Source organism: Neomonachus schauinslandi, chromosome 6, assembly GCF_002201575.2.
Source record: "Neomonachus schauinslandi chromosome 6, ASM220157v2, whole genome shotgun sequence".
NCBI lineage: Eukaryota > Metazoa > Chordata > Mammalia > Carnivora > Phocidae > Neomonachus > Neomonachus schauinslandi.
The window spans coordinates 24,098,624-24,167,826 of NC_058408.1; the positions used below are offsets into that span (position 1 = coordinate 24,098,624).

Below are 69,203 nucleotides of genomic sequence, written 5' to 3' on the forward strand. Positions count from 1 at the left end.
CTGGCTGCTGACGGAGGCTCGGGCTGGCGGGGGGGCACATTCCGGTTGCATGCTCTGTGCACCCACAAATATTCACCTGCCCAAGAATTTTCACCTTGTCATCTGAGGAATGCGAACAGGAAGGGCCTCTGATAAGGCCAGAGGCGTATTTACAGCTTCCTCAGCAGCCTTAATAGTACCCTGGGCAGAGCAAGAATGGCCAGCAGCTCCTTCTGTGGGGAAACTGAGGAATGGGGTGGGAGCCAGAGCTCCTTGGAAGAGCCTATGAGGGTGTGGCTTCGGACCCAGAAATGCTGGGCAGGGCCTGAAGGAAGGAAATGACCCGACAGCCTGAGATGGCCCCAAGGCCTTGGAGGCCAGCCAGTTCTGCCCCACCCGAGAGGTTCTAACCTCGTCCAGCCCCTAGCCAGGGGGACGGTCGGTGCCTCCTTGCCCACGTAAGACTTCGGCAGCAGCATCCCTGCGTTCTGACCTCAGGAAGCCATTCCAAGGATGAATGTGGAAGCCAACATGAAAATCCTTTGGGCTCTTCAGGGAAAAGGCACTACCACTGGTCTTCCTGTGCTCAGAGGAGGGCTGGGCCTGGCCTGAGCCTCTGGTCCCTCTCCTCACACACTCTCCACCCCCATGAGCCAGCCCCTGTGGCAGGAGCCACTTCACCAGCCGGGCAGGGTCCTGGGGGCCAGGCAGGGGGCTGTCTATTCCCTGTCACTCAGGGCCGACATGCCAGGCTTGGCCGAGGCTGAGTGGCTGATAAACTTGGGGGGAAGAGAGAGGATCCCAGACCAAAGCCTCAGCGCTGAGGGGAGATGTCAATTCACTTCCACCTAATAACTCCGTAGGATCAGCAGGCTAACACTCGTTCATTACCAAGTCTAATTAGGCTGGCAGACAAGTGGCATTAATCATTTTTGACTGTACCTGGGATTCAAGCCCCCTTCCCTCCATAATCAGAAAATTTCATGGTCTGATGAAGAGGGGGGACAATTAAGCCACATTTAATGCTTTCACTTTCATCTTTCCAGAAGACAGGAAGCAGGGAGGAGAGGAAACAAGATACAGCTTAGGGACCTCAGACGGCCTCCCTCAAAGCACTCCAGGTCTGTTCTCTGTCCCCAAACACACACACACACACACTCACTCACTCACTCACTTACTCCACTAGGACTTTTTCTAGGAGCAGATCCCAATTAGAGCCCGGGGCGGGAGGAATTGGACGTGGGGGGTTCCACTCTCTTTAACAACTCAACGTCCTTTTCCTTAACCTCCCCAGCCAAACAGGGGCCTGAGTCCACGAAAAGACTTCAAGCCACACACTTCAGTGCTGCTGGGTGTACTGGACAAATAAAATGCTTTCCAAGTGCCCAAGAGTTCTAGGGTCTGCACCAGGGCAACTCAATGTCGCAGTAACCTCTCCTACAAAGAAGGCACCACAAGAGATGACTCCACAGGACCCAGTGGCTGTCACATGGGTGGTTCCAGTCTTTACAGAGAGGTGGGTTGAGCCCAGCCATTAATGAAGTGACAAGACAGAGCCGGGAAGGCTGGACAAGGGGCCCTGTGGGACATGAGTCTCACTCACCCCAGAAAGTCCCCTGCCCCTGAGGTCTCATGGCGAGCACCTCCTCTTCATATCATAATTAAACATCTATCAAATGGGGAGTAGGATAAGGAGCCCCAGGGCTCCCCTTTCAACCCTATAATCCCAATCACATAACACTTCATAGTTCTGAACAATGACGCGTCCAGAGAAGGCTCCAGGCACTCACTAGCACCATGTAAGGTATGTCCAAGCATCGCTCCTTGAATGTGGAGTTGGACTTCGGGTTTCCCCATTTTCCAGACTTTCTCTAGTCCAGGATGGCTTACATATCCACAAAACGAGATGAAAGGTAAAAGGTCAACTCCATGTGTCTTCTACAGAAGAAACGGTCCATGACCTGTAAAGGACATTTCTGATACCAAAGCCAAAGGGCAGCCGGTGACTTTCGCAGGGTGTTTGCTGTTGGCCTTGCCCTCCTGGAATGCTGGAGGTGGGTTCTCGCCACTGCCATTGCCCCCACCCCAAAGCACACAAGCGTTCACATAATCTCTCTGTGTGTCTCTCGGTCTCTCTGCGTCTCTCTCTTTTTGCTTCTGTCTCTCCGCCTCTCTCTTTCCCCCAAACCCCACTGGATATCTTTCTCTATCTAATAAACATGATTTCTTTAATCCTGGAGATTAATATTAACTCTGAACCCCTCTGTGGGCAAATCCAGCATTAACCAGAGTCCGTTACAGACCTGGAAGTAGGGGTAAGGCTAAGTTAGAGGGGTTTTCACTAAACAGGCAGGCAGACCATGGGAAGACAGCTTTCTAAAAGTTTCCCTTATTAAGAGCGCATCTTGCCAACATGGCTGCCACCCATCGTCAGGCTCCTGCCCTGACCTACGTCATTCATATACCACTGCCCTTCTGCTTGTTTCCAAGAGCAGAGAGATTGAAGAGGAAAAACAAGCCACCACCTTCATCAAATGCTACTTACTGAGGCTGCTCTGAGCCTGGCACTTTGTTGGGGGCAAGTGATATAAAGACAAGGCATCAATGTCTTAGTGCTCTCTAAGCTACTGGCATTCAGTGAGGATGCTTCTCGACCACAGCGGGCAGGAGTGGTGTTTCTGGAGGACAGTTGATACCCGCAAATCCTGGGACGCTCATGGCACTCGCTTCCCCATTACTTCAGCCAGGCAGGGTTTGAAAACTGTACTCACTGCTTGGAAAGGTGATCCTCAGAGGTGTCATGAGCCCAGACAAATTGTTACAGCTGTTGGATGGGAGGGGATAACAGTAACATTCGTATTGCATTAAACGTTCATAATGTCTTTTGCCAGGCACTGTGTTAAGCATTTTACATATATTAATTCATTTAATTCTCACATTAACACAATGAAGTAGGTAATGTTATTATCCCCATTTTTTTTAAAACAAGGAAGCAGATGCGCACAGAGAGGCCCAGAATAACACAGAGATTAAGTGTCAGAGTAAGGATTCGAACTCAGGTCTTCTAGTGTCAGTCTGTTCTCTTAATCGCTGCCTGCTACCGCCTTTTTAAGGTCATATTTCTGAACCTTGCTTTTCAAAACAAAGATAAAACAAACCAAGCCCACCACGGAATTAGATCTTCAACTTACACAAAGATGCTCGGTGAGTTTGGCCAGAGGTGTCTTCACCTGCCTGTGGCTCATTTGCACATCAGAACATTTCTCAACTGTTCCCATCCAGCCACAGGTCCACAAGTAGTTAAATATTAATAACAACAGAGACTCCGCTCATTAGTCCCCTGACTCCAGCCCTGCTCCCATCTCTGGTATTCAGGCATCCCCCAAATGTCTTACTACAGACTAGAATTCCAATGAAGTGGGTTTCTCAGGATTCTAGCACAACTAGATCCATGACAGTGAGAACACTGGCTCTGTGTGTGTTTATAGAATTGGTGGAGACAGTCACGTACCCTAGGACACTTGAGAGGGCAATCGTGGCCAAGACATCATGGGCAAGCTACATGTGACTGGACTGTAGGGTCAAGAGCATTTACCAAGTGACGGCAGCCCTCCACCCACACCACGCACCTCTAGAAAGTTCACTCTTTCCTTTTGTACTAGCACCTGAACTGTGAGTTCTGGTGGTGGAGGGAGCAACACCTACTTTCCCCTCCAATCCTTCCCTTCCACTTGACCCTGGCTTAGAAGGTGAGCTTTCCTTGCCCGAAGCCAGCTGCAGCAGGAGGCACCCCGCACAGCCTCTGCTGGGAACTGCGGACGCAGGCAAGGTAGGCTTTTCCTGATGGGCGGTAGCTGCTGCAGTCCGATGGGGGCGGTGGGGCTTTGGTCAAGGGGGGAGGGCCTTTGCTGACAGATACAAACCACAAGCCACTTCCAGAGATGCTTGTTAGGGGCTGTGCCAGCCTCTGTGCTTTGTACTTCCGATATTTAAACTATCTCTATAAACACATAAACACGTGGATATGGATATCCTCCACCAAACATGGCAACTGCAAATATGGGCGTGGGGAGAGGACACCCGTGAAAGAAATACACACACCGACCTGTAGGAAGCGAAAAATAACCCCCACCTCCAAGAAGACTGCAAATTTGCTCAGAAAGTCTACACACTGGGTGTCTAGTGGTCTACAGTCAGGCTTTGAGAAGAGTCTGTCTCCGAAGGAGGTGGGGGGCCTGAGAGCTCCGGGGAGGAAAGTACTGGACAGGGAGTTGGGGAATTTTAGAGCCTGATGACTGGTGCAGTAAGCTAGGAGGAAGAGGAGAAGGAGGGGGAGGAGGAGAGGGAGGAGGGGGAGACGGAGGGGGAAGAGGGGGAGGAAGGGAGACAGGACACTGCCAAACATTAGAGCAGAGTCCAAAGGTTTGAGGGGCCAGAGGTGAAAGGCAAGGGGCGGGGCACAGGTCCAGGGTGACCTCAGGCTCACTTCAACCTACAGCCTGTTTCCATCCAAAGCCTAACCAGGTCTCTTTCCTGTCCCAACAGTGCGCCCTAAAGGAGAGGCGTAACACAGGGGGGCATGTACCATGGGCCTGGACCACAGGCGACAAACAAGCCATATTCCCATTAACCCTAATAAGCACCGGTCAAATGGCCATATCAATACCAGTCTCACAACCCACTGTCAAGAAGCTACAACAAAAGCAAGAGGGTGCGTGGGAGACAACGGAATGACCTTGACGCCGTGGTCATCATCCCCAACCTGAGTGAGTGACTCTGTGTGTGTGTGTGTGTGTAGGGGCGGGGTACGCACCTGTCAGGGAAAGAGGTATTTGTCAAACACAGCATCGCCATAGCTGGGCGGTAGGCAGTCACTAAAGCCTACCCGCCAGGGGACTAAGAAGCAGTCCCCCCGGGCGTGTCTCCCTTGGTTGAAGTGGAGAAGAGCAATGACCGTCCCCTGCGCCAGCCCCCTGGCAGTTCCCCCGCCCCCCCCGCCCCCCGGCGGACTGCGGGCTTCCCGCGCGCCCCTCCCCTGCCCTGCCCTCACACTCACTAGCGCAGCGCAGCGCCTGCCGCAGCACCTCTCGTCCGCACAGGTCACACCAGCCCGGGCCGCTCCGCAGCGCCAGGTCGGCGAAGCTGTGCCCCTCGCCTCGCTCCACCGGGACGCGGGGATCCTGCGGCTGCTCGAAGATGCTCCGCACGTCGCGGGGCCGGGGCGCTCCAGGCCGCCGCCGCAGTCTCTGCTGCAGACCAGGCCGGAGAGGGCGGGCGGGTCGCGAGGCCCGAGGTTGGGGCTCCGGGTCCCCCCGGGCCGCCCTCCGGGCGCCGCGCCCCTCGTGCGCCCCGGGCGCAGTGGAGAGGGGCGCGGGGGCGCAGCGGCGCGAGGAGCGGCCGGGGGGCGGCGGCGGCTCGGGGCCGCTCAGGCTCTGCAGGTAGCGCGGCGGTTCTGGGTCCAAGAGCAGCCGGTAGGGACGCTGCCCGATGGCCGGGGACGCCATGGCCATGCCTGGCGAGCGACGGCGGCTGGCGGTGGCGGCGGCGCGGCTCCCGAGTCAGCCTCGAGAGAAGGGCGGCCCCACACGAGCGCGCCTTTAAAGGGACCGCAGCCTGCAGGGCGGGGCGGGGGCGGGGAGACGGGCGCGCGGCAGGAAGGGCGCCCCGGGGAACCCCCGACCGGCCGAGCGGCGGGGGGCGCGGGAGGCAGCGCAGATTTCGGGGCGTCTGCGGGGAGCGGACCGGACGACCGGGGCCGTTGAAGAGGCGTTGCTGTCGGGACCGTCTTGCCTTCAGCCCTGCCTCTTCCCTCTCCCATCACTTCCCCCAACACCAGCTCCCCCCTCTCCCCCGCATCCCTGCACCCCAACACGCCCAGGTGAGGGAGCAGGCGGCAGGGAAGGGCTTAGGAACTCGCTGGGGATGGGTCTTGGGAGAGGTCCCCGGGCCGGGTGCCCGCGCGCCACCCTCCCGCTTCTCCTGCCCACGGGAGGGTGTGGGCCGTGCCACCCCCCCGACGCCGCCGACGCCCCCTGGCCAGCCGGCCGCGCGTGGGTTGGGCAGGCCCCGCCGGCGCTCCGGCCCCCGCAGCAGCGCCGAGTCCCGTGACGCCGAGGGACGCGCCGCGGGGGACGCTTCCGAGGCTGACCGCGGGAAGCCGCCTCCGCGGCCGGCTAGGGTGTCCGCCGGCGACTTTCACTCTTGCTGGATTTCCCCTCTCTGGGCAGCCCTGTCTGGTAGGATATTCCTTTCCCGGAAGGCTGGGGTTGTATGATCGGGGGCCCTGGGGGATCGTGAGACCGCTCCCTCGCCGCATGGTTTGGGAGAGCTTATCTTCCTAAACCAAACCCTCCTTTCCCCACAGCTGCTCCAGGAACTACTGTGGAAACACCAGCCCCGAAAGCCCTACTCTGTATTAGGGATGGACAGCTCACCTGTGGGACCCGAAGACGAACTCCTTCCTGCTGGCGCCAGAGCCGGCTTCATAACCTCCTCTGTCCCTTCCATTTGGATGCTCTGATTTCACCGTCTTGAAAGTCTTAATACTTTTTGAACAGAGGGCCCGTCATTTTCTCTTTACACTAGGTCCTACAAATTACGTAGCCTGTCCTGATCGTCTCTCGTGGGCGGGCAACGGGACTGCTGGATCTTTGAACAGGCCAGCTGCATGACCCGGGGCCCTTTCCAGCCTCTCTAGGTTTTTGTTTTTGCCTGTAAATTGGTCTGGGAGTGGGAAGACAGGTAAATGCTTTTGCGATCCACCACTCTGACGCGGTGGTCACTGACTGTCCTCTTAAAACTTGGGGTTCAGTTTGGTTGATTTAACAGAGGTCACCAGCAACCAACTTTGGAAATAATCTAAATTCCTCTAGACCTGAGACGCACTCTCTTCTTCCCAGGCCAGAGATGGGACTCCCCCTAGCGTCTGGTAGGGGAATCTTCACTTTTGCTTTTTCTTTCCTCTTGGAGGTAATTTTTAGGTAATTCCTGAAATTTCAAGAGTCGAGTGGTCAGGGAATTCCCAGTCTGCTTTGGTCCATGGCTTCTCCTTCATGGTGGTGGCAATCAGAAAGTCCTCCTCATTTGTAGTGCCGTGTCCCCGGGTCTCACGAGAGGCTGGAGCTTCTCACTTGAGGAGGTCGTTTCTGGGCACAAGGGAAAATAGGCAACTCGACAGTGTTACAGAGCAGAAGGAGTTGAGATGAGGGAGGGTGCATCATGAGCCACCCCTTTTACTCCCTTCCCCCACCTTTCCGCTCCCCTGTCTGAACCTTGCTTTCTCTCCCATCAGTGGTTTCAAACTTTGGCGTGCAGTCCGTTGCAGGGCTTGTTAAATCACAGATTACAGGGCTCCACCCCTAGAGTTTCTGACTCAGTAGGAGTTTAGGGCTGAGGTTTGAGATGTTGCATTTTTAACAGATTCCCAGGTGGTGTTGCTGCTGCTGGCCCAAGGACTCCACTGCTCTAGATCTAAGGTGGTGATAAGGGGGGCTTCTCTGTTCTTTTCCCCACAGGGCAGGTGAACTTCAGTGGGCACACTGAGAAAAACTCATGGCGGCGGTGGGGGGGGGCGGGGGGGGGCTCTATCCCAGAATGCTTTCTGCTGAATGTTCACGCAGGAAAGTACAGTTCTCCTTTTTGGTCTCTTATTTCCACCTCTTCCACTTTTTCAGCAGTTTTCTTGGGGTTGTTGCAGAAACCTGCATTGCGTATAAAGATCTGCTTGTACCCACCCCTCTGTTATCCATCCATCACCACAGGCTTGAGACTCGTTGGAGGAGATCACTCCCTCCCAGGAGGCAGGGAGCTGGGTGAGGTCCAGGGTGTGGACCCAGCTTGAGCTCTGGGTGACAGCTGGGTATGGCAAGAAGAAAAGACCTGGCAATGAGCACATCTCTGAAAGGCCAGTTCTAAAATGCCATTTGTGAAATAATTGCCAACAATTGCCATCTCGGTCCTCCATCCCCCTCCCTGCCCCCACCAAGCATGAGTTTGGGCAGCCCAGGCTGCCCAAATAGAGAGGCTCATTGGATGAGTGTCTCCTTTAGCCCTGGGAAACTGAGGACTGTCTGGAACAACCAGACGTAAACCCCCTCCCGTTTGTCTGAGATGCACAGAAAAATTGGGTTTCCCTTCCTGCTCCAGCTCTGATTTGGAGGAATGGGGGTGGCTGCTCTCGGCCCTGGATGGTGGAGGAGATTGTGCAGGGCCAGAGCCCTACATTTGGCTTCTGGGATGGGAACGGAGATGAAGATGGGGATAACATAACCTCATGTAGCCAACCCAAAAAGTTTATCAAGTTTATCTTAAGGTTCATCTGCCTGAGCCAAGAAATTGAGGTTGGGAGAGGTAGTTGCCACCCCTGACCCCCAACAGGAGGCTCCCTGCCTGGGACTTGCCTCCTCTGATACCATCTTTCCCAGCCCAGTCCCCTTCTTCCCTGAAGGAGCAGCCCCTCCCACAACACACTCTTTCTCAAGTCAGTCCTCCTTCCCCAGGGAGGAAGTACTAAAGAAATCCGAGTCTCAGTGGAGGGTCAGGACGATGCCTGGCCTGGCGCAGTGTCCGATGCTTGAGGTTCAGAGTTGTTTGGATGGCTCTTTGGTCTGGCGGGCTAGCAGGGTGAAAGCATAGCATCTGCTGAGACACGTCCACTGGGAGTTTTTCCCGTGTTCGCAGATCCTCTTGGCCCAGAGCCATCGACTTTTTTCTGTTTGTGACTCACTCCCAGGAGAGTAGGTGTGCTGTTTTTATTTTTGACCAAGGGGAAAGATTATGCGAGTTGTTGGAGTGTGTGGTCAGTGTGTGAGGTCACTTCAGAGGTGGTCCGGGAGCGTGTTGGTTCCTCCATGGCGGGGGGGGGGGGGGGGGGGCTGTGTCAGGACTGTCCCCCCCCCCCCCCCTGCTGAGCTTCCCAGTAGGAAGGAAAGGGGAAGGACAGAATGCATCCTGACTTTCTGAAGGGGAAGTTTTCGGTTTTGCTTGGCTTTGAGGCATCTGAAGTCGCTGAAATCCCCAGAGCATGTCGGGGACCTCCCAGTGATTCTGAGAGAACAGCTGTTTGCATAAGCACTGGACCAGTCAGGACAGGTTAGGTTATGCTGCGGTAATAACCTGCAAATCTCACTGCCTTTAAACTAGAAACCTCTTTCTCACTCTGACATGCCCTCTGCCAGTTGGCAGGGAGGCTCTTCTTCAAAGCCACTCAGGGCCCCAGGCTGATGGAGCGGCCACCACATCACATGTTGCCGGCCACTATGCAGAAGGAAGCCAAGAGAGCCCCGAGGCGTAGAGCCCGCCCTCCACAAGGGGGGCAATGCCGTCCTGTGCTCAGAATGGGGAAAGAGCTGGAACTATTTGGCAGACAGCACTAGTGACCAGCGCACCTGCCGGGGCACAGAGCACTTCTTCATTTAACAAGTAGCTAAGATCTGCTCTCTAGCGGGCGCTGCTGTCGGCGCTAAAGGTCCAACAGTGGAACGGACGTGTTCCTGAAGCTTCCATTTTCAGGGGAGAGCCAGATAATAAACATGCAAACATAAGTGTAATATAGGGTCAGGTCCTGAGTACTTCATGGTGAAAAGTAAAGCACATGAAGAGGATAGAAAATGGCAGGGGCAACTCTAAGGTCGGACGGCCAGGAGAGACCTCTCCGAGGAGCAGACATTTAAACACAGACCTGAGTGGAGGAAGCCCTGTGTCTGTCTGAGCAAGGGCAGTCCAGGCAGGGCAACAACAGCCCCGAATGTTCCCATACCTTAGGAGTGGGAGTTTGTTCCAAATGCAGATCCCCAGACCCCACCTCCAGAGATCCAGGGAATTGGGTACTGGCCTATGTTTTATAGGAGTTGATTAAGGTGCCTCACAGACCCCACTCTGAAAATGGGCACAAGGCAGTGAGTAGCTCGGATTGTGGGACGACCCCTCCATAGACATTTGAGGGGAAACGCTCTCACCCTTGTTGAGAGCAGGGTTACAGCTCTGCACGTGACTTCTCTTCCCTTGTTGGGCAGGTTGTTGGACGCAGAGCTCAGCCTCCCATGGAAGTGGGGAATCTTGGGGGTCAGTAACACTTTCTATTGCTAGACTGTGAGCCGGGACCGTAATAAAATGTTGCTGGAGAATTAAAATGTTTGTAAAAGTCTCTCGTCAAATGTTATGTGTTATATTTACTCAAGAAATATGCATCCAGTGCTTACTGTGGGGCTGGCACTTTGGGCTTGAATGACTTGATCTTCATGGCAACTCTGTGAAATGGCTGACATTCCTATTTTTCAGATGAGAAAATTGAGGCTCAGAGAAGACATGTGACTAGCCCCCAAAATGTGTCACAGTCTGGACTCAAATGCACAATTTTGCCTTTACACTACCCAACTGGTGTGGTAAAAAGGACAGTGTTTAAACATCTCTGATCTCACTTTGTAGGTGCAGTTTCAAGAATCAGCAAAATACTTCCCTGTTTTTCTTTCCCTGTTGAAATCCTCTTCAGTATTCAAGGTCGAATCCAAATGCCATAGAGCCTTCCCAGAGTTGCCCAGACCTGATCCTCACTCTTTCTTCTGGGACCCTACAAGCTGCTTGCGTCTCTAACACTCACATCATCATGATGTGAGTCACGATTTACATTTTGCCTTCCCCACTTGCGTCTTTTTTTTTTTTAAAGATTTTATTTGAGAGAGAGAATGAGATAGAGAGAGCATGAGATGGGGGAGGGTTAGAGGGAGAGGCAGACTCCCTGCTGAGCAGGGAGCCCGATGCGGGACTCGATCCCGCGATTCCGCGATTCCGCGATTCTGCGATTCCAGGATCATGACCCGAGTCGAAGGCAGTCACTTAACCAACTGAGCCACCCAGGCCCCCCCACCTGACTTGCGTCTTGCTGGTCTTTCTGATCACACGGTACAGGGCAAGTAAGAGGTGCTCAATAAATGTTGAATGAAATGAATTCACCTGTCAGCTCCCAACTGGTACCTAATCCCAAACTCATCTCTTAACACCCTTTAGGCCATGGCTCCTGCAGGGCGGGGAGACAAGGAATTGCCTGGCCCAGCGAGAACAGAAGGCACCCAGTGACCTGATGGGGCCGGGTGGGTGGCAATGGTGTTGGGAACTCTGTTTAAGGCTCATGTGCATCCTCCCAAGTTGATGGTCACTGGGGCGGATTTCTTGCCTCCTGGGCCAGGGGTGAGAGCTGGTAAGACACCATCCCCACTTCAGGAGGGTGGGTTTTCTCTGGGTCACCGAGCTCCCGTGCTCCCACGGGGCACATCCAGGTCCTTGACAGTACTTAGGACAAGAGGGTCAGAATGCAGCAGGGATGTGAGGGCTCCTGGAAAGGTGTCCCCATGCAGGGTGGGGGTGGGTGGGGCTTGTTGGCCAGAAGTCAGTGGCGCCTCCCCCGTCTGCCTCTCAATAATGGAATTTTTCCGTCCCAAGTCACTCTGCCGGGCTTATGATAAGACTGGTTTGTGTATGTTTCTTCTTTCCGTGTGGAAAAACTCAGATATTCCAGGCAGATTTGTCAGCAGCTCTCCCCCACTCAGCCAGCAGGGAGGCTCCAAGCCACAGGCACTTACATTCCAGCACTAAGCCCGCTCTGGGCCCATCGCTGTGGCAGGAAGCCGGGGACTGGGACTGGGACAGACCAGCACGAGCACAGTGGCCTGGATGGCCTTCCAGGCTAGCCCAGCTCTCGCCCCAGCCCCCTCACATGTGCGCGCGCGCGCGCGCGCGCACACACACACACACACACACACACACACACACACACCCGTCTCTTCCAGGTCTCTATCTTGTTCCCCTCATTTCTGCCCCCTTTCCCCCATTCTCCTCTCCCTTTCCCTGTCCATCCCTTTATCACTCCATTCCTCCCAGTCCTCCTTCCCACCCTCTCTCCTGTCCTCATTCCCATCTCTTGTCTCCCCGCCACGCACACCCCCATGTCTCTCTGCAAAGGGTGCAGGGAAAGGACCCAACTACTTGAAATGACTGCCGAAACTCGGAGCTTCCAAGGGAAATAACCTGAAGCTACCTCAGGCCATCCTGGCCCATTCCTTACCACCCCCAACTGGCTGAGGATTCTCTGCAAGATGAAGGGAAAAGCCAGGAATTCCTACACTTGACAAAAATCACTGAAGCAGCTTGGAAGTGAACCCCAAAGGGCTCATTGTGGTGATCCTTTGAGGCGCCCGCTGCTGAAGGGAGACACCACGTGAGGGCAAATGGTGGGGGCAGTGGGAGAACGGCCAGGCCCCTGTGGGGGTCTGTCCTGTCACGCAGCCTGGCTCCCCTGGCCTCAGCTGTCAGGTTGGGGTTGGGCGGGTGGCATTTAGTCAGGTGTCTACCACCTCCTGCCCTTTGGCCTATGTGGGCCCATTCCTGTGTCCTCTGCAGGATATTTGCAAACTCTGCCTCAGTGTTCTCAAGCCTTAGCTTGTGTAAGAATCACCAGGGAAGCTCATCAACAATGCGGGTTCCTGGGCCACACCCGTACTGACCGGAATCCTGTGGGTGGGTCCCAGAAGCTCTCTTTTGAACCAGGACGTCAGCCTCTAAAGAGGACACTGAGTAGCTCCTGAGAGAGACAGACTGTAGGCCCGCAGTGCTAGGGCCCAGAGGCAGGCACCAGGCCCTCCAAGCGGGCTGCCCTTCCCGTGTGGGGAGCTGGGACGTGCCCCCACGTCCTCCTAGGTAGGCCCATTTTTAACCTGGCCCAGCCTGTTTTAAGAGGATGCTCGCCATGAATCTGAATGCCGCCGTGTGGGTTCTTCCCAGACCTTTGTGACTGAACGGAGCCACGGCCTGGCCCACCTGAGACAAGAGAATCTGTCTCTTGACCCTCCCTGTACAAGGGGCCTCACAGCCAAGTGAGGTCAGGGCCGGGAGGGTGTGTACAGAACTCACATTGTGTTTCAGGCCCTGTGTGGAAATACCACATCTATTCCCACCTGTAACTTTGAAAGCTATCACCACCACCACCATTTTACAGACAAGGAGACTGAGACACAGAGTTTCAATACACCCTCCACGTAGGCCCCAAAGAGTCGTATCTTTAAAAGCCTAGTTGGACTTGACATAAAACCTGTGTCTACGGCTCCCTGAGGTAAAGCTCAAGTTCAGTGTGGTCTACGAGGACCTTCTGGGTCTGGCTTCTTCCTTTCGTCAACACCGACTTCCCACTTGGGCTTATGCTCAGTGACACACATACTTACAGTTCCTTCCATGCCACGGCGCGTGCTGTTCCCACCACCACGGATGCCTGCCATGCCTTCTTTGCTAGATAATTCCACTCACCCGCCGGGGCTGCCGCCCGGAGCCCGCGGTTCCCCGAGTCCTTCCCTGACACCCTCCTAGGCTGACCTCAGCACAGCCCCCCTGAGACGGTGATGTCACGCTGCACTTGAGCTGTGCGTTCCTAGCCCAGCACTCTCCTCATGACGCTGAACTGCCTCCCTCATGACACGGTGAGCTCCTCCGGGACAGGCATCCGTCGTGGTCACCTGTGCGGTCCCGGCGCCGGTAACAGGGCCTGGCGCACCGCGGGTGCTCACGTCGGGTCTGGGGAGCCCAGTGGACTCTTCATTTTAAGTGTTAAGTTAGGAATCATGACAGAGAACAGAAAGGGAATTTTAAGAGGTCTTCAGACACCGGAGGATCTTCTAAGGCTCTTCCGGCCACGGGCCTTGGTCCACTTCCTCACTCCCTACCGACGGAGAACGAGAGCCTCTGCAGAAGTTTAAATGGGGGGACACATCCATGGCAGGGGCTCTGCCCCACCCGGGAACAAACTGAGCCTTTGAGTTGGTCTCTGCTGGGCCTTTCTCGTGAGAGCACAGAGCCTGGATCCTATCATCCCCCAAAAATCTGCACTTGGCTTTCAGGGATCCCCAGGTTCTTTCACTGAGCTCCACCAAGCATGTGTGATCCAGAGGCAGCCACGGCTGGCAGGGAAAGTCCATTCTGGGACTTCCCTGCGGGGCCTCCGACGAGCTAGGAGTGTCAGCCCGAGCTTCACGCAGCCAGAGCGGCCTGAGGTGGCCCAGGGCCCAGGGGCATCGAGGCAGCAGCCAGCTCCGGGGGCCCCAGAATCGGAACCCATTGGGTTTAAGTGACCCCATGGACACCCCCCGCCAAATGGCGTACGTGAAGCCACTGAGGCTCAATGCTAGTAACACCCCCCAGCAGCCCTCCCCTGGGGCTTTAGAGGGTGCTGGTCTTCTCGGTAGAGAAGCAGCACGGAGGGTGTCGGAGTCGAGGACCTGGGCGTCCTCACTTCTGCCCTGCTGGGTCATGAGGCAGCGTAGCCTCTGAGGACGTCGAGGCTCCACGAAGATGGGCAGGAAAGATTTCTGCGGTTCTCCCAGAGTCATGCATCATGTTGGTGCACAAATGGGGCTTCCCACGCATCTCCCTCCCCAAGGGGGCTACTTTACTGCATTCTCCCCCACGCCCCAGGCTGGGTGGGTAGTGCGGCCTGGTTAAGGGGAGGCTGGATGTATTGCAGGGGAAAGACTAAGTTTGTATAAATCTGAATGTCCAGGCACCACTCGAAATGACCCAGAGGAGTGCTCAAGCTCAGTATTTAGGACACAGCCTAGGTTTTGAACAGTGGTGGGGGTGAAGGGGGGAAAAGAGTAGGCACTTAGATGGTGAATTTAAGGGGGGAGAGAGATCTCCTTTCTCCCCTAGTCCCAGGCCCCCTAGACAGCTCCCCCAAATGGCTGGGGGCAGGAGAAGGAATGGGAAGGCAAGCCCTCCCAGCAGGATGCCATCTTCCTAGGGCTCTTCCTTGAAATTAGGGCACATTTAGGGGAAAGGCAGGAATCAGGAAGTGACCAGTCCCGGCTCCATTTCCCAATCCTGTCCTCACAGATCCCCACCCAGCCCTGCTGGGAGGCCAAGCGCACTCCGCCAAGAGCCTTCCCCTGCCTCACAGACACCACCCAGCAAGAGCCACTCAGAAATAGAAAAGACGGCCCTGTTTATTCTACTTCTCGAAGGCGCAGGCCTCTTATCTGGACTTACAGGCCTGTGCTCACCGGTGACCGCGGCTGGCTGCATCTCCCAAAGCCTGGCCGTGCCTCAGGGAGAGAGGAAGGCGAGGTGCCCACGGCTCTAGCACCTGGCCTGGACCACCCATTCTCTCAACTCTGCCAGGCTCTGCCAGACCAAGAGTCGAGGGAAAATCAGGCTGTGTCATGCCCGGGGCCAAAAGCGGGGACCCTCAGAAATCACAGGAGAGGGCAGGGCTGTATGTTCAACATGAAACCCCTTAAGAGGAAGGAAGACCGAAATGAGGTTGTTTGACCCAGCATCCTAGGGAAACCCCCAGAGGCCTCCTCTTCTGTTCCCTGAGAAGCGAAGCCCTGTAACCCAGAGGAGGGGGGTGGGCGGGCCGATCGGAGCCTCTTCTCCCCAGCTTTAGCTCTACAGGCCGGGGCGACCGAGGAGATGTGCCTGAGCCTGCGGGAGACGCCAAGGGCAGCCCAGGCAGTGGGTCCTGACAGGGACGGCCCTCCCCAGGTCCTGCCGTGCTGCTTCAGGCAGGGAGGCAGTGGAAGGTAATGCTGGTGATGGCTCCCAGCTGTCGGCCAGGAGGGAGGTAGGCTGATGAGAGGGGACCAGACAGCATCCGTGTTAGGTCCCACACTGCAGGCAGGACAGCAGTGTTTGAATGGTTCTAATGCTTCCGGATGTCGGGCACCCCACGGAGCTCAGAGATCAGGAGTCAGGAGCCGACGGGGGCCTACTTAACCTGTAAGGAAAGCTGCAGGTTAGCTTCTCCCACCCCCGCGGAGAAGCCTGCGGGCCATACCCAGGACCCAACACACTCAACTGTGGGGAGCACCGAGCCATTCAAGTCTTCAGTTATCCCCTCATAGAGTCCTTGACCCCCGACAGGCACTCTCTGCTTCTTCTCCCTGACTACACGGTAGAATCACCTGGGGGGTTTATAAAGTCCCCCACCTGTCGGCACCCAGAGTCTCTGGAGGCAAGACCTGGGAGCTGCACTCTTAAAAAAAAAGCTCCCCTGGTGAATCCAGTGCGGCCACAAGGTCAAGAGGAGGGGAGGAGGAATTCAGATAATTTCTGTAGGCTCTTTGGCTACAGCTCTGAATAAGGAAGTAAAAATTCACTAAAATCAAGTTTTGAACTATCTGTAAATAGACTCCATATCACAGCAAGGAAAATTTATGTCGGCACTAAAATTAGAACTTCCTGCCCATGAGGGCTGTTTTGGAAAGAATCTCCTCCTTGCGGGTATTTAAGAGGCCGGATTCTCCCCTTGCTGGAATGGGACATGGAGGGGCCGTGGGAGCCTCCTCAGCCAAAGGACACTCTGCAGCTCTGCGGACAACCACAGGCTCTGCTCCCGGCTCCCTAGCTCTTTTTTTTTTTTTTTAAGATTTTATTTATTCATTAGAGAGAGAGAGCGAGAGCATGAGCAGGGGGAGAGGCAGAGGGAGAGGGAGAAGCAGGCTCCCCGCCGAGCTAGGAGCCCGATGTGGGGCTCGATCCCAGGACCTTGGGATCATGACCCGAGCCAAAGGCAGAAGCTCAACCATCTGAGCCACCCAGGCGCCCCCCGGCTCCCTAGCTCTTAACCCCAATTCCAGGGTTCCAGACTGGCCTGGCCTCTGAGGAACACTTAGCATTTGGTGAGCCCCTCCCTCTGTGCCCCCTCCCCTCCCCAGCATCTGGCATATCTCATCCTAGTTCAACCCTAGTTACCAACCAGGAGCTTGAGATCATTACTCCTATTTCACAGGGGGAGGGAACTGAGGCCCAGAGCCGAGCAAAACCTCCCAGGGTCATGCAGTCAGGAGTCAAAGCCTGCTGGAGTCTCTGCAGATTCTTTCCACTGTGCCATGGGTCCTCCCGTGGGGAGGTGACAGACACAGGACGGTGGGGAGGCTGTGGGGGTGAGCGCACATGCACACGCACGCCCAAGTGTGTACGTTCGCAAACAGGCCCCTGAGCTTCAGGGCAAGGACCATCCCTGAGGCTGAGATTATGTCCCTCCTTTTTGGTGTTAAAAAATGTGCTTATATAAAGCACGACTACTAGATGGCAGGATTTTTTTCCCCTTTCAAATGTGCTTACTTGGATATATGAGAAGTTGGTCACTGTTATTCCCCAGCTTTCTTTTGTGAATTTTACTGGTGCAAAAAATCCGAAAGTCTGAGCCCCGAGGCACACTCCCTGCACCCTCTCCAGGAACCCCCTCCTCCCCCCGAGAAGGGGAGTCTAACGGGGGTGTGATCCAGAGTCCGTGAGGCTGGGCCTGCAGCCTGGCAGCCCCGGGAGCCTGTACACACAGCTGGGGCCCAGCAAGGCCCGAGGAGCCCAGGCCCCGGGCACTTAGCCCCAGCTCCGCGCCACAGCGGCCTGGCGTGTGACTCGGGGATGAAGAGCAGCGCTCTGCGGACGGCAGCGAAGGTGGCCGGAGTCGGTCTGGGGGGCATGGGGGGCACAGTCCACACTCACAGGGAGCAGGACGCGGCCACTACTCCATGTCCCCCTCCAAGTCCCCCTCTCTGACTGCACTGAGGCTCACATCCTCAAGACTAGAGTGAAAGCCTACCCCTCACAGGGATGGGGACAAGGCCAAAGCTCTGACACGGGACGGGGAATGGACACCTGTCATCAGCCCTCCCCGCACACAGTGGGAGCTCCTTACCCTTCAATGATGCGATTGTTGTCCTGAAGGTCGAAGGCCAGCAGCTTCATCTCCTTACAGAGCTCTTGCATGCTGTCCGAGGCAGAGGCAAGAGAGGCGTCTGCGGCTGAGGCCGAAGTTGTCCTGCTGGCCTCCTTCCCCAGGAAGCCCACCACCCCGACTCTCTATTCCTGCCTCCGGGGCCTGAGGCAGAACCCCTCGGGCTCTAACCTCTGCACCCGACCCCCTCTCCCACCACGCCCTTCCACACACACACACACGCACACGCACACGCACGCACACGCCCCTCTCTCCAGCACTTACTGGAGAACCAGGTCCGTCAGTGCAGGGCTGGGATAGGTGGCTGTCGGGGGTGGTGAGACCTGAGCGTCCTTTGTTCTGTCCTGAAGGAGCTGGTGACATAACCAGTCAAGGATCTGAAGGGAAGCCACACTTTTGTCAGGCGGGATGGGCCAACAGGTGTGCTTTTTTTTTTTTTTTTTTTGCAAGGGAGGTGTGAGTAAGAGTAAGAAAAGGATAACAGAACAGCGCCCCGCCCGCATCCCTGGCGCCCCCAGAATGCCCGAGCCTTTCCTGCAGGCCCCTGCTTCCCATGCTGCGCGGCAACTGCCCCAGCGACCCTCACTTGTCTGTGCCTGGATTTAACGGTCCCAGACGGCCAGGTTCTCCTCTGGATCTAACCCACACCCCAGTGGCCCAGTGTGAGCCAGGAGCCTCGGAGAAGGGGCAGGGCAGCCCAGCCGGCCTCTGAAGGACCGGGGCTGCTGCGGGGGCTGCAGGCAGGCGACCGGAGCAGCAACCTTCTCAAGCCGCCTGTGTGTTGGTCTCTTTCCAGAGAGGAGGGTTCACGTTGCCTCTCTCAGGAGTAGCCTGGAACCTCCTCGGCTACACGGGGCATGAGGAAGATGTCCTGGCATTCTGGAAGCTCTGTCCTTGCAGTGACCTTCAGTCTGAGAATGCCAGGAAGCGCCTTCCATTCTCTCTGTCCCCACCTCAGGGCACATTTGTCTGTCAGAGACCTCCTAGCCACAGCGTGCTGGGACTCGGTCAAGGGCAGCCTTGCCCAGAGGCAGGGGAGTGGGCCCACGCCCCCAGAGTGCCTGACCGACCCAGCTCCTCTCAGCGGCGCCCGCCCGTGGCCCTGACCTTCTCGCACCTTGCTGAGGCTCTCCTGGGCTCCCTGGGCTTCCGTGTTATAGGCAGCCACAGAACAGCCGACCGTGCGCAAATGGTTCCTGGTCTCGTGCACCTTCCTGGAGAGAGCAGATGAAAAATCCAAGCTGGGTTTGCTCGCTCTTCCCGGAGGCCAATCCAGCTGTCCTTCTGGTCACCACACAGACATGGGGGAGAGCGGGAGCTGAGGGGTCCCGGGCATGTGCTTCCCTCGCTGCCTCTGTCCCCCCGGGTGTGCCCTCAACCCTCCCCGTCCCACTGGGGGAATGCGGATGACACTTCCGACTGAGGCTGCCGAGGGTCCCATCAGAACCACAGGGGGAGCCTGGCACACACACCGGGGAGGACGAGCGCGGGGCCAGGCGAGGCTCCAGAGAGGCAGAGGACAGCCCAGCCCAGCGCGCTTACTCTGGGCGCCGCCCTACTGCCAGAGCAAACCAAGGTCAGGACTCTTCTAGGAATTCTCTTTTTCTCTAAGCGGAGGGACGGAGCAGGAACATTTTCCCCATTGAAACCAATCCGAGGACAGACAAGCCAGTGGTCGATTCCCTCCCCTACCTACACATTAGAATTACCTGGAGGCGCTTTTAAAATGCTGATGTGCAAGCCTGACTTCACACCAATTAAATCAGAGTTTGGGGTGGGTTAGGGGTGGAGATGCCATATTCTAATGTGGGGGTGGGTGAGTGCCTGGGTCTCAGCCCCATAACAAGCCCACAGGTCAGATGGGCCTGGGAACCTGCCCTCTCTTCTCAGGCGGGGCCAGTATTCCCACAGGCAGAGGAAGGAGAGGGGCTCATGTGAGAAGGAAAAACCCAAATCTCTAGGAGACAGTGTGAGAGGCTTCTATTTACGGGCCTCTGCCTGCCCCTGTGTCCCTGACCACTGGAAGTCTATAAGCCTGCCTGGCCTCACCCCAGAGGGATCTTGTGTTCTCCCCAGAGAAGAGGTTTCCCAACATACCCACCTGGGAACATGGAAAGAACCCAGATTTTAGAGGCAGTCATACCCAATACTAGTCGTGGGTCTGCTACTTAACTAGCTGTGTGGTATTGAGAATGAGACCTGTGCTCCGAGCCTCAGTTTCCTCATCTGGGACGTGGGGTGATAGTATCTACCGCATGGGGTACATATTGTGGGATTAAATAAGCTAATGTACAGAAATCGCCCAGGTGCATAAAACCACACCATTTTTTTTTGCCTTTCTTCCTTTACGACCATCTCCCTTCAATCAGGGCTCTACAAATCCCAGGGTTCTCTGAAGCCTGAAGAGCCAGACCAGGAAGGGCCCCAGGGTCCGGGAGCCCAGGAAGGAGGGCCAGACTGTTACCTCATCCACCTGCCGTGCGTGACCAGGGATGTCTGATACTTCTGCACACACTTCTCCTGGAATACCTTCAGGAGCCTTTTGGCTAAATGACTAAAATTCACTCTGAAAAGACAGGAACACCAAGGCACAGAAATAAGCAGCCAGACTCACCTGCATCCATGCCTAGCATCCCAAGGAGACCTCCTCCGAGGGCTGGCATCCCCAGCAGGGCTAAGTCTCCAAACAAGGAGGAACTGAGGCTCACACACATGAAATGGGGAGGTCAGTGCGGTGCGGACAAGGGACAGAGAGACGTGGAAGGACCAGGGGATCTCAGAGAACAGATACACTCAAGCCCAGTCCTCACAGGGAAGGCGAGATGCTTCTGGAGATTGAGAGAGGGAGAGAGAGTGTGTAAGGGTCAGGGGTGGGCGTGGAACTGGGGGAGTGAGTCTCCAAATAATCATTTAAATCAGGGAGGACCTCCAGGAAGATGAGTGTCTAGGGCACAGGGGAGCAGAGAGGAGCACAGCGAAGGTCAGGAGCAGGAAGCAGTGAGCGGTAAATCAGGGAGGACAGTTAGGGAAAGAAATATGACACACGGTCTTGTTCGTGCTGCAAATAAATCCAATGACATCAAGCCTGCTTCAGAGTCAGCTACCCAGTCTCCTTCCCCTGGCCCCAGACACAGTCACCCGCTTTGCTTCTGCCCAACTACAACCTGGGAGCAGGACCCTTCATCACACAGAAGATGGCTCCTGCCTGGGGACCCCCACGCTCCCACTCCCCCACCTGCCAGGGGGACAGGCTACTCACTTATCCAGCTTGTGAATCTGCTCCTCGTTGTAGCCAAGCCCTGAAGGAAACAGGGAGGAATGATGTCACCTGCCCAATCAGTCAACAAAACAGAATGCCACGAGGGTTTGGGGACAACTACGAGGATGCAGACAGCTCGGCCTGGCCCTGGGGGCTCACAGTCCAGTGGAGCCAGGAAGGACTGAGGAGTCAAACAGGAAGCATTATGCCAAGTAGGGGCCACAGAAGCTGCAGAGAAATTGCCGCAGGGACCCTGGGGCTAGGGATGGAGAGAGGAGTACTTGGGGAACATTTCAGGTAGGAAGTGGTGGATGAGTGGGCCTTGAAGGATGTGCGGTCAGCCCCAGCTCCTCATCCAACTCCCAGAGGCACTGAAGCCTGCAGCCTGCGGGCCCCATTCCGGACCATTCAAGCTGCGGGCAGAGCCAGCTGGAGGCTCTGGAGCCTCGAGCTGGATAAGCCAGGCCACCACCCTTCACCTCTCCTTCACCCCCCACCTCCCCTGCATGGACCACTTTGGCCCCAAGTGCTGGTTCTCTGCCTTGGCCACCGCGTGCTGATGCTCACCGCGCTAGGGAGATGCTGCCCCCTGCTGGGCTTCGAGGGAACGGGCCTCCCTTGGCTAGAGGCTAGAGGCTTCCCTTGCTGCCTCCCCCCAGTTCCCTAAGAGCAGAACCCCTGCCCTGGGCTTTTCGTCCTGGGCCCTGCTCTCAGCCAGCCGAGCACTGGTGAATCCCAGCTGCAAGTCCCAGCCCGGCCTCCTAGCCGCAGGAGGCTGCGGACACGTGATTTTGCCGCACAGAGTTGGCTTCCTCATCCATCCTATGGAACACCCAGGACAGCTGCGCGGGGAGAGAGAAAACCAGGAAGTATTTTTCGGAGTGGCATCTTTCAACATTCCAGGGGTGAGCTGTCAAGGGTTATTCTTCCTTCCGTGTTTAATCTTCATGAAGGAGTCTTGCCGACTGATAGAAGCAAAACTCTTTGAGGCTGTGCGGCGGAGTGGTTAAAAGCCTCCGGACCAGGACTGCTTGGGCTACTTAACCTCCCAGGGTCTCGGTTTCCTTATGTATAAACAGGGGAGGGTAACGGTGCTTAGGGTTTTTACAGGCATTAAATAAGTGCAGATCATGCACAGCCCAGAGGACGGGGTCCAGCGCATGGGAGATGCCCAGATGGGGGGTGGAGGGTGGGGGGTGGTGAGGCTAGGATGACGGACTCCCAGTGAGGGAGGCAAAAAGGCCTCTGAGGTTCTCTGAAAATCACAGCAAAGGGGGCCAGCGGGGCGTCAGGAATGGGGGAGTCTCCGTTTTCCCGGCTTCTGGGTTGCTCTCCCCCTCCACGGCCAGACCCCAGAGGCAGGACCGAGGCTCCCGAGGACAGACGATCATCTAGATCTGCATGTTCCAGCCACCGGCCACTGGACACATGTGGCTACTGAGTGCCTGGCCCAAATTTTTATTTTAATTTCATTAATTCAATTAACTAAAAATTTAAAACTGGAGCAGTGTAAAATATTGTTTTCCCGAAGAACGCAGCTTTATTGCTTTGGTAAGATGACAGTTCGGTCTGCTAAAAAATTAGCTTCAGAAGAGAGATGTGCTGTGAGTGTCAAATACACACAGGACTGTGAGGACTTAGCGCCCCCCTCCCAAAAAAAAGAATGTAAACTCTTTAATATTTTTTTTATATTGATTACATGTGGAAATGACAATTTGGATATATTGGGTTAAATAAAACATCTTATGAAAATTAATTTCACCTGCTGGTTTCTACTTTTTAAATTATGGCTACTAGAGAGCTCAAAGTTAGGTACGTTGCTGACATCCTGTGTCTATGGGACAGGGCTCTTTCGATAATCCTAGAGCTGGAGGAGAACTTGGCACTCAAGCCCAAGGCCTGCAGTCCACACATCAGAAGCTTGGGGCATGGCTGGGGAGGGAGAGGGTTGGTTCCCGGGGTGGGAGCCCCTCAATCCCAAGAGTCAACTGGGGTCTTCCAGCATGCTGGCACCCCAGCCCACCCCTGGGTGCCATCCTACCGTGCTGCATGATGGCGGTCACCATGGGCACGCAGCTGCCCGTCCCTGAGCCTGTAAATGAGCTGCTCCTGCCCCCGGAGGTCCTCTGTGAGGACAAGCAGAGAGTGCAGGCGGAGTAGCTGGCCCAGGGACTACAGGATATGTCTTCAGACCCTCCCTTATCTGGAAAGCCTGGCTGTTTCAATGAGCCAAAGACACAATGGCTAGGGAAATGTCCCTCAAACTGTAAAGGGCTCTGCAGAGGTGAGGGCTCTCTTCCAGGGGCCGCCCCTCCTAGAAGAGCCAGGCTCCGGCCCTCTGAGCCCCCCACGCATGCCATCTACACCTCTCCCAGGGCAATAGGCACAGGCCACCCGTCCCTCACTGTCTGCAGGTAGCTTGGAGGCGGGGACCCTGCCCTAGACCAGCGGCACCCTGGTGCCACACGGTGGGCACCCAGCAGCCACGCGGATGGTCTGAACAGCCGGATATGAGCAGAGGGAAGGATGGAGGAAGGGAGGGAAGGGAGAGCTCCCAGGATAGTTTGCTCTCCCCACGGCTCACCTGGCCTCATTCTGGATTTCTTGAACTGTTTGTAGATGAGGTTCATCTTGTCCAAACAACACTGAATCTGCTGGATGCTGTGGGCAGGAGACAGGGACCAGGCAAGGGGAGAATCAAACAGCAGAGAGTAAAGGGGAAGGGAGGGGATGACATGGCTGGCGATGGGTGGGTGGGTGGGTGGGTGGGGGGACAGAGAGCTGTCTGCCTGCAGAAGGAGCCTCATTGCCACAGTTCGGGGGGCCAGTCTGGGAGTAGGGGTGACTCTCCTATCCCTAAGCTTTTCTGAGGTGCCGTGGGGCCAGCCAGCCACCACTGATTCCCAAGTTTATTCTTTCTGTCTCTGTCCCTCCCTCCCTCTCTCTCTCTCTCTCTCTCTCTCTCACACACACACACACACACACACACACACACACACACACTCCAGGTATTTAGTCAAAGATGAAACACACAAAAAGCCAAGCAGGACAGGCCACAGGAGAATGGCCTTTGCTACGCTAGAAGGCTTGAGAACAGAATCCAGACAGGAGTCCGGCAGAGCCTGCTGGGGATGGGAGTGGAGCCGAGGCCTCTCTCCTGGTGGCCCGGGGAGAGTAGAAGTAGGGTCTTTGGTCTCTCCAGCACCTGGCACATGGAAGGTGTTTAAATAATGAATCGAAACCCCTGTTTAAAACACGGATGAGGGGCGCCTGCGTGGCTCAGTCAGTTAAGCATCTGCCTTTGGCTCAGGTCATGATCTCAGGGTCCTAAGATCAAGCCCCACATTAGGCTCCCTGCTCAGCAGGGAGCCTCCTTCTCCCCCTCCTCCACCCCCTGCTTGTGCTCGCTCTGTCAAATAAATAAATAAAATCTTAAAAAAACAAAATAAAATAAAACAAAACAAAACAAAACATGGATGAATCCACGGTCCTCAGTCCTGCCTGGAGGCAGACGGATGTGGGAGATGACCTCTCAAGGACCTTCACCTCAAGGTCAGTAGTGTTTCTTCCTTTCCCTTCTTGGGCTGGATACAAACAGTTGAGATACTGAGTGTGTGTGTATGGGGTGGTGTTCTTCCCCACCCTCAGGCCTGTTTAGCTCCACGCCCCTCGTGAAGCTCCTCCCAGTGATGCCGTCTCAGCTATGTCTGGAGCTGGATTCTGGGCTGGGCCCAAGCTGGGTCCCAGGCACCTGTCCTTTGGATTACTTGGGGTAAATGAGACCTCAAATCCAGTCTTTATCCAAAGGACTCGGGCCAGATACGTCCCAAATTCAGAATTGTCATGATTCTAGAAAGGCGATCCAGCAGACATAGGCTATGTTGTGGGATAGCCTGAGTGGGGTCTAGGGTGGTACCCCTTGTCCAATACACTCAACTTTTAGAGAACTGTAAGAATATCCACTCTAAGTGGGATACATAGACTAAAAGAAGACTCATGTCAGAAGACTGAGGTCAGGTTTTGCAGCCAAAACAAACAAACAAAACCCTATGGTTTTCAGAGCTCTTTGGCTTCGGAACTGAAGGCCCTGGTTAGGGATTCCTGTTGGCACTGACTAGAGTAGGTACTGAGGAGAATGGGCCACGCTGGTCAGGGCCGGGCCCCACACACGGGGCTGTGAGGGGAACGGGCGGGCATTTTTATGTTTGTTGAATGAGATTTTCAAGGCTGTCAATCTCTGGTGTAGGCCAAGAACATAGGCTTTGGAGGTGGGCAAATGTGACGTGAAGCCCTACCACTGTCATTTGTCACGGACCGGCTGCGACTCAGGGCACATTAACCTCCCGGAGTGAGCTTCCTCATCTACAAAAGGGACATACCCGTAGTAGCATTCTGGGGATTAAATGAGATGATAGAAGTAGGAGGGCCAATGCAGGGAATGAGCAGAGCAAGGGTTCAGAAGAGGAAGGGAACGAAATTATTCTTTCGTTTAGAACTATTGACCTGCCAGGACTTCTAATTCTCTCTCTAAACTCCCAGAACGGGGCAGGACCCCAGATGCTTTCCTCCTTCTGGCCAGTCTCAGGGGAGGGTCTTGCACATTCTTGGATCCCACAGCACTACCCCATAGCCCAGCACCCTTGCCAAGATAAGGGAGAAAGCTGATTGATTCCTAAAACAACTACTGGACCTTCTGAGCTGTGCGCCCCTGCCCCCACCCCCACCCCACCAAGAAGGAAAATCCCACAGACCTTCTGTCCGCATGTACCTGATCCCGGTTCTTCACCAGCTCAGAGCTCAGGTTGCTCAGGCTCATCTGGGTCTCTGTGATACTGTAGGAACATCTGGAGAGGGCCTCTGCCAACTGGAAGACAGAAAAAAGGGCAGACCCCCGGGGGGTCCTCAGCTCAGGGTTCTGACAGCAGCCCAGGTGAACCACTGCCCCACTGCTCTGCTCTTACAGCTGCCCCCCCACCCCACCCCTGCCTCACTCACAGCCCGCAGCTTGGACCTCAGCTCCGTGACTCTCTTCAGCTCCTGCATCTCAGGCATCCCAGCCACACTGCTGAACCTCCAGGAAGGACAGAGAAAGGACACGGCTGGGGGATCGGGAGGCACAGCCCCGCGACCACATGAGGAGTATGACATCTTTGGGACAGGCTTGCTGGCTTCTGGGGGTACCTGGGGAGTTTTGTGGTTGGATCAGAAGAACCAACCTCAAGAGGCCCCTACTCACCAAAGTCGTACCGTTGTTGAGCATTGCAAAGAATAAAGATGGAGGCAGATGGAAACAATGTGAAGCTATGAAAATTCATGAGTCCATGCAGCAAGGCGACCGTTAATGAACTCCTTACTAGGAATATTTATAACTAAAGGAAAAGAATGAAGCTCCTTTCCAGTAGAGACTGTATGTCATGATAACCAATAGCTTCCTAGTAAGGGAAAAGCTATATTTTATGGCATATTAGCCAATAATGTTCTGGGATCTGGACTCTTAGCATCGTGTTGCCCCCAGTGAAGTTATTCGCTTGGGCATGGCATTAAAATCCATGATTAATGGTTCAGGCCTGGACAGGGAAAATGTGACCACACGAGAGAGGAATCAGGCTGTCCCCACCCAATGGTAGGAGGAAATGAAGTGTACTCGGTGTCATCTATGATGTGTTTAGCCAAAAAACACTCCACTTGAATCCATCTAGCCTTGAGAACTCTCAGTTTATAAGAAATGCTGGGAAAGAAGGGGAAAAAACAACCCACAGGGTGTAGAGGAGTCCCTAGAGTTCAGAAAGTGGGACAATGGATATTGTCCCCCCAAAATGCTGGGGTCCGGGGGGAGGGGAGAGATGGTCTGTCGAGATTAAAATGGACTTAAGGAACATAACATAGACGCAAAGTGTGGTCCTGGATTGGAGCCTGCTTTGGATAAAACCAGCTAGAAAAGGAGAGTAGGGGGCTAGTTAGAGAACTTTGAGTATGGATGACTTTAGAGGAGATGAAAAGGCATGGGCAAGGGGCTGGAGAGCTCGCTAGTTGAGAACAGCAGGTTATAAGAGTGCAAGGACTATCAAATCTCACGTCGGTTGATATACATATACTTAAATACACGTAGCAGAAGACTATCTATCTAGAAGGACATCTATTACTACCGTGCCACAACCTAGTTCCGGGTGGCAAGGACGTGGTATTTTTATTTTGGTTTTGCTTATCTGTATTTTCCAACTTTCTACAATTAGCACATACCATTTCTACCACAATCACAATCAGGGAAAGAATCCCGTGTGCTTTGGCTTGGGAATGGTGTTGGCAGAGGGGGAGGGGAAGGAGAAAGGAAGGGGGAGAATCAGAAGCTCCACAAAGGCCGGAGTTCACCATTACATCCTCAGTACCTCGCACAGTGTTCGGCACACGGTAGTTCCTTCATACGGGGTTGTTGAATGAATTAGTGAACGAACAAATGGATTTTAGCGTGTGCAATGCTTGCTGGCAGAAGCAGCTGAGGCTGTCTAGTCCAGCTGGGCAGGGAGGCCAGGGAGATGGGTCTGAGCACCAGTCCTAGCTGCCCCCTCGTCTGTCTTGCGGGATCTGGGGTCAGTCACTTCAGCTCTGCAAGACTCAGACCTTCGAGTACATAACGGAGAGATAAGCCTCCGTATTTGTGGGCATCAAACAGGACCTCAGAGCTCAGGCGCTTGGCTGGACAGCATGGACATACACTTGGTGGGGGTGGGGGGGGGAAGCATGGGGGCTCCTGAACCAGTCCCGGCTGCTGAACAGTGCCACCACAGGGCAGCAGCCGCGAGGAGGACCAGGGAGCACCAGGACAGAGGCGAGGACACTCTGCCAAGGGAGCGTGGCTTGGGGAGCCCGAGGCAGGAGGAGTGCACTATGGGAGAGGTGAGTCACCAGGCTGGGCAACGGCAGCCACTTTATGCCTGGTGCTCATTAAATTACCTCCGATTCCAGAATCTACGGATCTGAGGATGTTCAAAAAAGAACGGAATTGCAAAGCGTCAGAGGGAGGAGGCCTTCAAGATCATCCAGTCCTCTCATTTTGAAAACGAGGAAATAGTGGCTCAGGCTAGGAGAGAGAACAGTGGCCTGAGGTCCCAAGTGAAGAGCTTGGACTGGGCCTCTGACCCTCTGCCCGGAGCTCCTCCTGCTCCTTGGCGGGAGGGAGGCTGGAATATGCTTCGAAGCAGGCACCCCTCTGAGCCTGAGCTCTCTAGATACTCCATACCTCCAGGGGGGCTGGGGTCCAGAAAGCAAGAAACGGTGGCCAGCAGACCCAGGACTCCAGCCCCAGGGCTGGCCTGTTGCTTCTCCACAGTCCTCAGGCCAGGGCAAATGGGCAGACAAATACCCCAAATGCTTTCTGGACCCCCTTTCTGTGCCCTGGACAGAGCAGCCCCTCATCTCTGCCACCATTTGAAGGGGGCTCAGCCAGGCCAGGAACTCTGTCCCTATCATCTAGAGACTCTCCTCCGCCTCTTCCCACACCTCTGTCGCCCCATCTGCCCCCTCCTCAGAATCGCTGCTGCGTGGCTGGGAACCTCCCAGGACCTTCCTAGGGAGAGGGGCCAGGCGACGAGCGGGGTGGGTGGGGACATCAAGCCGTTCAGCACAGGTTCTGCTCCTTTGTTATTGTACGCCTCCACCCGGTAGGGAAGGTTCCAGAAACCATCAGCTTCCCTGCGCTGCAGCGCTACCCCTCTCACCTGTACCCCAGGCTGTGCCTTCCAAGATGGGGGGGGGGGGGGGGGGGCTGTGCCCACTGCTCGGAAGTGCTCTGGCCAATGAAGTTTTCCTGCTTCTCATCTCCAGGCCCTGCAGCTTGCTCCCCTCCTCCCCAGCCTCTCGCTCTGTCTGGCCCATCACCCCTAATTAGCCCAAGTCAGCCGCAGGGTGGGCATGGAGCCCCAAGGCGGGGCCGGGAAAGGTGAGGACAGTGTAAGACCCAGAGATAGAAGGAAGAGCGTGGAGGATGAGACCACCCGGATCCCCATCCTGTCGGGGGCGGGGGGGGTTGGCCGAGGCTTTGAGGGCCTCACCTACGGTGCTGCTCTGGGGCTTCCTACCTGCTGAGGCAGTGCCCCCGTGGGGCCCCCTGCTCCCCCTGCAGTGCCTGGGTGGTGGTGGGGGGGAGGTACAGTCACCCGGCAGGCTGGGGGATGAGGGACAGGTAGGGGTGCCCTCTGTATTCTCCAACGGCAGGGAGGGTGGGAGCTCTGGGTAGGGGAAGGCGAAGGGCATTGCTGGAAATATTGGGGGTGAGGAACAGGCAGACAGAGAAGGGCTGAGGGGTCTGAGCCAGCCTCACACCTGCCGCAGCCCTGCTGCCCCGGGCAGGACACCCACCTCTCGGTGCCCAGGCTGCTGCTGAGGAAGAGGAGGGCCATCCGCGTGACCTCCAGCGTCCGCCTGCACGTAGCCTGGAGCATCTCCCTGCAAAAGGGGTGCTGAGTCAGAGCTCCCTTCCACCAGGGGGCCGAGGGCACAGTGCCCGAGGGAACGGCCCCAGGGCTGCGTGGGAGAGGTCTACCCTGCCTGCCCTGCCCATCCAGCCCTCGGGGGTACTCACACACACCAGTGCAGCCCCCGAAACATGAACTCCTGCCCGGCCAGCAGGGTCTGCGCCAGCCACAGGGCCTGGTAGCCGGCGCCCAGTACACTCTGCAACACACAGGCGGCGGGGCTAGGAGTCCGGCTCCCTCGACTTGTGCGACCCCTCCCTGCCTCCCGGGCCCACTCTCACCTTGGCGGTGGTGTAATCTGCCTGCAGGTCCACTTTGGGGAAGAACTTGGGGATGTCCTGAGCAGCTGCAGACAAAGACCCTGTCTGAAGGCGCTGCCTATGTGACCTGGATGAACCCTAAGTTCATCTTTCCTTATTCCTCACTCACACCCGCCCTCACCCTGTCTTCCACCGCCAGCTTCCCACCCGGCACAGAGCGCCCCCCCAAGCCTACATAAACGCCCTCTATGTGCTTCTCTACAATTGCAGTCCCTCACTGCCCCCTCGTGTCCGCTTCGGAGAACTACATACAGCCTCACGCCCAAAGTCCCAGAAAGAGCCTGAAAATGGGCTAAAACCACCCTCGTACCCAGGAGCTTCAAGGTTAATCCCCCTTCCCAGCATTGGAGACCCTGAGAAGGAGGGAGAAGGGATGATACTTCTTCTAGAACTTGGAAGATAAAACTCTGGACCCCTGACTACCTTCCCTTCTCTCCAGCACCTTGGGCTCCTGCGTCCTCCAACCCAAACTATCCGAGGCTTTCCCACCCATCACAGAGATTGTGGAAATCATTGAATCCAGATCTCCCTGTTTCAGTTGGAGTTTCTTCCACGGCTCTGTGGACACTGCGAAGCATTTCAGAGGTGTGGGAGAAGGAGAGGCCAGATCTGCTTTCTGCACCCCGTGGGCCCCAAGAAACACCCACAGAAGATACTAATCAATATCCTGGATCATAAACCCCTGCCCCTTATAGAATGTGAGAAGGAGAAAAGATCCAGCCTGTGGGCCCTACTCACGGTCCCTGAAGGCCAGCCCCTTGGGGGTCTCGCTGGCCGTGCTGAACAGGGCCAGGGGGTGGCTTGCGGTCGTGTGGGCGATATGTTGCGCTGACAGGCTGGGCTCGAGGACGCAGAGGTGACCCTCAAAGAGGAACTTCTGGTGCTGGGGTGCCACCCTGGTCTGCTCATACACAGCATCCAGAAAGATGGCTATCCTAGACACACCAGGGGTTCCGGGGGAGGGAAGTGAGAGGACAGGAAGTGTCAGCAAGATATGGGGTTCAGGTGACCCAAACCCCAGCTCAGTCTTCATCCACAGAGAGGGCTCAGCTTTCAAAGGGAGGGACCGGGTGATTGCCTCTCTTATCAAGGGTGGAGAGACAAAGGTTAGAGCTCGTTTCTCATTGGAGTGGATGAGGACAGAGTAGGAACAGAACACAGGAGCCCCAATACCCAGGCTCTACCTTTGCACCCCTCCCGGCAACACTCCCACTAAAATTCACCTAGAATTTTAGAAATAAAGGGTTCTCTGAGCAATACATTTAGGAAACACATCGCCAACGTACACACGCACACATGCACACACGCACCCCTCAGATTCCTAATGTACGTTAGCGTGGGGAGGGTTGCTGAATCTCTGGAGTCCAGCAGCAAGAAGCACTGTGTCACTTTAACTCTGTGGGACTGGTATTTTCCAAACTAAGGTTGGGCCCGGATGCTCCCCTATCTAAACAGCCCACAGACCGCCTGGGTAGGGAAGGCTCTCGAGCCTCTGCCCTGCGCTCCCGCGCACTCACGTGTTGTGGGCATGGATGTAGACGTGGTGCAGGACCGCCTGGGACAGGGAGAACACATGGACAACGACCCGCTGCAGGATGTCGCTGGTCTCCGCGAAGAACTGGTCGAAGCCCCAGCACTTGGCCTGTTCCACCTCCAGGATGTTGGCCAGGATGGGCACCAGCTGGCTCTGCAGCCCCCTGGACCCCAGGACACGGAGACGGTCAGGCACCAGGGCCCAGACTTGTCCTCTTTGAGGAAGTCCCAGGGCGTTCCGTGAGAACGTCCTGAAGAGCCAGAACCCAGGCGGTGGGCCAGGGCGGGATAAGGAGGAAGGGCTGGATGAACTGGTTCCAGCATCCAGATGGGAACACCGAGGCCTGCCCGGGAACATGGCATGCCTGAGCCGACGGGGAGCAAGCGGCCCTCTGAGGTAGGGCCTGACTCTGGACGGCGGGGCCCAGGGAGGCCGGCCCAGACTCAGGTCTGTCACTACTCACATGGACAGCCGGCAGGTGATGGGAAGGCTGTAGCTCCACTCCAGGGGCCCGTTCTCCTGCCGCTGCGTGCCCGCGATGGCCCCGGACGGCTTCTCCGTGATGATCCGGTACCTGCGCCGAGGGTCACCAGCTCAGCGGGGCCCCTAGCCCGTCGCACGTCAAGGGATGGCAAGCTCAGCCTGGAGGGCTCTCAGAGCCCTGGTGCTGATCAGCCCGCCACTCCCAGGGAACCTGGAAATGCCAAGCTCTCTGCTCCCTTCCGCTGCCCACTTCCTCCACCCCCTTCCCGCACCTCCCCCAGTCCGGCCTGCCTCTGCACCTTTGCCCTCGCTGTGCTCCCCTTCACTAACCCTCCCCTCCCCTCCCATCAAAGTTCAGCCTTCCCTGACAGCCCCCCCCATTCCCCTCAGTCGCCTTCCCCTTTCCCTAACCTAATCCAGGTTCCACACAGCTGGACCCCTGAGCTGACAGTGGGTGTTTCGACCTCCCCACGAATCATCCTCGCCCCGTCCCCCCATCTTTGTCCCTGGCAGGCTCCGAAAACTTGGTCATGTCTCTTGGAGCCCCCCGCTGAGGTGGGTGAGCCACACGCGCACGGAGGGAGCACGAAAGGGGAGCACTCAGCCAAGATAAAGGACTGCTCTCCCATCAGTCAGGGCAGGCCTCAGCTTCTTGTTTGACTGGCTGACGACCAAGGATTGGAAAGGAGCCTGGGCAGAGGTGGCCCCGGGGAGGACCGCAGAGTGAGAGGAGGAAGAGAAGACACAGCCGGGACCGGTGGGGAAGGCCCAGGGTCCGGCCCCTCTCCTTCCCTGCCCGCGGCCCACCATACATCATTTCCTTGTTACGCCGTGGTCCACCAAAGGGGACGAAGGGAAGGCTGCCAGTGGCTGCATGGTACAGGGTGACCCCAATGCTCCAGAGATCCACGGACACCCCGAATGTCTTCTGCTGGGGCTTGCGAAGCACGGCCCGCTCATACATGTCGGGGTGCTGCCGGAGAGAGAACCCAGGAGCAGCCATGGAGGGGGAGGGTGGGCAAGGGCCCGAGCCCCCATCCATCAGACCTCCTTCCACCACCTTCCAGTGAAAACAGAACTATCAGAACCATCTCCTTCGTCATCTCACAAACTGGTGTGCAGTTAGCCCATCCAGAGCATTTCTCTCTGCCCACCCTCGGCCCTGGGGAAAATGGTGACCAGGGGTGCCCCCTGCTCAGTGAGGCTCATAGCAAGGAATTAACTGCACAAGGGAGGCCCGGGCAGGGGGCCTGGGCAGAGGGGCCCGGGCAGGGACACTCGAGCAGAGAGGTCCAGGCAGGCTGCAGTATCACCTTTTCCGTCTTAGAGAACAGAATAAATTCTTCCAGTTGGGGGGGGGGGGGGGGGGGGGGACGCATACCTTGCCACATGCAGGGGGACTGAACAGAGCCCCTCAGGGGGGGTCCGAGAGAGTCACAAGTTGACGGGCAGCTAGCTGTAAGGGCGGGCCCTCAGCTTGGGCAGGGGTCCCCAACATCCCACTCACCAGGTACTCCTCAGTGCCATAGAGAGAGACAAACTTCTCGTCATCATCTAGCTCCCGGGCGGCCCCGAAGTCCGTCAGCTTGTAGATGCTCTGCCCCTCCTCCCCCATGAGGCGCATGATGTTTCCAGGCTTAATGTCGCGGTGGACGATGCCATTCTCCCGCAGGTGGTTCATGCCTGCCACTGGGGAGAGGAGGGCTGCTAGCTCCTTGGCCAGGAACGGCTCAGTGTCTGGGGCTTATTTGGGGCAGAACGCTGTCCTTGGGTCCAGATAGAGAGTTCACCCGGGCTGACAGGTCATGGGAAACGCAGGAGAAGAGAGATGGGCACGGGACAAGGGGTGGGGGGGGGTCCCAAAGACATGGGTGTTGAGATTCCACCAGGATTCTCTAAGAAATCAAGAGGGCCTCTTGATTTCTCTCTGCCTCCCCAAGGATGGCAACCCCCTTCCTGTCTGATTTGTTTTTAAAAATTGTAATAAAATAGACCTCAAATTTGACTGGTTTAAGTGTGCCGTGCAGGGGCATTAAGTAGATTACCAGTGTGATGTAACCATCACCACCATCCACCTCCAGAACTCTGTCAGTGTCCCAAGTAGGAACTCTACCCATTCAGCAGTCACCCTCATGCCTCCAGCCCCCCAGCCCCCGGCACACACCGTCCTTCTTTCTGTCTCCGCGGAGTTGACGGCACCAGGTCCCGCATTTAGGTGGAATCAGATAGCACCTGTGACTTCACTTAGCACAGGGTCTTCCTGGTTCACCCACATGTAGCATGTGTCAGAGATTCATTTCTTTTTAAGGATGAATAGTATTCCATTATATGTATATATACTATTTGATCCCTCCATCTGCCCGTGACATTTGGGTTGTTTTCATCTTTATGGCTATTGTGAACAACACTGCCACGAACACTGGTGTCTGACCTGCTTTAAAAAAATTTTTTTTAAGCTGGGGTTTTAAACAGCTGATTAGCAGGAATCAGACACTTGGATTCCGTCCGTTCGCTAGTGTCCGTCCTAGGTCTGTGGATGGAGAACCTCGGAGGTACAGAACGTCTTCGGTATTTGGGTAATTGTTTCAGAAATGTCAGACCCTCTGGGACTTCGCCTTCCAGTGAGGGCAGGGCCTGTGGCCGGTCTGACAGGGAAGGGGGCTTCCTGGGGAGGTCCAGGAGGGGCTCACCCACACAGCGCAGCACCACCAGAAACTCCTCCTCGGGAAGCCCGAAGGCGTTCTCGGGGCTCTCGAGCACGCTGAGCAGGCTCCCACTGGAGCAATACTCCATCACCAGCACCTTCTGCCGGCCGGCCCCCTGTGGGTGGGACAGAGAGAGGGAGGCTTGGGGTGGAAGGCAAATCTCCTGCCCACCCATCACGATGGGAGGCACCGGCTTTCTCAAGAGGGGGCAACTCAGCCTAGAGCCAAAAGCCGCCATTCTCTAGGTTCCAGCTTCTGGCCTGGCTTTCCCTCCTCAGCCTTACAGTGACCCCACACACCTGAGCCCAAGGTCACCTTTTCCAGGAAGCCCTCTTTGATTAGGCCCTACTTCCCCTCTTAACTTTCCCATGTATTACCCCTGTACCCCACCCCCCAGCACTCTTTCCTCCACGCTACCGGTTGCTGCCCTTGGCTGACCAGCTCATGACCACGTCACCATTATTACGTGACCTGACTCTTCCCAGCCTGTGAGGGTCAAGGACAAGACCCCCTCCCTCTGACCAAGCACTGGACCCACCGTCTCCTCCACCGCAAAGAGCTTGACGATGTTCTGGTGGTTCAGCTTTCGCAGGACCTCAAACTCCCTCACCTGCACCTCGAGGGGTCGCAGGTAGCTAGCCGTGTTGAAGACCTTCACAGCAACCAGCTCCCCGGATTTCTGCCGTGGGGGCGAACAGAAGTCCCACTCCTGCCCTGGGGAGCACAGCTACTCCCCCAGGCCTCCATGTAGCTTCTCCCACCTGCCCGACACCAGATATGAGCCAAATGGCCTGGTAGGGGCTGGGGGCTCCCACCCTCGGCTCCTTCCCCTCCTCAGAGGGAACATGGCCTGGTCCAGCGCTGGGAGGGGAACGAGGGCTTGGTGCACCTGACTGCACAGATGCAGGGGATGGTTTGTCATTGCTATTCCATTTCTGTTGACAACAACCACACAGGCACCTGCCACTCCCTGCTGCTAGCAGCAAAGCTGGGTCTGGAACCTGCTCTGGCTCCAGCTCTTGACACAAGACTGTACGGTAGTTCTCATATATTCGGTACAGAACTGTGACAAAGGCAGGGTAAATCCAGACAAGTCCCACTTCCCAACTCCGCTATTCTAGATTTGCTGCCGCCTCCCTGGGATGCCGGCTTTGGGTCTTGCTCTCTCTCCAGACCCAAAGTGTGCCTGACAGAAGCATCATCCCAAGGAGCCCTCACAGCTCCCCACACTTCTTCCCAAAGCCATAGCGTCCCCCGGCTCCAGAGCGTGCTAGGCGTCTGCCCCGCCAGGGGCTGACAGGGCCAAGAACTTCCCCGGGCCTGAGGGGGCCTGGCCAGGGCTGTGTCCTACCTTGTTTCGGGCCTTGTACACACTGGCAGTGGCCCCCTGCCCCAGCAGGTCGTCCGTGTGCCATAGGTAATTGACGGTGCTCTGCATCTCCTGCCCCTGGCTGGCTGGCCACTTCTGGCCTAGAAAAAGAGCATACTGGGGTCTAGGATTCCATTCCTGACCTGGGGTGGACACGGGTGGCCTGACAGGGAGCTGCGCCCAAGACCATCCCACAAAGGGTTCCGGTGTGGCCATTCCAGAGGTGAGGGGACGGAGGAAGTGTGAAGCACAGAAAGGTTAAGAAACTTCTCCAAAAAGAAGTGCCACCACTGGGGCCCTCAGCCCACAGCCCGCGCCTGTCCTGCCACGGGGCACTCTACCTGTCCTCACTCCCAGTCTTCTCCAACCCCCTCCCCAGAGGCCATTCTGCAGAGACAGACCTTTTTCTCTGTTACCGCTCCCAGGCACTGAGAATTCTGGGTTTTTGGCATCCAGGCCTGGGATTGTCCCAGGAAGCAGAAATAGTGCTTGAAGGAAGGGCCCCAGGTCAGGCAGCGTCAGCCACACCACCACAAATCTCCAGGATTGCAACATGGGCCTGGAGCCCTTCCCCACCCACTCGCCTGGGCCCACCACTTCCTGCTGGTGTGAGCGAACAGCTGCTGGGTGGCCATGTGGCCAGGTCGGCGTTGCTCTGGAGAGGAACGCACACGCTTGCAGCAGGGAGTGTGCGAGTGTGTGCGCACGCGCGCGACTCTGTGCGCGCGCGAGTGTGTGTGTGTGTGTGTGTGTGTGCGCGTGCACACCCGTGAGTGCATGTGGGTGGGGGGGCAGGACACCATCAAATCCAAGGGCTCAGGAGCCCTGGGGAGAATCTGAAACCCTCTACAACTCCATTCCCCATCTTTGCCTCCATCTGTTCTCTCCAAAGGCCAGTTCCTCTAAAGCAATTGGCTCCAGACAGTGTGGCCCCAGAAATTAAACTCAAATCCTCTCTGAAAAACAGGGTCAGGGCTGGTCTTAATGGGATGACTGGGAGAAGGAGCTTGAGAAGGGCCACCACCTCTTACATACGCTCTAATAAGGCTGGACTAGGCAGGGCTTCTTCACCTTCTAACATCTGATAGGTTCTCAACCCTAGGGTCCCCACACCTGAAATCCTACAGCTCCTTGGCTTTCAAGCACCTTCTCTCTGTCATCTTTTTTAAAATGCAAATCTTGAGAATGTCAATTCCTTGACCCAGCGACCACTTGAAGAGACTTCGTAGCCAAGTCCTAGTTTCAGAAAATGTATTCGTGTTTGCATTTTCCAGAAGCAACTGCGATTCTGTATCGCAGCTGCTTCTGGAAAATAATAATAATAGCTCAGTTTGAATGAGTTGATCAGATACATCCCCCACCCCCTCCCCCCAGAGGCCGAGGAAGAATCATGATGCCAGCAGGCCTCGGGATGTGAAGCCTGGCAGAGCGCACTGAAACCAAGGCCAAGGAAGGGGTCCAGTCTGGGGAGCGGGTGGACAGCAGATTTCACCCTCTTCACAATCGTCCCCAGGGCCGCTCCTCCTCACGGGCCCTGGGGCTGGGGGCAGAGCACAGCTGCAGACCGAGGGAATGCACAGTGTTGTGCAAAAGGCAGAGCCCCGGCAGGACGGCACGTCCTGGGTTTGCTCCTGGTCCTGCCACGGCTGGGCCCACCAGCGGCTGGCGAGCGCATCCGGTAGGCTGTGCGAGCTCTGCGGCCCCCAGCTCAGCGCCGGGTGCGGGGAAGGCTGCTGTCCTTCGGGGGCGGTGGGCTGAAGGAGGGTGGGCGGCGGAGCCAGGGCACCCGCTGCCCCACCCACCGCCGCCACTCCTCCTCCTCCTCCCGGGGGCTCTCCGGCGGCCAAAGGCACTTACCCCGCGCTCCGAGCAGCCGCGGATCAGGCAGAGACGCTGCCGGGCGAGAGTCTGTTGTGCTTTCTGTCTGCGGCAAGTCCAGGAGCTGAGCTACACCGGAAAGAGGAGGGCGGAGGAGAGGCACCCCTCGGTGCTGTTTGATGGTGCAGTGTGCTTCTCAGCCTCCGTCAGAGGCCACCGGCCCCAGCCCTTTAACCCCTTCCTGCCTGTCACCCTCCCCCACCGCGCCGGGGCTTTCCATTTCCCCAGCCGCTCCGGGAAGAGACTTTCCTCCCCACCGCCCGGGCCTGGCGCCGGGGAGAAGGACCGCAGGTGGGGTGAGGGCAGGCCCCCGGAGCCGGGCAGGAGGAAAGGACGCAGGCAGAAGCTGAACGTGGCGGCCGGCGCTAGGAAGCCGAGCCCAGCAAGGGAGCGTGGCGGGCGGGTGGCCACTCTCCTCCTGCATGACCGTCCCCGCCTCTCTCCGGCCTCCAGCAGCCCTCTGCAGGGGTGACCGCCGCCGACGGCGCGCGGGAAACTGCCGGAAATCCCAGAAGCGGCAAGGGGAGGCGCCACGGGGCCGCGAGAGCTCCGGCTCGGCGCCCGCAGCCCGGCACCCCGCGGAGAGCGGCCCTGCAGCCGCCCGGCGCCGGCCGCCCCGTCCCAGCACCTCCCCCCACCCCACCCCCCGCGCACTCGGCACACTCACCCCATCTCGGCTGTGGGCCTGGCAGGCTGGTGGGAGCGCGTGGCATCCGCCGAGCTTTCAGGGCTCGCTGTCATCCATGGGCCGGGCGCACAGCATCCGGGTGGCCGCGGCCCCAGGGACCCCGAGGCTGGGCCGGCCGGAGGGGCCCGTGGCACCCCTGGAGCTGGGAGGGCTGCAGCGGAGGGTTTCCCCCTCGGCTCCCCCTGCCGCCCGCCCCCCGCCCCCGGACGGACACTGCTGCGCTGGGAGCCGGCTCCGCGCTCTCACACTTCCTGATTGTGTTTGTTCTCTCTCTTAAAGGGACAGAGGCGGCGGGGCGGCAGCCGCCACCGGCAGGAAGGAGAAAGGATGCTCTGAGTTCCCAAGTGGCGGTGACGGGCCCGGAGTCCGAGCCACTAGAGGCCGGACCCGACGCTGGGCGGCAGTGGCGGCCAACGGGTGCCCTTTGGGCATCTGCAGTCCACCGGAGCACGGAAGTCCAGGACTTGGCCCACAGTTAACCGAGCAGGTTGGGCAAGTTAACCAAGTGGAGCGCCGCCTGGGAAGACGGAGTTCCCACACCCCGGAGCCCCAGGGAGGTCCAGGACCCAGGCCTAGCCGCTCCAGGAGTTGGGTCTGACTCATCTTTCCAGTGAGCCTGCAGAGGCCCACAAGCAAACACTGGAACCCCGGTTATGTCTTCCAGGGTGACCTTGAGCACAGCCCACATCCCTTCCTGGTTTTTTCATCCCAGGTTAGTAACGTTTACTCCGTTGGTTGTGTCGATGACTTGGAAAAATAGGTATGGAAATGCTAGGGAAACTGGAAAGAAAGCGCTTTACAGACTTCGAAGGCACTGAGGCCCACACACCTTTAGAAATTTGCCTGTGACCTTCAGAGACTGCTGGGGCTGGAACCCAGGTGTGCCACCTTCCCAGTCAGGACACCCAAAGTCCCAGGAGACTGGAGAGGTCTGCACTGTTCTGGTCAACTGCGAGATGGCGGTTGGATAAGAAATGGTTAAAACCAGGAAATCCCATGTTTCTAGAGAATGTTGGAGGGACTTTCCCATGGCAACACCTGGTGGTTTCCTCTGGTAGCCCCACCCCTAGCACAGTGACACCAGAGCGGGAGCCCGGCTGAGAACTGGGTGCTCAGGCAGATACACCTGCTGATAACCGGCAGCCCGAGGCATTGCTGCGGGGCCGGCCCCAGGCGCTGCCCTGCTACCTGTCACAGCAGGAGCAGGAAGAACCTTCCGGGACCCTTGGCTCTCCATCCAGGATTCCCAGCTTTCCACCGGTCCGGCAGTGGGAGAATTGCACTTCCTTGGCACCCTCTGCTGAGGCGGGGCCAACCAAAGCCCTTCGTTGCTGTTGCAAGACCTCACCCCAGGGCGCCTGCCCTCTGACCCTGTGATTCTATTAGACTTGGTGACTGCTCCGTCTGGGTCCCCTCGTGACTGTCATCAGCAGAGCCCCCTGCTGGCCCACAAGGGACATGTACCTTTGATGAGAAACTGACCTTTGTTGTTTTAAGCCAGAGGTTTGCAACAGAACCCAGCCTATCCCTAAGAGTCTCCTCATTTTTCCTTGATGAACTTTCCGTCCTTACCAGCACTCCTACTTTTCTCTCTCCAGCAAGCCCAGTCTGTCTTTCCCAGGGTCTTAGGTACCCTCAAACACAGTGAACATGTGTCTAGCAGCTGCTGGGAAGCAGGCACTGGGGGCTGAGGACACGAGGGTAAGACCTAGGCTTCTCCCCCAGAGCCAGGGTTCAGCCCGCATGGTGAAAGCTCTGGGGTACATACTTCAGCTGGTGGTGATGTGAACCTGGCACAAAGTGGGGGGTAGCAGAGATGGGGTGGTCTCCAGAAGGGCTTGCCAGGAGAAAGCATGCTCAACCAAGCTTCGGAGGCAGGGGAGTGAGGCGGAGAATTGGGGGTCGGAGGTGAGGCATTGCAGGCAGGGGGAACAGGTGCAGAGGCGCGGAGGTGTGAGGACAGGGCAAGAGAAGGGGGAGGAGAGGTGGGCTGAAGCCCTGTGTGGTGACTGATCAAGTTTCGCTGGGCATCCTCCGTGAGGTCACATCCTCTGTGTGGACAAACTCTGGTCCCAGCTGGGCAGCATGGCCCTTGTTTCACTGTGGGGAAGGCACGGGAGCCTGGCGGGCTCCTGAGGGGAAGAGGAAGTCTGTAAGAGGCCACCGCAGTTTCCTGAGTGGCTCTGAGGAGTCCTAGAAATAGAAGTGGCAATCCAAAGGTAGGACAAGGGCCAGAGGTGGGAAGAGGCGGGTCTCTGATGGCCGCTCTCAGGGAGAAAGCACACGTCCACCTTCTACAAAGGGAGGCCGCGGGTGTAGTGGGAAGGGCAGGGGCTTTACCATCAGAGGTTGGGGTCCTCACTCTTCCCCTTGCTCTGCATGACCTAGTCGCCCAACCTTTCTCAGACAGTCGGTGTAAAAGCAAAGTGAGATTTTGTCCCGGCTACCTGGTGGGCCCTGAATAAATACTTGTTGCTTTTTCTGCCCCTACGTGGCTTGAACCTGTTTGTCGTAGCTGCCTCACCTGTCTGGCACCTCAAAGGGAAGAAGGGTGAGAGCAGGCAGGTATGTGGGAGAGGTGGGCAGGGTGTACTCGCCACGCTCCCACATAGATGAGGGGCTGAGTGACCGGGTACCAGAGCCCTGCTTCCTGCCACCTTCATCAGTCAGCTCTAGCCAGGAGCGCGGGGTGAGGAAGGAGGGACGCTCTCGGCAGCCAGACCTGGCACCGCTCCCCCAGGGAGTGGGGAAAGGGGCCATGGGAGCAGCACCAAGCCGCTGAGGGGAATTGAGCCCTGTGCCCCCAAGTGCTTGTCCTTCTTGGTGTGGGAGAAGCACCTCCCTCATTCTCTTGACTCTCCAAGCCTCCTGCTCACCACTCCCTCCTACCCTCAGCTACAGCCTTTGCCGTAAACTTCACTGACATACAAGAAGCAACTGAAAGGGAACCCCATCATCTCCTCACCCCCACATCCACTGCCCGCCTTGCATCACACGTGCTTTCCCTCCAGTGAGATGGAAGGGCCTCTTCCCGTGGCCACGACCAGCCCCTCCATCTGTGCTCTGTGATTCAACCTCTCGCGCGTTCCTTCTTCCCCTCCCACTGGCTCCTGCTCTGGAGCAAACATGCCTCAAAGAGCCCATTGTAAAGACAAAAACCTGGTCCCTTGGTCCCTCTTGAAGCTCCCCATTCAAGACCGGGCCTTTGCATGAGCTGCCGAGACTCCCTGACCTCCCCTTCACTCCCCAGCGGCCGCCCAGCCCACTCCAATCTGACCCATTTCCCATCTACTGAAAGAGCTCCACGTCACCAAAGAATGATTGCCTCTCTAGCTGGCCTCATCTTACCCACTGGCATCTGACAGCCGAGCCTCCCTCCTCCTTGAAACCTGTCCTGACACCATGCTCTCCCAGCACCTACCTGTCCCCTGCTCCCTCTGTCTTTGCCAGCGCCTTCCTCTCTACTGGATTTCTAATTACTGGGACCTTCTTTGTTTCCATTTACACATTCTTCCTGGGAATCTAGTAATTTGAGTATCTCCATAATAAAATAGATCCTGAAATTCTGTGCAGGTGTGATCCGCCCCTAAAACCCCGTATCATATACTCAAGAGTCTATTTGATATTTCTATTTGGACGTCTAGTAGTCATTTCAGCTTTCCCAGGCTGCACAGAATTTCTTGACTGTACTACTCCTTCCCCAGACACTAACGACCCATTACATTGTTTCATTTTCAGAGTCCTGCTTGGCTTATTTACCTGTTCTCCCTCACACCAGAAAGAAAGCGCCATTATCTGTTTCTCCTGCTTGATATTTTATAACAGTGCTTGGCACACAGGGAGGCTTAGTTTGTTGACTGACTGAGGAATGAGTCTTTGGCACGTGCAATATGTGAGGATAGCTAACTCCAGAATAAAAAGAAGTTTCATGTACCTGTTGAGATAAACGTTTAGAGTAGATACTCACTAAGGCCATTTCCTAAGTTCATATCCACCTGGTCTCCTTTTTGGGTTTTTATCTGGGTGGAATGGGCCTGTTTTCAACTGTGTTCATTGTCACTAGCTTCCATCAAGCTCCCATCTGAATATATAAAAATCAATTAGACGATATTCCACAATAGCCCACCTTTGCCTTTGGCCTCTCTGAAAAGGCTCCTTGGTCCTCTGCCCACAGCTTATAAACCAGCTCCATCTTGGGTGCCTGGGTGGCTCAGTCGGTTAAGCGACTGCCTTCGGCTCAGGTCATGCTCCTGGAGTCCCGGGATCAAGTCCGGCATCGTGCTCCCTGCTCAGCAGCGAGTCCGATTCACCCTCTGACCCTCTCCCCTCTCATGCTCGTTCTCATTCTCTCTAAAATAAATAAAATCTTAAAAAAAAAAAAAACAGCTCCATCTCACAGGTCACCACCTACACTCAAGAGTGGGGAGCTCACCCATAGCACAGAGTGGCAGGACAGCCTCGTCTTTGACTTCTCCAGGACCAAGGGACCAGCAAGAAAAGCTCAAGATGGAGCTCTACTATTAAAATGAAGGAGGGGGAAGAGATGACAGGTTGGAAGGGCGTGAGCCAGATGGAAGTGATGGACTTTAGAGTATGGTGTCTGGTCCAGGGCTCAGGGTAGGATTCCTCATATTACCATTGAACACTGGGCATCCCCTTGGATATGAGAGATCTGATCCCTCCCCAGGGGCTTCTGGAATAAACCCAGTAAAAATAAGCGTAAGCCCTTGGATGCATTATCAGTTGCTACCTTTAATTAACTTCACCCTTGAGCTTATGATCTGCTAGAATCAAAATCTAAAGGCGAGAAAGCAACTCTTGTGTGCCCCACCCCTGTGCTCAACACCAACAGCACAAGCCTAGGGGTCAGCTCTTTTCCCAGAGGCAGGGGGCATCCATAGGCAGAATGACTCGGGGCTTGGCTTGGGCAAGAAATACAACCTTCAGTCACCCTTGGTTGTGGCTGGCAAAACCTGCGAGCTACCTGACAGGCCCCACTCCTCCAAGTGGGGAAATCTGACCAGCGATAGAAACGAGAATAGTCCTCCCTGAAAACAGGGTGGGTGCATTCTGTGAAGGAAATGGTTCTCACGGCAACGGACTGCCCAATGGGGAGCTAGAAGACTTTCTACAAAACCTCTTAGGTTTCACACATAATGCTGGCGGGGGAGGGGGAATCCACATTCCAGATGCGCCTCTGCTGCGCCTTGCTGGGAGGGAGAAGGTGGTTGGCTTCTGAGGTCACATTTCTCCTGTTGCCAGGCAGGGTTCTATCGGCACAGACGAATCACATTTCCTCCTGGGCGCTGGACTCTTGGGCTGGAGATTTCAGGGAGTGGAAAAGGGATATGAACTGCAGCATCGAAACCTAAAAACGTATTTTATTTTGAAGTTGTGCTTTGGATTTTCCCCAATCCAACATCTGTTGAGTGACAGTCTTAGGTTCGCACAAAGCATCTCCAAGCATACATACAATATTCCAGTTATCAACACTATTTTAAAGAATATACCATTTTACACAAACGTGACATACAAGTCAGACGCCACAACATTGCAATTCCCTGGAAGATCTAAACTTCTCTTCTGCACGTGGAGTACACACACACCAGCCCTTCCGATGGTCTGTTCATCCTGTTGCTGGTGTCCTCTCCTCTCCTTGGGGAGAAACCAGGGCGCCCTGAGGAGGTTGGCTGAGACCAGTGTTTCCAGTTTACAGGCTCTGCTGGCTGCAAACTCCTCTCTTTTCCAAATTGGGATGCTGGGAGCCCCACCCCACCTCTGTTCCCCCAAAGACTGACCCATGAGTCCACACCAAGAGAAGGATCCGTGCCTCAAGGGGCAGAGCAGGGCTCTCTGAAGCATCATGCTGGTTTAGGCGAGCAGATCTGAGGAAGACTGGTCTCCCTAGGCCCTGGATGGCCAGCTCCTTTTGGCTTTTCGGTGTAAAAATCACAGTGTGCAACCTGAATTCCAGTTGACTGCAGGAGCTCTGCCGAGGAGGCTCCTTCTGTGGGTTCCTAGTCCTCTCGACAGGTCTGTCTCACAAGTGTCAGGAGCACCAGAGAGGGGAAGACAACTTGGCTCCCAGAGCTGGGGGGGAGTAGGTGGCCACTCACACACTGTCCAGTTCGTGATGCGAATCAGCAGATGGACACTGACCAAGGGGATGGTGGACACAAGTCATGTACAAGGGCTGCAAGAGAAATAAGGCAGGGACAACAGAATAGGCCCAAAGCTTTGTCATTCAGAAAGCTTTGCTTTGACTTTCTCAGAGAGGAGTGTGCTGGAAGGAGGGGGAAAGGGCAGGTATGGGTACCAATTTTGATCAGTTGGATCAAAAAGAATGTAAAGTGAAGGGCAGGGGTTCCATTTGCATCAAGGAAACAGATCCTTGGTTCCGAAAGCCCCTGTTGGCTCAAGACCTGTGCAAGTCCACGTGAGAGACAAGGACAGGCCAGTGGACAGAGAAACAAAAGCCAAGAATCCAGAGGCCTGTGGGTCGCTTCTCACAGGCTGACTCACTTTCTCCTTTCTAGCTCTTGGGATAGTTTTCCTGGTGTTGCAGGCTAGCCTTCTAAAAATTAGCGATTTCCCACAAAGCTCCTCCTCCCTTCACCCAGAATGAGGAAAATCCTACCACTTTCCATAGCACCAACTGCCAACTTCAGAATGTTGGTCCAAAAGGAATCTTCTAGGCTAAACATAAGGAAACTCAGATTTTCCTATCTGAATGGCAACCCACCACCTCTCTTGACCTATAGAAAATAAGGCTAAAAGCATAGCTTTAAAACCAGGAAACAGAGAAGAGGAATGAGCTTCAGCTTTAACTCATGTAGCTGTCGGAGACTCATGAAACGGGAGTGCGACTGTCCCCAGCCCTGGTACTGCCACGACAGCATGAAGCCAGGGAAGCCGGGACCAGGGGCACCAGGTTTAGAGACCGGATTAAAGTAGGCAAGGGCATCATTTCTGCTTTTTGGGGAGGAGAACCAGAAAAAAAGGCCAACAGAAGGCCTAAATATTCAGCATCCAATTTTTTGTTAGATTCCGGCCTCGGGAAGACTTTAGAGCCCGTAGGGCCGAAGCTCTCTTAGTTGTCCTTATTTGGATAAAAGAAAACAGGTTTTAAGGAGTAATATCTCTCTTTAATCTAACTGGGGCTCTCCAAGCCCCTGTTGGTCCCTGAAGAGAGATCTTATAGAGAATAAGCCAAACTAGAGAGGTGAACTTAGGTTACATTTGCATTCGGGAACACTTTGGGGGTTAGCAAAGCTGAATTTAATTTTTGAACAGGATAATGAATATTGTCTTAAGTGCCCCAAAAAAGTGGGAGGAAGAAGGACCCATTTCTCACCTTTTCCAAACCTGCCATAAACACAATAAAACTCTCTTAAGACTCTTTATCCTAAAAGGAACCAGCAATAAAACTGTCTTATATAGGAAAATGTCTTAAATGGAAAATGGTCCATGAGAGACAAAGACAGGAACCCGAGAAATGTCTATACATTCAGAAAAACTTTAGAAGTTTTATAAAAAGACTGGGTTGTATTCCTAGAGGATGGAGGAGAGCAAAAGCAAACACCAATGACCAATTCACACCAATAGAGAGAAGACAGAGAGAAAGCCCCCAACCCCAAACAGATTACAGGATTGAGTTCCATCCTGCTCAATTTTTTATGATGGAGAGATTTCAAAGGCTAGGTTCTCTGGCCCAGACAGAACAAGATTTGTAATGGAAACAGAGGCCCCTGGTGGCTCTTGCGTGAACTGCCACATTGACTTACAAAGAGACTGGTCTGGGACCAGGAGAGGCTACACATGCCAGAGACTAGAAAAAACCTGTGTGCGTGCGTGCGTGTGTGTGTGTGTGTGTGTGTGTGTGAAACGAAGAATGGACTATATATGGTTCTCTATAGTCAGTACCCAAAACAAGATGCCACTGAGAGCTGGCTGTCAGTAGCCAACCATCTGGTCAGGCATCCCCTGTGTCTGAGGGGACGGAGACGTGAACCCGTGTCCTCATGACTCGCCGTGCCAGATTTCACAGTGACCTGATAATGGAAAAATCTATCTCTGGCTAACCTAAGAACAGTATGTACTGCAGCGGGCTGGATTACGACGACGGGGAAAAGTGGAGGGCAGCGGGAAGGGCAGAGCAGGGTGATAACGAGGGCTTCATTCTCAAGGTTTTGGGTGATGGGAAGGCTAATTCCGGCAAGAACAACTTAGAATCTAATTTTCAACTGAAGTCCCCAAGCTAGTTAAATAGGAAGATTTTTAATAACAGTCAGTCCCTCCAGTCCCCTTGTCTAGAACAATTAAATTATATCCCTCAGACAGTACAAGACTTGTCAGTGGACTGTGGGGAAGTTGATGAGTTGACACCAGGGCTAGTGGCATTTGTTTTGGGGAAGACAGTGGGCTTGGGTCGTGTGGCCGGCGGCTTGACGGGGGCAGCCATCTTGACGGACTTGACGGGCCGGAAGGCGCAGGCGATGTCCCCAGCAGTGCTGGCACTGCGTTGGAAGGCAGGCTCGGGGTCCTTGAGGAGCTGGGTGTGCAGGGGGCTGGAGGGCTCCGATGTGGGGGCCACCACTGGGGAGGTTTTGAGGGGCTCCAAGGTGTCCAGAACCACATCAGGGGTGTGCTTGACGCTGCTCTGCCGCTCTAGCTCGCGCAGCTCGTTCAGGGCAGAGTTCATAGTTGCCTCAATATCCTGCAAAACAGGAAAAAGGAGGAGGTGAGGCAGATGTAGGGAGAAGTCCCCAAGGATCCTATTTCAACAGCACAGGCCAAATCACGAAGGAACCAACTGCAGGGAGATGTCCAGATTATTTTACTTGGCCCAAATCCTTAAACATATGAATGTTCAGAATGTGGGGAAGGGGAAAAAAAAATCTCATTTTCAGGAGATTTTTTTTTTTCTCCTTTAGAAAAGAGTGGCTGAGATGTTATTTTAAATAGAGTCCTCAGGTTTTAGAGGTAGGCACTGAAGTATTTCTGGGTGAAATGACATATAATCCAGTGGGGAGGGGAAAGGTCGCTGAATTAAGAATGGCCAAGAGTTTGGTCATGAGTACGTGGGATTTATTATCCAATTCTCTCTACTTTTGTGTATGCTTGAAATTGTACATAATAAACGATTTCTTACTAAGTGGTAGAGATGAAGTATGATCTTTGTTTTCCTGGACTTCAAAACCAAAGGTCGAGAAGGGTCAAGGGCTGAGGAAAGGCTCCAGAACCCTGGCCCTGAGATTCATCAGGACACCTCCCCCACCCCACCCCACCCCACCGGAGTGCCCAATTTGAGGAAGCCATTTCCCTGCACCCGTCACCATGAGAGGGGACGGAAGAGCGACCAGGAGGGGGAGCCAGCCACACAGGTGAATCACCTCCTGCGAGTCACAGTGGAACAACCCAGCTCTCAGGAAATAGCAGAACCAAAGACCCTTTGTCCACAGCCAGCTGCCCCTCAGGGAGACCTCTCAGCTCCCTCCCCACCTCTCCACACACTTGTGTCTGGCACTCCCAAACCACCACAGGCCTCCTCCCTTGGAAGCAGGCTCACGTGGAAAGACTACATGTTCTAAGCAAAGGCCCTGGTTCAGGCTTCTTGGCCCTTACAGGGTGATCTATGCTTTCTGTTGACGGTGATTTTCACTCATCCCTATGATGTTCTCACACCTTAAAAATGCTCAGGAAGAACTCCATCATCTCCCTCCTCAGTCCTGCTCTGTAGCTAGTCTGCACTGGGAATGTATCCCTCCGGGCTCAGGAGGGAGCTGGGAGGAGTCCCATGGTTCAAGGCAGATTGCAGCCAAGAGCTTCAGAAGAGGCACAGAAGTAGATGGCGAGCGAAGCACGACATCTCAGGCCCGTAGCTTAATACTGTGCTTGCCAGGTACACCTTCCCTAAGCAGAGCATCACAATTAAGCCAACAGAGACCACACGCAGCCTCTATTGCCCCCTGGAAGATGGGGCGAGGAGAATCTCAACTCAGTTGAAACATAAGAGGGCAACGGGGAGCCCTTAGCTCCTACCTGGTCTAACGAAAATTATAGAGTTGGGAGAGGCGTCTGAGTGAACTGCCTGGAGTGGCCCCGGAAGTCGGATTTTTAGAGGTGGGGCTGGATCGCTAACAGTTCACAGAAAACAGAGACTTGTCAGTGTGGTGCATACACGGAAGGAAGGCCCCATAACCAGGGAGCTCATGCCCAACTGCATCCGGAGACGTGGGCTGGAAACCCCTCTGGTGCCTGTGCCCCCTGCGGCAGAGTATTTTGGGGCCATGAAACCAGAAGCAGATTATTGATGGATCACCCACCTCCCATTAGGGACCAGAGATTAGCCTCAGGGAATGGGAGAGGGGGATGGGCACGGTGACAGAAAAAATGGCCAGGACTACATCTGAGCCTCAACACTCGGACGGCTTCAAGAAAGCCTACCAGGCTCTCAAAACCCGAAACTTGGGCAGAATGGACTCTATCAGAAGACTAACTATTGGCTTTAAAAAGTACAAGCCCCTTCTTGCAAATAGCCTGTACACGAGCAAGAAGTCTGAATTCTTTTATTCTGTCTCCGAATTCTTCTTGGGGAGAGTGGGATTGGAGAATTGCTTAGAAAGCTGCCTTCCCGGGTCCAGATGTGCAACAGCCCCTGAACTCGGTATGTGATGTACAAACTTGGGCGGTTTCCAGGCCCATTGTAATTAACGCGGGCTGTGCTGCACAGTAGTGACGAATGCAGACGCGCTCGCCGGGTGTCCAGAAGCCCCCCCTTACCTGTGCAATGACCTCAGGGTCCACGGGCCGATGGTTATTGAAGCTCTTTGACCTTCCTGCTGTCACCGTCTTCCGGATCTGTGGGCTGTCCAGCCGATTCTTCAGGGATGAGTGGCGGCTGATGGAGTTGAGGCTCCCATGCCCACTGATGGAACACTTATCTGGCCCTTCCTTGGGGAGACTCTGGCTCATGATGGGCTGGGAAGATGGGCGGCAGCTAGCCCCCACCCCCGGGGAGGCCGAGTCAGTCAGGGAACTGCTCAGCCCATGGTTGTCACTCCGAAATGTCTTCCGGATGCTCCCAGATTCTGGCCGCTTCCTTTGCCTTCAATCACAAAGAGAAAGGGCAGCGTGATCAGGGAGCCCTGGCCCCGAGGAAGCTGGGGTGAGTGAGAGAGGGGCGGGTGTTGGCACCCAGGGGCTTCTGGAGGAGAGGGACACACAGCACGTTCTCTCCTTGGCCTCACCTTCCCTTGCTTTCTCTGTGTCTCTGTTCCCTTGCCACCCCCAACCTGGGCAAAGGAGAAACGGATACTTACTTGGTGGTTGTGGGCTTTGAGTTCTCGAGATGTAAGGTGCTGCCAGGAAAAATGTCTGATTAAGTGAAAGTTTCTAACGGGAGACAGATTCGCAGAAAGGCCCCCTCCATTACCTGCTTTGAACAGAAACCTAAAGGCCCAGGTAGGAGAAAAATTCTCACCATCACCAAGAAGGCAAGAGGAGAGCTGATCTTCCCAAATTCTAGCATGTTTCTCAGTCCAGCTACGGGACTGTAATCATTTTGGGCTCTGGCAAGAGGCCGTTGTTCCCTCTTGTGCAGACATGGGACAGAGTATTTTTCAAGAGGCTGCAATGCTGCAGGGCCAGGGCCAAGTTTGTGCATTTTCTTAGGGTGGAAAGACATCTACATGACCCTAAGTCACCCAGCACTGGGCTGAGCCCTGGCTCTGAGCCAACTTCCTTCAGCCCACTGAGACTCTCCTACAAGACGGCTTGGCAGAGTCCTAGTAGCCTGGGTGTTGCCTATTGCTGAATAATCTCATTTTTTCCCTTGGAATCAGATTCCCAAGGACCTAATCTAAGAAGCAATACAATTTCTGGCTTGGGATGGCAGCTGGGCAGCTCTGATCTAGCAACTACTAGGGACGACGAAGGCCGAGGCCGGAGCTGAGGTGGAGGAAGGGAAGGGGTAGGACCTGAAGACAGACAGCTAGGCTATGTGGCAGAGCCAGGGTCCTAAGCCAGTCCTGGTCCCGCTCACTCGGTCAGGTCTTCTCCATCGGGGCTTGGTGTGGAACCCGGCACACACTCCCTGAAGCTGCCTGCTCAGGCCATCGAACCGTGGGTGTCAGCCATTCTTGAGCAGAAGAAGGATGTTCTCGGAGTCTTATAAGGCCCAGCTGAAATGACTCTTCCCCGGTACCCCAAGTCCAAGGGCAGGCAGAAGCAATCACTCCCTCTTTTGTTCCTTCAGAGCTTTCGATGGCACTGCTTTTTAGTTACCTGTCTATATGGCATTTACTCGGCCGGACTGAGTGCCGAGGCCGGGCACGGTCTTCTTCATCTCTGAATAACCAGCACGGATGCTTGGCACAACAGTGAGCCCTCACTAAATGTGTGAAATTAAATTGAATGCCACACCCGAATAACTCGTTGCTGATTTCCTTTTTCCACTTGAGGATGGCTGACTCACAAAGCTCAAACCGCTGAGGAGGCAGATTGTGGAGCGGCTGGTGTGGGCCAGGTCCCTGGCCAGGGCCCGGGGACGTGAAGAGAGGAAGGCAGAGTTCCTGGTTTCAAGATGCTCAGCTTGGTGGGTTATCCAAGTGCAGCCTGAGTCCTGAGAGAGACTCAAAACTGCTATGGGAGTACAGAACGAGGGCACCTAACTCAGCCCCGAGGACCTCGGGGTGGCAGAAAGGCTTCCCCAAAGAGGTCAATCTTCAGGCTACGTCTTGAAGGGAGAGGAGGAGCTGACTGGGGGTGGGGGGGTGGGGGAGGCAGCAGATGCAAAGGTCCAGGGGTGCGAGGGAACCCGGGGCCCCGGGAAGGAGGGACGGACGTGTGGGGCAGGCAGGCAGGCTGGAAGGGCAGTCACTCCTCGGGGCAAGATGTGCCCCAGGGGCTGCCACTCGCCCACCGACTAGCTGGCGTCCGAGAAGACCGTGTCCTCTGAGAACCCCGTCCTGACATCACCAAGTAAGGAGTTCAAGGGAGCCACCTTTGACTTTCCACCTGGTGTTAATCTTTTGACTATTTCAGCTATTATCCTGTACAATTTCTTGGTACAAATGGCATCAAATATATGATGGCTTAGAAACATGTACCTAACTAATTATTGAACTCTCCCTCCACCAACCCCGCCTTGGTTTCCGGGTTAATTAGAGGCTTACAACCTTATGATTATAGGATTATAATTAACATAGACTTGTAAATAAAGAAGAAAATGTGATTAGTCCACAGTTACTTTTTACTAGCTCACCCTCCCAGCAGGGCACTAGGCTAGAGGGAAATAAAATCCTCGTTCTTTTTTTACCGGTCTGGCTTAAATTATACCTACACTAAGTGAGCTGAATCAGCGACTTTGTAACTTGAGGGTGAAGGATGGAAAAGAGCCACGTGCCCCAACCACTCCCCCTGCTACCGTCTGGTTGGAAGAAAGCCAAGAGATCTGGGCGACCTGGTGCAGTTTAAAAACAACAAGCATCTTTTATTCTCCTTCCAGTTTCAGTGTCCAGAGGCTACGGTTAACAGGTTTTCAATGTGCAAATCATTTCATTCCTCCAAAGCCAGAGGGGAATAAAAACTGTACATCATCTGCAATCCATATTCATCAGGAACGCCCTGGGGCTTGTCATCCCGTTGGCACTGGGCCAAGTTTCAGGGTCTGGCGGAAAAGAGGTCTGTAGGCTTGGGGACTTGGTGTCTGGCCCCTTGAGATGAGATTAGTTCTCCAATAACCTGAATGTCTCTAGGGGAGGCCGCATCACACAGGCGTGGAATCCCTCTAGCCGGCCAGATCGGGTGTGGGTGGAGTTAGAACCCTGGGATGTTGCTCACAGCCACAATGAAAGCTGGGGCCAGAGTTAAGAGCCTGCCGGACAGGAATGGGAATCTGCAAAGGGACTAACAGGGGGCGATGACACAGGGCTAAAGCAACAGGGAAAACACGGACAGTGATTTCTACTGGTATGAAAGGGCAGAGGGGAGCTGGGGGTTAGGCAATGATTAAAGAGCTCGGGACAAAGCTTTCCTTGTTGGGGGCGGGGGGCAGGCAGAGTGGTCTCCTCTCCTTGACGGAGCGAATGCCGGCCAGGGCGGGAAACAGACACATGGTATCCAAATAAACCCCTCTGGGGTCACGTGAGCCTAGTGGAAGACGCACACGACGCTGGCTCTTTGGACGGACAAGGAAGGGCCAGGAAGACATCAAAGACTATTATTTGGGTAAGAATTGGAAAAGAGAAGGCACCTCTGAGAAACAGTACAAAACCAGGTTGCATAAAGGGACCAAAGCTTTGGTCAAGTTTTAGTAGTCAGCCGGGAGCCGACAGACACTGCCCGAGCCCAGGGTGGGGCACCCTTCCACAGCAGGGGCCTGGGGCCTGCCGGCGGGGCCTGTGGAAGCTTCCTCGGCCCTGTCCGCCCTGCAGCAGAGGTGAGCACATGCAGTGTTAGGCCTGGTGGGGGGTGCGGCACTGGCATGGAGAGGGGGTGAGGCCGGAGGGTGAGGCTGGGTGTCGCAAGGCACTCGGGGGAGCAGAAAATGAAAAGCAGAGCTTACTTGTTGATGTTTGCAAGATAAATATCGGCTACATGACCCCCACTGGGACAGCTGGCCCCCGCTCTGGCTGTCACCTTTTCTTCAGGTGGCTCAGAAATGACCTCAATCTCAGACTTGGGGCTGGACCTCTCCACGACACCGTCCTCGCTGGGGGAGAAGGGGCAGGCAGGCAGGGAGGAGGGGGGAAAACAACAACAACACAAAAAGCAGCGTTAAATCGGCAAGATGGCCCCCCGACACACACGCGACCCCCCACGACAGCTCCAAGGCAGCGGTGACACCTGGCTGGGCTAGCTCTGCGAGCAGAGGCAAGGAAAGCTAAGGGCCTTTGGAGGGTCGTTTAAATAAAAATAAATAATCCCGCTGCCTTCCGCAGGATCCTCCGCGGCCGCCGGAAAGCTGAGCTAGGGGACAACCCGGATTCGAGGCATCTGCCTTCGACCCCACGCTGCCTTCCTGGGGCAGCTGTGCCAGGGCCACCTCCTGGAGAAGGAGGCGGCCAGTCCAGGGTGCGCTTTATCTGCTGAGGTCCCGGGCACTGTCGGGCAAGGACGGGCAGCTCTGCGCTGGCTCTGGAGAGGCCGGCGTCGAGGCAGGACACCGCCACACTCAGTCGTCGAGCATCGAGCCCCGCTTAGAGCGTCCAAGCCGGTCCCAGGTCATTCCACTGCTCTCCCGGCCCCTCTGGCTACTGATGACAAAGAAAGCCCCTTCTCCCCCACAATTCCTCTTCTCTCGGTCCCGGAGTGAAGTCATAATGCTAAATTTGGGAGGGTCCTGTCCACGCACAGATGGCCACCGGGTTTGCGATGTTATCAACAGAGGGAGGATCTCCCTGCAGAACGAGCCGGGGAGAGGCTGGGAGGGTGCAGACTCACTCAGGATATCAACCTTTAAAAAATAATATTAAGGGAAGGACTAAAAACACTGACAGCATCGTATCCAAGGACAGGGAGTCGGGGGCAGAGGCAGGGCAAAGGGGCAGGGAGTCAGGCTCAGGTGGGCTGGGGGGTGGGGCGGGGGGGAAGCCCTCCTGCCCAGAAGACTTCACTTTGAAAAGCGGGAGCCAACCAACAGCCCAGCTGATGAAGTGTCTCTGGGCCCAGTTCACGTTCCCTTTGCTCCCCGATGCCCTCTCCCCTCCTCTCCCTGTCTTTCCCTGTGTCAACCTCGTTTCCTGGTGGCTCTTTCCACCAGGCCGCTTAAGCTAGATTTCTCCTAGAAAAGCAAGGCATCATTTTCATTTGCAAGTGGAAAAGTGCCAATGGCAGCCCAACTGGTTGGGATGAGCACAGTTGTTTTTAGAAAAAAAAAAAAAAAAAGAAAGAAAAAAAGTAAAAATGTTTTCCCACCCTGAGCTTTCCAGAACGGAAATGTAAGTGGTCAAACAATAACCCCTCATTATCACTCATCACGTTTAAGTGTAGATGAGCAGGAGGGCTGGCAAGTTTCCAAAATGACTAGGGGGGTAGTGGGTGGATGGGGAGCGATTTGCAGGGGGAAGAGATGAGAAAACAATCCCCCGGGGCTCCTGGGTGGCTCAGTTGGTTGGGCAACTGCCTTCGGCTCAGGTCATGACCCCAGAGTCGTGGGATTGAGTCCCAGGGCTCCCAGCCCACTGGGGAGCCTGCTTCTCTCTCTGACTCTCTCCCCGTCATGCTGTTTCTCTCTCTCCCTCTCTCTCTCTCTCAAATAAATACATAAAATCTTAAAAAAAAAAAAAGGAAAAAGAAAAAATGATCCCCCGCGGAGTCTGGGTAGGGTCCTTCAGGGATGGTGTTGGCGCCCCCTGGGGGTTGGTCTCCCTCACGCTCCTTTGGAGCCAGAAATAAAGTCTCACTCCCACAGCGCAGCCGGGGACGCCTAAAGGTGCAGGGGACCCAACGTACGTGTCTTGGACCACGATGTACTGATGGGGGATGAGTCCGTCGATGCCATTGTGCCGGCCTTCCCACCAGTCATCGGAAGCCCGCTGGTAAAGCAGCAGGGATGCCCCCTTCTTGAAGGACAGCTCTCGGGCTGTCCGGCCCACGTAGTCAAACTTGGCAATGGCCTCGATGGGCTCACACTCTGAGAGGGGCAGGAAAGAAGGAAACACATGTTGTTGGGACCAGAGGCTCAGGAAACTGGGAGGAAAAGCCCAATTAGCTGAACTTACACCGATGGGAAGATAACCTGGTGTGAGAAATAAGCCCCGGAGGATGGAGGGATGAGGCAGGGATTCCCGTGTGGACTGCGCCATCACCCTAAAAGCACTTGTGTGCCCCTTCCTGCCTTTGGTCCCCCCACCCGGAATCCCTTTCTCTCTCGTCTTCCTGATGAAGCACACTGAGTCACAACTGAAACATCATCATTAAAAAGCAAAACAAAACAGAGAACACTTTATTCTCTCGGCAGTTTTCTGTGCAAAAACGAACCACACGTGCAGGGTGGGAGTCTTGTCGGGCTTGGGCGCAGTCTGCCTCCTGGGAGAGCACATCACGCTGCCCAACAGGCTGAGCCCCACTCAGGGCAAAGGGGAACTTCTCTGGTGCATCCGCAGCTCTTTACGCCAAACCCTATCGCTGACCTTGCCCTGCCGTATTTGTAAGTTTCTTTCTTTTCTGATCATAAAATAACTCCATTAATTGCAGAACATTTATCATATTGTACTTTCAATACAACAAATTTTATTTATACTATCCATTCCCCCTCGTAGACCATGAGCTTTTAGTCTCCATAAAGAGAAAATAACTCACCCAACCTACTTTCCAGGGAGCAAAATATGGAAAAAGATTTTGTGGATAATACATGGGAAAATGTACACAAAAGTAATTTGAAAATTAAAAGGGGTTTACAAATGCAATGACTTTCTATTTTTGTGTGAGCTTCCGTCTCCTCTGTAAAAAAAAAAAAAGGACAACAATAGTGCCTCTTTCATGAACTTGTTAGGAGGAGTCAACAAATAGCAATTTGTAAAAGCACTTAGAACAACGCCCGGCCTATAGTAAGCGCTGCGTAGACCTTAGCCAGTTACGCCTACTGTCATCGTTACCATTATCTGCGCTGAGCAGCAGGGGGGCGGTCAGAGAACAAGAAAGCAAGCTCCCAGAAACCTGGAACCCGAGGTTAAAGTCAGATATTCCAAGCAGTGTACAGGAAGGCTGCCTACAGGCAAGACCGGGCCCAGGCAGCATGATTGGTGGGCCTGCCCCGGAACAGGCAGGGCTGGAGATTTTGCTACAGGAGGCACACCAGAGAAGGCCTATCTAAATATCCCAAATCTCAGTTCTGTACAGCCTTGGGCATATCACTTGACTTCTCTGGCCTCTGTTTTCTCAGCTATAAAAATAGGGGCTCTATTTCACTAGGATTAAGAGATAAGACCTACAAAGCTTCCAGCAGGGACAAATTTCCCTACTTCACCTACTCCCCTCCTGTAATGGGGCAGATTATCATATTGATCCATCTGACTTCAGCAACCAAATAAGCAGCCCTAATTTTTTTTTTTCTCCTCCAAAAAGCTGGCCTAGGATTGCAGAATTCACAGCAAGGCAGAAAGCAGGGAAAGCTCCGCAGACTGTGCCATTTCGTTCTCATGCCCCGAAAATTCTGAGACCCCTTGTCAGCTGCTGAGTCTTCCAAGAGCCCAAGTGGTCCAGAAATGGAGGTGTGGAACTGTTGGAAGGATGGGAAGCGTGCTGGCTGGACAGAGCCTAATAAATCATGGGCGCTGCCGAGGGGCCCGCGGTGACCGCTGCGCATTCCACCTCTCGATGCACACCCGCCAGGCTGCACAGCGCTAGCATGTCTGTACTTTGGAAAGGGTCAATCTTTCCAGTCGGCAGGTGTGAAAGCGTGTGGTTTCTGCATGCTGAGTCCCACTCCCCTCTGGCTTGCTTCTGTTGGGTTCTTGGCACCCAGCTTTTCTGTTCCCCAGGCTAACAGCTTTTTCAAATGAGCTCTCCTTGATTTTGGTCTCCAGCTACCTGGCAGGAGTCTAGGCTGTGACAGGGGACCAACATCATGCAGGCGAGGGATAGGGAGTTGGAGCGAGAAGCTTTAAAGGCTCTGAAAGGTCTAGCTCTCCATCTCTGGTTTAACGTAGAGACCGTTCTAGTTGAGAGGGTGGGCTGTCTCTCCAAGAAAGGGAAGGAATGAAAACCAGAGACAGGAGAGCCCCCTGCCTGTCTTCAGGGGGCTGCTTAGCAGGAAGGAGCACGGGGAGCGCAGGTTATATAATCCCTTCCTTCCACTTCACCCCCCCACCCCCCGCCCCTGGCCCCGCTGCCGCGGAAGCAGGACCCCATACCATCATCGCTCGTGTGGTGCTCTGTGGTCACGTCCTGGGTTGAGTCCTCAGCCGAGGTAGTCTCTCCATGAGGGCTGTCACTGCAATAGAAGAGTCACGGGGACCTCAGCCCTCGCTGACCAAATTCTTGTCTCCTTCACGCAGCTTCCCTGGAGCAAGGGCACGGAAGCTGCCTCACACACTCTACAGCCTGACTGCTCACCACAGTGATGACGAAACACAAGCCTCCCAGGGTTCTCCAGTCCAGTCCCTGTTGCAGAAACTGTTTGAGACTGCCTGGGACTTAGAATATCCTGAGACAAAGGGAACCCCTTTCGAATTTACAAAATAAGTCTTTTTGAAAATACACAACAACTCAACTCCTCAAGGGCTGATTCTCTAGGTGAACTAGCCCCTGAGGGAGCACATGGAAGAAAACACTAGGCTTTTGCCTGGGACACAACAGGACCTGAAAACCAGCTCTGACACTTGTGAGCTGTGTGACCCTGGGCAAGGGACTGAATCTCTTTGAGCCTCAGCCACCTACTGATGAATTGAGGCTAGTGGTCTGTATAACATCACAGCGTCGCATGAAGAGTCACTGAGGCACGACGGAGTGGTTAGTAACTGGTCTTCCTTTCCTTCTTTCTCGTTTTGCTTATGTCTGTAGGCTTTGTGCTTTGGTCTTGCATGGGTGAGAGAGTGGGAGGTGAGTCAGAGGGAGAAGAGTCTGCTGTGGGCTGGACTCTTCGAGAGGACAGGGCATGGAGGCTGGTCAAGTTCTTCAACAGTTCACTGAGTCTAAAATCATCCAGGGCTGAGAAATGAGAATGGCCGGGGAAGTTACTAGGAAAGTCGTTTCTACTCCTGGTTTCCTGGCTTATGGACATCAGAGTAGATGCGGATGGGCACCAGGAAGTTCTAACCCCCTGTTCATTGCTAAAGTTTCTTCCTCTGGCAGTTGGTAGTAACAAGGGAGCCTTTCCAGGCAATTCTATGGACGCATTACCACCTCCTCTATCCACCACCTGGCCTCACGGTTCCTACGTTTGAGCCTATAGCCTCTCCCTCCCCTTGGGACAGGTCTTTCACTCTAGAAAGTTCCTCAAAGGCCAGGGGACCAGTTCAGAAGTCAGTTCCAAGGAGGCTCTCCAGAACCCAGAGAACTTTCTGGGAGAACATCAATAGGGATTCCTCCTTACCAAAAAATGTGGCACAGTTTTTCACTTTTACTGGGCCTAAAACTCTGATGAGTTTCATGACACTCTAGAAGCCCTCAGGGCCCCCAGGGCGCACGGGGCAAAGGCTCAGTTACCTCCAGAGTTGCAAGTGTAGTTATGTGGCCATCCAGGAAGGCAGCAATTCTCCAACGTCAGAGAGTCCTGGACGGCTTGTTAAAAGTGGACTGCCTCACTCCTAGAGTTTCTAAGTCTCGAGGGCCAGGCGGAGCTAGAATGTCTGTATTCCCAGCCAGCCCTATGTAACGTAGGTGTCGCTGGTCCAGAGACTCCACTTGGAAAACCACTGCTCTAACATGAAGGTGAGATGATGCATTTTTAAGGCCCCTGGGAGCACTAGAATTCTACGCTCGCTTCCACACCCACACGTCGGCCACACGGCAAGGCCGCCAACACCTGTGATCTGAGGAGGCCCCGCAGGCCAAACAGCAGGCAGTCCTAGGGAACCGGGTTCTAGCTGCAGGGCTGGCAACACGTGGTGACGTGGGCCTGGCCTCTCCTCTTCACAGCTGCGGGGAGGCCAAGCGGCCAGGAGCCCCCTCTCCCTGGCTCTTCTGGTCTCCTGGCCATTCTCCAGGATTCTCGGGCCCTAGCACCCCTTCTGCCACCCCCCGCCCAACTCCTTCATCCATCTTAGCTCGCTTCGCTGGCACTTCTTTCCCCTCCCAAAGAAGAAGAGAGGCTGGGAGCCTTCTGAGTGGGTGTGAGTCCATTGGTCAGATGGTCCTTCTTCCCCAGGGTCACCTCCTCTTGCTCCTCGGCTGCTTCTGGCCTCCCACCCAGTCTGTGGTAATAACATTCCCTAACTAATCTTGTGGGTTTTCCAAAGGCTGCTAATAAATGTCGGATGCACAGCTAACAGTGGGGGTGGGAGCGGGGGGGTTTCTCTGGAGAGAACTGGCAGAAGGTGCCCCCTGTGAGCCAGCCCTGCGGTGACTGTCTGCTCCCCCGGGCTGGGACTGGGGGACCAGGGCTGTGGAGGGCTCTGTGTCCTGGGACTGGTCTAGAGATATTTGAGAAGTGAGGGCACACTTCGGAAGGAAGATAAAGCAGGCACTGGGAACACTCTTTCCACAGCTTTTCAACCCTCATGTGAGAGAGAAACCGACCCTCCCAAGTCACATGCACAAGGACAGCTCCCTGGAGCTCATCAGCTCATAGGCTGAGACCTGAACAACCTCCCCTGTCCCCACCAACCATCTGTCAGTGACAAAAAGCTTTCTCTCTGAGCTGGCAACTGTAGGCTTCTCCAGCTCGGACCCAGATGCTGGCATCTGCGGGACAGCAGACAAGACCAAACCCAGGGGTGTCAGTGGTATTTTTATATTCACAGACACATGAATATCACTCTCTTCACTCGTCAGGCAGGAGGCTCCTTCTGTGGTGATCAGGGAGAAGCACGGACCCACTGGCCTCTAATTAAGTAAACAGCCTCCCCTGTCCTCCCCTACTTCAGTGGATAGTAATGGGGCTGCTGAATTGGTTCCAGATGTTGAGTTCAGATGGAATCCGATTTGGGCTGGCTTATGCTTTCAGCCCAGGCTGAAGCGCCATTTGATGGGGAAGATGAAGGGGGTGGGGAAGGAGGTAAGGGACGTTAGGGAGCAAAAGAGAGAGGTAGTTGCTTTTGTGTTTGATGGGAAAATGACACTGTAAGTGGTACCCTGGGGTCTAGTGTGGGGTCCTGGATGGCGTCCTGTACTAAGGCACGTCAAGGTTGGAATCCCCACCACTAAGGTGGCCTGAAAGATTGTCACTGGCCTCTCTAGGTTACAGTGACTGTATCTGTAATATGGAAATAGTAATTTGTTAATTGTCTAACAGAAGGGTCTAGTAAAGATGTGCCCTAGGGATTCCTTTTAATCTCTGCTCCCAGGCTAGGTCACGAAAAACCTTGCCCCACAGAATTGAATCTCGCTTTCGGGTGGAAGGACGCCTAACCTGCCAAAAAACGGAGCTTACCCCTTTTTCTCTCCACAGATTTCTGCGATCATTCTAAATTATCATTGTACAAACTCACAGTGAGGGAATTATGCCTCATATCTAAACTCTTCGCAATAAGAAAGAAAATCTTCTTTCTGGGACCCAGGACTGTGTCTCTCACAATGCACGGCCCAGAGCAGGAGCCTGAGAGACGCTGCTGACTGATGAACAGCTGTTCTAAATGCAACTTTACAAATTTTCCCTTCCTGGAGATTATTAACATTCCTATTATTGTTGTCATTATTTTCCAGAATGGTTCCTCACCACTAAGAACTCCGAAAAAAACAGGGAGGTGGCACGAAGGGGCACTTACTCCACAGGCCGGGTTGAGGCAGGGCCCTGCCTGCACCATCCCCAGATCCTGGCAGCTTCAAGTGCCTGGGAGTGGGAGGCTGAGAGGATCTGGGTCTCTCTCTCCCTTGGGTCTCGCTTGGCCATCTGGCCCCCACCCCCAATGTGCACTGGGAACAACCCCCACCTCCAGCCCAGAGCCCCTACCAGTAGTCCTCTGTGCTTCCTCCTCTGCTGTAGACGGGGCCCTCCAGCTCCCTGGGGGTTGGGAAGATGTTCTCATGCTGGATGATGGTGGTTTTGATCAGCTCGTTCACGTGGGCTTGGCAGGACACCTGGTCGTGGCCCTCAGGCACTGACATCAATGAGGGCCCGAAGCAGATGGCGAGGTTGTAGGGGTCCATCATGTTCTCTTCACTGAACTGTGATAAACTGGAGGAGAGGGGAAAGGGGCAAGCTGGAAAGCACTCGCATGAACGCCCAGAAAACACAATCATGGGAGGCACTGCCAAGAGCAAGAGCAGAAGTTCCACAAATTGCCACCTGCTTTTCTGGGCATCGGAGCGCTTCTATAAAGTCCGAGGGGGGGGAGAAGACAATGACCACCAGGACGGTCATTCAGGAGCCACCTCCTCGCAGGTCTCACCCCTCCTCTCTCACCAGTTCCTTGTTCAAATCCTACCTGCCGCCCCATCACCAGCCCCACTCCACACCCTCTCTGCCAAATCTCCCCTGCTTCAAGAACACCCCACTCCACAGAGCTGAGACAGCTCCCCCACACCAACCCACCAAGCTGCCAGAGCAGATGGAGGCCCTCGGGCTGCCCTCAGGACGATACGGAGAGAAGACACAGGCATTCTGCCGTGTACCTTCTTGCAGAGCAAAATAATCAAATTACTAGGGATATTCCATTCCAAGCTCTAGACTTATTAAAAAAAATTGCCAACCAATTAGCTTCTGTATTCCATCAAGCAAGTGAATTTCTTTCTGGAACAGCTAGTGTAATTGTTTTTCATTTTCATAATGTCCTCTATTATTACAATCAAGATTTATTCAGGAAAAGGTCAGCATGCTGCTCAGTTTCTGCTCAGGCTTCCTCTGGATGCAGGCTGACTTTGCTATTGGGTATTTATCCTGGGAGCTCCCCCTTTTAAAGCAGCAGCTGCTCTGGCCACGCCTCCAACCTTGGCCAAGGACACAAGCCCTTCAGTGAGCCACTGGGCCTCATTAGCCCCCACTGGTCTGTTTGTCCAGGCTGAAGGCTCGGCCAGCTCTGGATGTACACCCCCAGCCCCCAGCCCCAGGTTGGAGAGCTGGGAGCTCTGCTAAGGAGTTCTGCCCCCATCATGGGCATCAGCAGGCGGTCCCCAGCACCTGACTGTGACAGATCTGAGGAGAAACCAAAGCCCTCTGATGCTGAATCAGAGGCCTGAGACTCAGCTGTGTTCATCTGAGTAGGTATTCTTCAGAACTGGACAGAGTTCATTTCTAGTGTATCCCGCACCCAGACTCAAATTACCAAGCTGGTCTCTCTCTAACCCAGTGGTTCTCTCCTCTACTGCAGATTCGCACACGTCCCCTGTCCACCCTGGAGACGCAGTACAATGGATGTGAACAGCTGTCACGGGGAGAAAACTGTACGGTTGAGAATCACTCTTCTTGAGGACCTAGTCAAACGCAGGGAGGCCAGCAATGGGTGAGGTTATGGTTCTCAGTGGCTGGACTGCTTCACAGAAGGTCTTAAAGTTTGAATTTTATAATCCTCCCCTGGCTCCTAGTTAAAAGAGAGATGAGATTGAGAAAAGACTGGGAGAAGTTTCCAAGTCTACTTCTTGGTCAAACAAACACTGGAGACAGGAGAGGTAATTATCCTGGTAACCTCAACAGGGACAAGGAGGAGGAAGGCCCTTTCTTCAGTGCGATCTGACGACATTTGGTAACATGGAACAAAACCAGTCATTTCTGGGAAGCCTGGCCGTCAGACGGAAATGAAGTCTAGCCCTGAGAGTCCCACTCGAAGGCCCGTGAGAGATGAGCAACCTTGTCAAGCCTCCTAAGGGAAGGGCTGTTTGATTCATAGGTGGCTACAATGACCAGGGGCTTGAGGACACATCTTCGTGGACTGGGGTCTCATGGGCCAGTTCCATTTCTTACTCCCATTAAAATATAAACCAAGGTCCTCTCTCTCTTCCAATCTACAATGGGAACATGTAGGTTGAGGGGTTAAAGCCATGGTTCTTAACTATTTGGGGGTCACAGCCTCCTTCAAGAATTTGACAAAAACTAGAGATTCTCTCCCCAAAAAATTCATACATGTACACATACAGATGCATGTCATTTCATATACAATATAATGGTGCTAATAATCCATGAAGGCCCTGAAGTCTGTGCCTAGTCTAAGAACTCAAATACTGGATTTTTATTAAAAAAAAAAAAACCTAAATTGGAAAACACTGGTACCAGGTCCCTCTTTAAAATTTTTTTGGTGTCGACTTGCATAATGCCATCTCTTCTAAGAACTGTACTATATTTCTAGAGCTTCTATCCATAATATTAGTGAATTCTTCTAATGGATTCAAACTCATCTTTTGCGTGTCTTAACAAGGTTCGGTATAGTGATTGGGAACACAGGCTTTGGGGAGCAATGAGAAAATCAGGATTGAGGTGCGAAACTTGTTTTTTATCATGTACTTTTCTGGACTTTCTACCTTTTAATGATGGACATTTGTCTCTTTGATTAAATTGACAAAGAAAAACAAAACATCCCAAGAATTTTAGAGTCAATTAGACCTGGTTTTGAGTCCTGGCCCCATCATGTACCAGTTCCAGGGGAGTATTCTGGTTTTGAAGTCTCTTCCCTATAAAAAAATGTACCTCCTTCATGGGGCTGCTATAAAGCTTGAATGAAGTATTATATGCAACGCACTGAGCACTGTGCCTGGCACACAGGCGGTGCTCAATCCATATTTTCTGTAATTATAATATCCGAATTGCTTCTCTATACAGGACCCTCGAATCTAGTCAGGGAAAGGGAAGCAGGTCTGTCAACATTTGCCAGCAAGTGATTTATAGAAGTCTAGCCACCTTCTTCTCCTGACAGACATCATCAAGCTGAGGACTCTAGATCCCAAAATCGAAAACTTAGCTCCTCAGGGAGAACACAACGCTTCGGACAGACTGTTTTAAATACATGACATTTCACTTAAAAACCTTCAGCTTCACAGGCCCCAGGGGTTTGATTTGGCAACAACCAACAGACTATGGGTAAGATATTAATACACCAGGTTGATTTTAGGTTTGGAAGGGATGAAGAGAAATTGTATTCTTCACCATGGCCCCAGGCAAATCATGGGGCTGAGAATCCATCAGGCCTTTAAAAGCTTTTCCAATGGGAGACACTACAATTTCCCTCTCTAAATCCATGATTTAACAGCCTTCCCTGACTTCCCCAAAAGGCTCTCTAAGAGATAAGAAGTCTAACGTTATTCTGGCTGATTCTTTCTGATGGTTCTTCAAAGGCATCCCATCACTCCTCTTGTCACTCTCTCGCCTATAACAACATGGATTGGCTTTCTCGTGCTCCCTGCATCTAATAAGGGACTTGCCTCTGTGCCCTCATGTTCTGCCTTCCTTCCCTGGCAGTGAACTCCATCCTCTCTCTCCAGCAAGGATATCCGTCCAGCAATTGCCCTTGGGTCTTTAGTGTTGCCTCTCCAGTGGGTCGTGGTCCCCACCAGCATACAAACATGCAGTAATACTGGCCCCCTGGAAAAGAATTCCCTCTTAACCCCATATCTGTACCATATTACTGTCCCATTTCTCTCCTCCTCTTCACAATAAAACTATTTGGGCGTTGTCTATCCCTGATGTTTCTGATTCTCCGATTCATCTCCAGCCCTTCTGTTATGGACTGAATTGGGTCCCCTCTCCCCAAATTCCTATGTTGACGCCCTACCCACCCCCCTCCCATGTGATTGTATTTGGAGAAAGGACCTTTAAGGAGATAATTAAGGTTAAATGAGATCCTACGGGTGAGGGTGAGGCCCGAATCCGATAGGACTACTGTTCTTATAGGAAGAGGAAGAGACCCCAGAGCTCTCCCTGCGTGTGCACAAAGGAAAGCCACAGGAGGATGCAGAGGAAAGACGGCCATCTACAAGCCAAAAAGAGACTCCTCACCAGAAACCGACCCTGCCGGCACCTTAATCTTGGACGTCTAGACTCCTGAACCACAAGAAAATGAATTTCTGTTGTTGAAGTCACCTACTCTGTGGTACTTTGCTACGGCAGCCTGAGCAGATACATATACCTTCTCTCTTGCCCCCTCCCACTCTTTACTGTGGTAAAATCTACATACCATAAAACTGACCATTTTCACCATTTTGAAGTGTACAATTCAGCGCCATTTAGCATATTCACAAGGTTGTGCAACCATCACCACCGTCTAGTTCCAGGACATTTTCATCACCCGAAAGGAAACCATGTCCATTAGCAGTCACACGCCCCACCCCCGCCATCCTCCCCTCCCCCCAGCTCCTGGCTACATGGCTCCTTCAGGAGCCTGTTCCAGACACTGCAAATAAATGGGCTCCTACACCACGTGGTCTTCTGTGACTGGCTTCTTTCCTCCAGCAGGATGTTTTCCAGGTGCATCCACGCTGTAGCATGCCTCCGCACCTCATTCGTTTTCACGGCTGAACACGACCCCCTCCCCCCATATGGACCTACCACACGTTGTTTAGCCATCAGCGGCTCCCCTTCTCTCCTGAACGGACGCCATCAGGGTCTGGCCCCTTCCACTCCATCAGGACAACACTCCTCAGGGTCACCAGTGCTCTCCCTGCGGCTAACGCAATCCTGAGTCCTTTTCTCGGCTGGCCTGTCACCCCCTTTACCTCTGGTATCACTCCCTCTTCCAAACACGTCTCTGTGTGGCTTCTGAGACGCCATTCTCTCTAGGTCCTCCTCCTACCTCACAGCCCACGGTTCCCTGCTCAGTGAAGTGTCTGCAGACCACTGTATCTTATAGAGCAAACTCTCGCCCTGACCCCTGGCACTCCCCGGTGCCCTGACCTGCTTTATTTTTCTCTAGAGCACTTTTCCTCCAACACGGGATATGCGTCCTCGTTAGTTTGGTCTTCTTCCAACAGAACATAAACTCCAAAGGGACTCCATGGGACACCTGGGCTGTTTGGTGACTTCTTAGATGGCCAGCACCTAGAGCAGGGCCTGGCCCACAGTAGATGCTTAATAAATATGTGTTAAATAAGGGAACAAATAAGCACGTGAGCAGCTGTGGCTCTCCAAGACAACCCAACCACAGGTCTCCTTGTCCATCTGTGTGTAGAAGCCAAAACGCTCCTTGTGAAAGTCAGAAGAACCGCCCAGACACAATCTTTCCAAACGAGGAGGCACCTGGAGATGGGTGAGATTTCGAGGAAGAGTCAGCTTTTCCGGGGACGTCGGAGCACCTTAATCGGGAGAAAAGCACCACCGGTTCACTCTCTCATCCAGATGGCGGAGCAGCGTTTGAGGACCTAGAGCAGTGCTTCTCGGACTTCCATGAGCATGTGACTGACCAGGGGACCTTGTTAAAATACAGACTCGGATTCATAGGTCTTTGAAAGGGGAGGGGCTGAGATTCCGTATTTCTAACCATCTCCCAGATGATGGTCTGTGGACCTCACTTGACTAGCAAGAGCTTATTATACTATATTGTTTGACATCTGAAGAAAGCAGGTTTCAAAAGACAAAGAGCAGAGTCAGCTGCAGTGAGCGGGAGCTCCCAACACTTTGTTGGGGGACAAAAAGTCAGGGGCGCCTGAGTGGCTCAGTCGTTAAGCGTCTGCCTTCGGCTCAGGTCATGATACCAGTGTCCTGGGATCGAGCCCCGCATCGGGCTCCCTGCTCAGCAGGGAGCCTGCTTCTCCCTCTCCCACTCCCCCTGCTTGTGTTCCCTCTCTCACTGTCTCTCTCTCTGTCAAATAAATAAATAATAATAAAAAAATCTTTAAAAAAAAAAAAAGTCACTGGGTAGCACACAGGCTGTGGTAAGCAGCCTCTAAAATGAACCCCATGGTCCCTGCCTACTGGTTTTCACACCCTGGTGTAATTTTCTCCCTTTGAGTGTGGGCTAGATTTAGTGACTCATTTCTAGTGAATGGAAAACGGCAGAAGGCATGGGATGTCACTTCTGAGATTAGGTTACCAATGACTGAGCTTTCTGTCTTGGGTGTTCTCTCACTCACGTGCTTGGAGGGAGCCAGTTGCCATGTTGTGAATAGCTCTATGGTGAGGCCCACATGGTGAAGAACTGATGAAGGCCTCTGGCCAACAGTTAGCCAGCGAGGAAGGTCCTCAGTCCAACAACCTGCGAGGAACTGAATCCTGCCGACACCACACAGGTGAGCTTCGAAAGCGGATCCTCCCCTAGTGGAGCCATTAGGAGAAGACTATGGCCCTGCCCCCAACACCCTCACTGCAACCTCAAGAGAGCTAGAGCCAGAGGCCCCCCGCCAACACTGCACCTACACTGGGGATTCCTGACCCACAGAAACTGTGCCATAAGAATTAATGCTTTTTGTTTTAAGTTGCTAGGTTCTCGGGTAATTTGTTACACAGCAATAGGTAGTTAATGCAGTAGATGCTAGAAAGGGGCTGTTACCAGCTCAAGAGTCAGTACAGAGTTTTCGTTTCCGTCAGCCTAAAATGCACAGCATGTGAACACCTTCTGTGAGTCACGAGGGGTTCTGAACTCGGGCAGTCGTGGTGCCGAGTCAGGGCTCGGCTAATGGAAGGTGCAGACACAGCCGTGTGGAGGAGGCAGGCTGCAGAGCCAGGACCCTCTGTTTCTCTGCACGGCCGGCAGGAAGGCTGAAGGATGGCGTGGGTGCCCCGGCAAGGTCTCCGGCAGAGCTGCTAACCTAGATGCCTAGAGAGCTAGGCTGACCGTGAACTTGTAAGCAAGCTGAAGCTCACGAGATGGCCACCAAGTTTGTTTTCCTTTGAAGCAAAGACCAAACTGACCAGGAAGATGAAGAAATTTGTGCTAAAAGACCCTCACTCCTTGGTCTAATTTTTGTTTTCTCTTTTGATAGATTCATGGATCTAGACAAATGTTTCTCCACGAGAGGAAAACCCATGAAGCAAGAGTGATGACAAATGGCAACCGAATTCAGCCTCAGTATAGGGAGTGTGGGGGGGGCCTGCCTCACCTGGCAGAAGCCCTTACTCCACACAGAACTGCCTCCTTGCAGGATGTGCGTCCATTACTTCCAGATCCAACAGTGTTTTCAAGAGAAGCTAGAAATCTAGCTATTTTTAAGTAAAATCCCTAATATTTAAATGTTTCAATGTTTTCAAGACACAGCAGACTGAAAAGAAATACATCTATGCGCCTTATCTGGCCCTCCCATTGCCCATTTATAGCCTTTGCTTTAGGTTGTTGAGGGAGCTGTGTCAGAGGAAGCAACATGAAGACAGAGGGGCCCACAGGGCAAGCACCACATTTCCTTGCTTGTTGCCTCGCTGCCCCGTGGGGACCTAAAGCCCGCCCTCGGCAAGAACACACTGCTTTGACAGGAAGCCATGCCCCATCCAAGCCCAGGGCCCCTCTGGCCCTCAGACCCCTCTTCTAGCTACCCTTACTCCCTGGGTGACCAGCGAAAACATCAGTCAGCATATGGTGACTCCAGACTCGTATCTCTACCCTGGGTTTCTCCCGAGTGTCAGATTCCTATGTCCCACTGCCCACTTAGAATCTCTCCTTGGAGGCCTAACGGGCACCTCACATTAACATGGCCAAGTTGGTGCCTTGTCTTGATTCTGTCCTCTACACCTCGTCTTCCCCAACTCCATTACGGAGTCACTGGTTCCCTGTTGCTCATGCCAAACATTTCAAATTTCTCTCTTTCCTCATACTCTACATCCTCCCCATCAGGACGTCCTGTCAATGCTATGCTCTAAATGGACCCCAAACCCGACCCCACCGCACCGCCCTCCCTCATGACCCACCCCCCACCACCCTAAGCCCCCAGTGCCCGTGGCTGAGACCTCACAGTCACCTCTGCATGGTGTCCCTGCTTCTCTTCATAGCCCCTGATAACTTCTCCTCAAAGCTGTCGGCAGGCTTCCAAGAATACATATAGATCAGATCTTACCATTCTTCTGCTTCAAAGCTTCCAGTGGCTTCCCAAATCCAAACCCATTATTACCATGACTCTCGGGGCTTGATGGCCGTGAACATCGCTTGTGGCTCCTTCTGTCACTCCATTTAGGTCGCTGCGTCTCCTCAGAGAGTCCTTTGCTGACCACCCCTCTCTAGCAGCTCTCCCTCTTTCACCCCTGCCCCCATTCGGGCCCCCCGCACTCTGGCTCTTAACTTACACTTCCTTAGTCTTCACCTAAGCACTTATTCCCGCCTGACATATCTGTTATCTGTCTGTCTCCCA

General features: G+C 54.5%; 3 protein-coding genes across 9 annotated transcripts in view; all 3 read right to left on the reverse strand.

Annotated features, from left to right (window-relative positions):
• RASSF5 (Ras association domain family member 5) overlaps positions 1 to 5,489 on the reverse strand; it is a 64,313-nt gene extending 58,824 nt beyond the window's left edge. The window contains exon 1 of the mRNA XM_021686568.2: positions 5,036 to 5,489. Coding sequence (XP_021542243.1) covers positions 5,036 to 5,489 — 454 coding nt within the window. The remainder of the gene's footprint in view (positions 1 to 5,035) is intronic.
• Positions 5,490 to 14,500: 9,011 nt separating this feature from the next.
• IKBKE (inhibitor of nuclear factor kappa B kinase subunit epsilon) lies at positions 14,501 to 38,845 on the reverse strand. Of its 6 annotated transcripts, none has more exons than XM_021686563.2 (22): positions 38,385 to 38,845; positions 37,697 to 37,786; positions 35,822 to 35,940; positions 35,009 to 35,149; positions 34,456 to 34,585; positions 33,273 to 33,454; positions 32,578 to 32,738; positions 31,746 to 31,856; positions 31,266 to 31,445; positions 30,487 to 30,683; positions 29,710 to 29,774; positions 29,542 to 29,627; positions 29,313 to 29,399; positions 25,953 to 26,028; positions 25,709 to 25,821; positions 23,542 to 23,618; positions 20,958 to 20,997; positions 20,163 to 20,264; positions 18,816 to 18,912; positions 17,963 to 18,075; positions 17,660 to 17,731; positions 14,501 to 15,733 (listed from the first exon to the last, which is right to left on the reverse strand). In XM_021686563.2, the coding sequence occupies exons 1-22, from the start codon at positions 38,428 to 38,430 to the stop codon at positions 15,700 to 15,702; spliced, it is 2,319 nt and encodes a 772-aa protein (XP_021542238.1). In that variant the 5' UTR covers positions 38,431 to 38,845; the 3' UTR covers positions 14,501 to 15,699. The 6 variants fall into 6 exon arrangements, 5 of the variants coding, with proteins under 5 accessions (XP_021542238.1, XP_021542237.1, XP_021542239.1 ...); XM_021686562.2 differs by having other exon boundaries at positions 29,536 to 29,627; XR_002480115.2 differs by having other exon boundaries at positions 17,660 to 17,765; positions 29,536 to 29,627.
• Positions 38,846 to 44,893: 6,048 nt separating this feature from the next.
• Positions 44,894 to 69,203, reverse strand: part of SRGAP2 (SLIT-ROBO Rho GTPase activating protein 2) — a 225,494-nt gene continuing 201,184 nt past the window's right edge. For both annotated transcript variants that reach the window (XM_021686556.2, XM_021686555.2), the window contains exons 17-22: positions 60,961 to 61,185; positions 57,263 to 57,342; positions 54,861 to 55,041; positions 52,972 to 53,118; positions 49,188 to 49,512; positions 44,894 to 47,121 (exon numbers count right to left, since the gene is read on the reverse strand). In XM_021686556.2, the coding sequence (XP_021542231.1) occupies positions 46,738 to 47,121; positions 49,188 to 49,512; positions 52,972 to 53,118; positions 54,861 to 55,041; positions 57,263 to 57,342; positions 60,961 to 61,185 (1,342 nt within the window). In that variant the 3' untranslated portion in view covers positions 44,894 to 46,737. The remainder of the gene's footprint in view (positions 47,122 to 49,187; positions 49,513 to 52,971; positions 53,119 to 54,860; positions 55,042 to 57,262; positions 57,343 to 60,960; positions 61,186 to 69,203) is intronic.

What these genes read in the sequence shown, in the direction of transcription:
- IKBKE (XM_021686562.2), bottom strand. Translation starts at nt 38,430, where the DNA reads ATGCCACGCGCTCCCACCAGCCTGCCAGGCCCACAGCCGAGATGGG. An exon ending in AGGCCCACAGCCGAGATGGG is followed by an intron (nt 37,787 to 38,384) that starts GTGAGTGTGCCG and finishes TTTCCGGTGTAG; the next exon opens with CTCAGCTCCTGGACTTGCCG. An exon ending in GGTGGTGCTGCGCTGTGTGG is followed by an intron (nt 33,455 to 34,455) that starts GTGAGCCCCTCC and finishes TCCTCTCCCCAG; the next exon opens with TGGCAGGCATGAACCACCTG.